Source organism: Chroicocephalus ridibundus, chromosome 1, assembly GCF_963924245.1.
Source record: "Chroicocephalus ridibundus chromosome 1, bChrRid1.1, whole genome shotgun sequence".
Classification (NCBI taxonomy): domain Eukaryota; kingdom Metazoa; phylum Chordata; class Aves; order Charadriiformes; family Laridae; genus Chroicocephalus; species Chroicocephalus ridibundus.
In genome coordinates this window covers 22232615-22290439 of record NC_086284.1, presented here as the reverse complement: position 1 = coordinate 22290439, position 57825 = coordinate 22232615, and the positions used below count along the sequence as shown (strand labels likewise).

Here is a 57825-nt window from a genome sequence, read left to right as displayed (position 1 = left end):
TGTAAACCTGAACGAATACATTGCTTAGGAACAATCTCAGTGGCATTTCTAAGGAGATGCTGTGTGGCTCTCTGTCATTTCTTGGCATGATGGCTCTCTTTCTTCTCTGTCTACAAGATCCCTTCCCACATATCTCTGCAATGGGTTCTGCTGGGACTTCTGCGATTAGCAGCGTGGTGACAAGCAAGGTGGAAAGACATCGGTACCTGGAACATTACCTGCCCTGTGGCTCCACCACTCTTCGGAGCCAGAAATCGAGGACTCCTTCCTTATATTAATTTAGCAGTAACTACTGCTCCAGTCCTGAACGATCTGGTCCCGTTGGCTTTGTCCAAGTCCAGCTGATTCAGTCTAAGTGTGGACTTGATAACCTCCTGACCTCCTTTCCCTGGTTCTGTGCAGCTCAGACACACCTGCAGCTGCACAGAAAGCTTGGAGAGATCTTTCAGAGAACATCCTGGCAGTTCAGAGCTTATCTTTTCCTTTCAAATCAGCAAATACAACTGTCTCCCCAAAGAGCCTGGAAGTCACCTTCTGCTGTCCGAGTCAGGCCCAGGGAATGGCCTTTCTTCTCTCTGGGAGTATTCTGCACACCAGGGACTTCTCGGTCCTCAACAAAAAGAAATGCAGAAGTGAGACGAGTTCTCAGTTTTACCAGACTGTGGCAGCTGCTGACAAAAAGATTAGGGAGAGTGACAGGGCTGAAAAGATACTGTCCCTCAGGCAAGGAAAAGTGGCTATTAGGAAAATCAGGATGGGGAAGCACAAATACAAAGTTCATAAAGACGTCAGGGAGAGCCTAAAATAGCAGACAGACAATTCAGACTACCAGGGGGAAGAGTTCCAGGGATTTCTTCACCGGCAGCCTTTGTACCCCAAGGATACTGCCATGTTCAAAGTGTTCTCCACCTCTTATTGCACAAAGCCAGGGAAGAGCCAACATCTTTATTCCTTTACAACCTGTTACAGACAAGGCTATGAAACTTCAATGAATACAAAACAACCACTTCACCCTTCCCATGCCTGTTTGCAATGATTTATACTGTCATAAATTATTGACTCTTTTCATGAATCGCTGGTTCAGTCCCTAGCTGTTATCTCCCCTTGTAGACCAAATTTATCAGTGAGGGTCATAAACCACAAGCATTGATCATTATTTAGCCCTTAAATATTAGAAGTCCATCTATTTATACTGAACATTTGTTTATCACCTGTAGAAATGCAGCAAAGGGACATAGCAAAACCAGAAAAATTTGGGCCTGAAAAGGGTCACACTTACTAGACCATGAACATTTTAATCAACTGCAGAAGAATTATTTTAGTAAAAAGTTCTTTTTTTTTTTTCTTACTTAGGTTAGCAAGGTGTCTAATATTTCTCCTGTTTTCACTTGTGTGTCTATTTATCAGTTTTTACATATCAAATACACTGAGACTTGTGCTTCTAGTGTGGGGTTTGCATATGCTGTAGAACGTAGAAGAGTCCTTCCAAGCAGCAATACCACACCGTAGTCCAGCCCCACCTCCCCCAAACCCCAGGGAAGCAGGATCTGCCTTCCTCTGACAAAGGAAGCTGCCCTCAGCTCAACAGCATTTTTGTGTACTTTGCTATTTGCTTTGGTGTCTGGTTGTTTCAGGTCAGCAGAATCATTCCAGCAAGCTGACTTCACTCCCCACTCTGCTGGTAACATCTCCCTCTTAGGTATGAGGTAGCATATAGATCATCACTGGTATCTCTTCTTTTGTGGAACATCAATGAGCAGACTGTATCTGAATCCTTCCTTAATGTTGTTTGATGTCCAGCATAGACATTGATGAACCATGGCTGTCACTCAAAAAGCACTGCTCCCAAAGAGGAGGAGTGGATCTGGGCAGATACTACCACCTCACCTATTTTGTGTTCTTTGAAGTGCGCATGGCTTGTACTTTCCCAGTGCAATCTCTGTTACTTTATGTGTCAGGCTTCCGTTGACCTTCCCAGTACAGGTATAATCTGGGAATATACACTTTTTCGTTATATACTCAGTGGCCTTTAGCCAAAAAGGTCTTCCTGAAGCCCATTTCAGCTTCCTTTAGTATTTCCTGTAAAATGCAGAGCCTCGCAGTCTTGCATAATTTCTGTTGACTTTCCAGCTCCAAATGGTTGCCCATTGACTAACAGCAGTCAAGCTCGAGCACGCAGCTGCTTCGTTGGTTTTCTGTCATGAGCGGAGCTCTCCTGATGTTGTTTCTGCACAGGGGCGCTGGTGCCAGCCTTGCATGTAGCTTTGTGTGCTTCAGCACCCGAGAGCGCAGTGGTCGCTGTAGGTTTTCCCCAACCAGCATCACTATCTCACCCCGTCACGCTGTACTCTTTTTTAATCTGCTCCACTGAATATAAATGGCCACCAAAAGCCAGCAGATTTTGAGCATTCTCCAAATTATGTGCATAGCCCCCGTGCAGAGTGCTAAATTGTCTTCACCACTCAGTGGTGATGGAGCCCTTGTTTTTGAATACCCACAGATAAAGAAAGAACAGCTTGGCTTCGACATGTGAAGGAGCCATCTGATGGGATGAGTGACAAGCGCTGTTTGACAAGTAGTTCAATTGCCAGGAAAAAAAAAGTCTAAAAACAGGCACTGTGGAAAAACTAGGGAATGAAAAATCAAACAGTGGGCATTTGAAAATTTGACTTGTCCTTGTTTCCTGGGACATTGGCCAGATGCATCCCACAGGGCTTCACAAGCCTGTTCCCAGGGGCATTGCTCCAGGGAGTAGCACTGGACCTGCGGATGCCACCCAAAGGGCCCTGGGATTGCAGCTGACTGAGAGCACCACACAGACACGTGATCTCCAGGTCACCCGTAATCCAGCACAGATCTGCTGGTGGAACATGTTGGTGTGGCCTTGACCGTAGCTTCTGCCTGGAAAGCTCTTTGTAATAGCCCCTGCTTTTATTTTTTTTTAACAGTTTGAGATTTTAACTGCATCCTCTTAGTTCCTCATGACTCTTCCTTCCTAAACCCAGTTCAACTCCTTTGTCTCTGATTATCTTAGCAAGAGGAAATGTTTCCCATTATATATTTGCATTCAAGAAATGACTTGGTTAATATGATGCAAACATAGGTGCAACCAGGCAGTTACTGAATCATCCTATTCTTGTTTTTAATCTGATTCAGGACTTGCACTTGAGACCTCAGCAAACTCTGCTAGACTAGTCACGTAGTCAGTGTTTGGAATATTGACAAAAGGAACAAGATAATGTGCTTTATTGGGGTCGAATTAAAACCATGCAAAACGTGAATCCAGCCCACTTTCCATGTAGGAATCGTACATCATTCTCAGATGCTGCCTGCTCTCCGCCCCATTCCCCTTGAACTCCTGTCGCTGAGTCCAATGACTCACTGCAGAAATTTTAATCACAATTAAGTCTTCCCCTTCCCCTCCTGTGGGGTGTAGAGGATCAGTCCTCCTCCCGCTGTTGGCACCCAGCCTCTCCTCAGCCTTCACTGGCACTACCCTTTGTACTTTGCAGCCTTTATGGCTGCTCCATCAATAGGTCTTTAGCAGCTTCTCTCACCAGGCTCCAGCGTTTGCCACCTATTTTACTTCTTCCCATTCTTATCTGTGAATAAGTAAACTAATGTGGGTTTCTTCTTCTATACTCTGTGTGCTCCAAGAGATACAGAAGAACAAAACCTCCTCAGATAAGCATCAAAGAGTAAAGTGTTCTTGGCAAACCTGGGAAAACTTTGCCTGAACTCTAATAGTGCATTTACAGACACGGAATATGCATGACAAAAGGTGGGAATTAGTGAAAAGTAAGGTCTGCCCCCAGCTCTTGCCTGTACCCTGCACCCCTCTTCTTTGGGGACAGATTATTTCCGAGGCACAGTGGAAAGCACCTTCCCAGAAGCAAAGAAAATCATGACCCTCCTTTATAATCCCTCCTCTGTCTGTCAGTGCCTGGCCCTGTGGTGCATCTTCACGATACAGCTCTGGTGAAATGGGACCCTCTCTGTGGAAAGGTATCATGCCACATCTCTCACAAGAGACTCTGCTACCCTCTCCCAAAACGTTTTGGTTTTTTTTTTTTTCTTAGCAACAGGCAGGAAATATGGGTCCCAGACAGGCAATACTGGTTCTACCCACCAACTCTGTTTTACCTGTGAAGGGGTTTGAGCCTTTGTGCGCAAGCAGGGTGGGGGGCTGCAGAGCAGGGCAGTGGAGACCCTGCGAGCTGCGAGGCCGGCCAGGTGCCCCTCAAGAGGGAACAGGCATCAGCCCTGGGAAGATGTCTCTGCAGCTGCAGGACTTGGACAAAGGACCCGGGAAGTTGAGGGAACCATACTGACCTGTGTGAATTAGGGAGAAAAGGCAAACAGCCCCTAACCAAGTAAATTCTGGTTGCCACAGGGGAGTGAAACAAGGGAGTGGACGGCTGCTGACAGTGTCACGCTGTTGGTATCATTGATTTATTTTCTTTTTTTACAGCTGGATGAAATGGTGAAACCTGTTTAACCCCCTTGCTATCCTGCACAGCCAAGATTTCACCAACAGAAAAGACAGAGCCCACGCTGGTTTATGGACTGACTTTGGACAATAATTTTGAGGAACAGTCTGGTAGAAGACAGCTCCAACTCATGGATGTAAACTATGTGCTCTCCAGAAGCCTCCTGAATTTTTGAACTGGGCAGTGAACATAAGAAAAGGTTGATGTCTTCTGCACTGGCTTCTTTTTTCAGTGGTCTTAAGCTTTGTCTGACAGAGAAGCTTTTGGAGACTGTAAGGATTATGGGGTCAATGCCCGTGGCCAGAGAAGTGAGAGTGACCTGCAGCAACACTGATATAAACCAGGATCTTTGCAGCCCTTCTGTTAAGTTGGGTTTAAAAAGCACAGAGTGCTGTTTCACACTCAGACCAGCCTCACATTCCCTCATCTTCCTCCTAGAGTGTTTAACCACAGTGGTATTTTTATCAAATTAACATTTTACTGTTAAAAAAGCTGAAAGATGATGAGGTAGCAAACAAAGTATTTCTGTCAAGCAATAGAAGTTTGTTCTTTGTAAATAAAACGTTCCTTGAAAATGACGCATGAGCCCATTTCTTCTGTGCGGGAGGGAGGAGGCAGAGTGTACACGGTGGCTGTGTAAGCTTTAAGAATTCAGTATTTTATAGCAAACACAGAACCTATGGCTTCATGGATTTGAGCTCCTAAAACGATGTATTTGTATTAGCCAGACCTTGCCAACAACACTACAGGCGCTATTCTATAAAATGCAAAGGCCTATTTTTAAAAGGTTGGGAGGGCAACTAAAGTGAACATGAAAATAATGGCTGGGTACCTATTTCAGACACTAATGTGCATGTGAAGATATTGAAGAAGACAAAATGGTTTGCTCAAAGGCTAAGCAAGTATGGTATTTTTGGCCTTAGTATGACTAAATCGAGTGTTTGGAAAGCAAATGCAGAGGCAAACTGGTTACACATGTTGAGTTAAACTGGGAAGGTGTTTTTATTGCTGATGTTAGTACAAAAATGTCAGGTGTAACACATGTTTAGCTCAGTCTCAAAGAAACGAAAGCTTGTTCCAAAGTACAGCTGAGTCTATAGCTGCATTTCCAGATGATTAACAACAATCATGCATGACAAGTAGCAAGTAAGCTGGTAGGTGTTGAAAGAGCCCCATTTTAAGCAAAAATGATGAATAAGGAGGTTGCTACACCGGTGAATTAGCAAAAATCAAAATGCTTGCGAATAGCACATTATAAAAAGGATGCTTCATGGTAGTCAAAACTAGACCTGGCCATGAGGAATAGCAGAAGATCTTATCCAGCATGAGTAACTGGCCAATGAAATGGCAAATGAACCTCAGCGTCTGCTGCTGCAAACTAATACACAGTGAGAAAGTTAATCCAAAGCACACCTATTCAAGTATATAGGCATATATGTACCCCAGGAGGTATTCTTATAGTTTCTAGAAACAATTAGGAAAAATTCTTGGAGTGACTATGAAAAATCATAGAATCATAGAATCATAGAATCATAGAATCATAGAATCATAGGGTTGGAAGGGACCTCTGGAGATCATCTAGTCCAACCCCCTGCCAGAGCAGGGTCACCTAGAGCAGGTTACACAGGAACACGTCCAGGCGGGTTTTGAATGTCTCCAGAGATGGAGACTCCACCACCTCTCTGGGCAGCCTGTGCCAGTGCTCTGCCACCCTCAGGGTAAAGAAGTTCCTCCTCATGTTTAGGTGGAACTTCCTATGTTCCAGTTTGTGTCCATTGCCTCTTGTCCTGTCCCCGGGCACCACTGAAAAGAGCCTCGCCCCATCCTCCTGACACCCACCCTTTAAGTATTTATAAGTGTTGATAAGGTCACCCCTCAGCTGTCTTTTTTCCAGACTGAAGAGACCCAAATCCCTCAGCCTTTCCTCATAAGAGAGGTGTTCCAGTCCCCTAATCATCTTTGTAGCCCTCCGCTGCACCCTTTCCAGCAGTTCCCCGTCCCTCTTGAACCGGGGAGCCCAGAAGTGGACACAGTACTCCAGGTGCGGCCTCACCAAGGCAGAGTAGAGGGGGAGGATGACCTCCCTTGACCTGCTGGCCACACTCTTCTTGATGCACCCCAGGATGCCATTGGCCTTCTTGGCCACAAGGGCACATTGCTGGCTCATGGTCATCCTGTTGTCCACCAGGACTCCCAGGTCTCTAAAAAGTCAACTAATTGCTTTGAGGTGTCTGAAAAATTAAAACAATTAAATAGGAATTACTAGAAAATGCAACAGACCGCATTGCTCTGCGCATATACAAACTGTGCGGGTACTGGGACTGCTTTTGTAAAAAAGGCACAAAAAGTGGTTATGAGAATAATAAAGATGTGTAACAGCTCCTGCATGACACAAGATTCAACCAATTAGGCTTTTCATCACAGAATAAAAAGGATGGAGAAAGGATATGACAGAAGTTTGTGCACTCATGGAGGAGATGAAGAGGAAAGACAATTAGCTATTACTGCCAATGGTGAGGAGTCAAGAATGTCGCGTGAAATTATATAAGCACAGGTTTTCAGTAAATTAAACCATTTTTTTTTTCACCACACATGATTAAGCTATTGAGTTAATTCCTTCAGGATCCTGTGGATTTTAAGACATATACGAGATAAATATTAAATAATTATATAATCCCAATACAGGTGACATCAAAACATGGTTAGACAAAGCAGAGAGCGAAGCAAGGGCTGTTAAAAACATAGATCCAGACAGAGCCTCTGGAGGTGCCTGGAGGCTGTTCAATGAAGAGATGCAGACACAGTCATTGGGAAGCCATAAGACATTACTGGAAGATGATACCAAGATTTCTGCTATCTTGAAAGAATCTAAAACCTGTTTCTGTGTTGAGAAAGTTGCAACAGTATTTATTTTCCTATTTTTATGAAGCTTTTATTTTTGCATTATTTTACAAATCCACAATAATCAATGTTTTATACATATATACACCAGAATAACCCTTCCTTACAAATGCCAGAGTTGTTAACACGTGGCTCTCGCACCTCCTGCCAACTCGCCAGGCGTTAAGCAAAGCGTAGGCAATAAGTCTGCACCCCTGGATTTGTGCTCTGGCAGAATTCCTTGCCAGGATTCCCCCTCCTTCCCGAATAATGCTTTACATACTTCCCCACACATACAAGCAAGCAAGCAAGCAAACACAAATGAAGGAAAGCAATGGTAGCACTCAGTTTTACCGTGGATTTTGTTTGGTTGTAAATGAAAACCACTGTGGCAGCACTGAGCAACACCAGCTGTGGATTTCTTTCAAGCATTTACATTTACCACTATCAAACTTGGGTATTATCTTATAAAACATAGTTGATTCTTACAGACATTTCTTCTTAGATTATTTAAAGATCTTACGTATCTGACTTACTTAATTTTCTAAACCTCTGAGAGCAAAACCAAATTCACTTTGCCATTTGGCAGATATACATGCAAGTTCTAGTTTCCTCTAATTGTTATCTATACTAATTACTAGATCAAGCTTAAATTTTATTTAAATTGCTTGTGATGAAAGCATTTCTACTTCCAGACACGCCTCATAAAACCAAGCTCAGTACTAAGTGCAACATACAGGACAGATCTTTACTTCAATATACAGAAACAAAACCACCATTTTCGGCAGTACTTTATATACTTAGACAAGTTTCTATTATCTCGCAAGTCATATGCATAGTATTTCACCACCTTCTAGCTTTCCTACATACCCTCCTTAACACAGCATTATTTTCTGGTAGGATTTTTGGTCACAGCGTTTTAATAAGCAAAGACTCTTTACTGTGTTGTAATCGAGCGTCATTTAATAGAAGTCACTCTTGGTTGGATGTTCTGGGTGAAATGCAGAGTGTGTGAGGCAGACCAGAGCCTGACAGCAATACTGGACATACTTTACAAACAAAGCCCAAGGTAAGGACTGCAGCACTGATCCAACTAATTCATGCCTGCCTGGCCATGGCCTCCATCCTCATCAGCTTTCCTTAAAGGCAGGGTTTAAAGGACACTATAACTGGAAGAGGCATTTTTTATTTTTTTTTATTGCCAACAGCAGACCTCAAGCTCCATAAAAATAACACCTAGGGACTTTTCACATGGCGAGCAACTCTCCTTTGATTCACTCTTCGTACTTTCTGCCAGATTATCTTCTCCCATGAAAACAACTTTAGCTCCCTCCCGCTTTGCGCAGCAGCAGTGAAATCAAGGTTCTGCATACTAGTGGGGCTACCAGAAAAGTTTCTTACAGCTGTAAGAAAGCCCACAAGATTTCAAAGGCAAAACAACCATCTGTCTTCTGTCCTGCCCTGAGTTGCCTGCTGCCCTTGTTATCCCTATATCCGGTTTACAAGACCAAATTGTTAGTATCAAATTGGCAGTTAGTTTATCTGTTCCATGTCTTCCAAACTCAAGCCATCTAAGAAGGTCCCTGAGGTTGTCCCTGCTGGACATGTTCACTGATAACACGCGGGAATCAATCCCGGCGCAGGGCCGCGCTTGCAGGGTACCGAGCCCGCTCTGCCGGATGCTCGTCCCTTGGCAGGGCTCTGGGCAAGAACGAACGAACGAACGAACGAACGAACCGGGCTCGACCCCTCGGTCCTGCCCCGCGGCGGCGATGGCCACCCCTCACCCGGCCCCCGCCCCGCCCCGGGCTCCCCACCGCCTCCGCGGGCGGCCGGAGGAGCCGGGGGCGGGCGGGGGGCGGGTTAAAAGCGGCGGCAGGTGAACGGGGAGGGACCTTAAAGCTGCGGGGCGGCCAGACTGGGACCGGCCGCTCCTCGGGCACCGCCGGACCCGGGAGCGGAGGAGCGCGGAGTAGCGCGTCCCGGGCGCCCTGCCGAGCCGTGCCAGGTGAGGGTCCGGAGCGGCTCCCGTCTGCGAGAGCGGTGGGATCGGGATTAGGCGGCGCATCCCCTCGAGCGGGTCGGGATCGGTGAAGTGCGCCGGAGGGGAGCCCGGGCCGGGGGCGACCCCGGCGGGGCTGGGACGGGGGCGGCCGCAGGCAGCGGAGCGGGGTGCGGCGAGGCCGGGGCAGTCGCCGACCCGCCGGCGGGGCAGCCGCGCTTGGGTCAGTGCCGGCTGCCCCCAGTCCCGGGACCGGTCGGGGCAGGTGGTGGGGCTGCCGGGGCGCTGCCGCAGCGCAGCCCGTTCCGCGAGGAGCCCGTCGGGCCTCAAAGCCGAAACCGGCGTTTGCCAACTGGTGTCTGCTGACAAGAGCCGATGGCGATCGGCCGTGGCGCTTCCCGCTGCAAAAGGCCGGCTGGGGGCTCCGCGTCCTCCCCGGCGCCCCTGAATCCAGCGGGAGCAAAGCTCGGGGCGGAGCGGGAACAGGCTGGGAGCTGCCTCAAGGCGTACAGCTTGTGACAAAGTGAGGATTTCCAGAGGCTTCCAATAAATGATGTCTCGGTTGGCAGGGTGAGTGTCCCGGTAGGTTCACTCAGTCCCTACAGCCAATTTCGGTGTTTCCACAGTCGCGGATAAGCAGGGAGAAATGTTGCGTTTTACCCCAAAACTTGCAGCGCTGGTTCAGAGCTGCAATGTGAGACCGCACTTGGAGACCAGGTTGTTCATCCCACTGGGCTATACGCTTCCAATACTCTCCTTCGGTCCTGATTAGCCCCTTTGAATGTTTCAGTGACTTTCTTTTAATGACTATGCAACAGACATGAGAAAATTCCCAACAGAAAAATGCAGGTATCTGGTCATAGCCTCGAGTTTAGGTCAATAGATAAAGTTGCATAAAATGCTGCCAGTTTCAGCAGAGACAAAACATGAGAAGTCTAAGGAATTCCAGCCACCTTCTCAAAGCTTTTTTTTTTTTTGCCTTACCCAATTTCACCTTTCCTTGTCGCAGTAAATCTGACCTCTCCCTCTTCCCTCAAGGCTTGTCTGTACAAGCTGGGCCCTTATACCAAGGGTATGTGCTGGGGCACGTTGGTCCTTTAGTTGTGTTGTAATGACACCAGGGTAGAGTTGTTCTTTTTTTTTTCTCTATTATGTGAGAAGGGGAGACTTTGAAAACTTTGCGCAGCGTGGTGTTGCGAGGCACCATGCTCTCCCCATAGCACACAGCCTGCGCCAAGAGGAGACAGAGCTCTTACCCATGGCCAGTGTGGCTCTGCCACACGGCAAAGCTGAGCCCTAGCCTTGAAAGATGATGGACCAGCTATGCAAGTTCCCAGCTCTGGTTTCAAAGTGTTTTGTCTGATTCGGTGATAGTTTCCAAATGGCTGCAACCAGTGAAAGCTGAGCCCTGAGACTGAATTCTGACTTCAGCAAAGCTTACCTTTACTTTAAAGGGGCAAAGAGTGTGGATTTTAATTTTCAAGAGCAGGAGGAAAGGAGAAAAGCTAAAATGGAGCTTCCCTGACGTTTGACGTCCTGTTTATTCCGCTGGGGTGTGATAGCATCTAGAAAATCAACATAAACTCTTTAGCTGAGGGCTTTTTCCTCCCAACTCTGTGGCTCTGCTTGTCTCCTTTTTTGGATGAGATAGCAACGAATGTGGAAGGGCAGGCTCTGCGATATCTTCCTTTGCCATTTGGTTTGTGCTATGTAGGCATGCAGCCCTGACAGGGCTGGCTTGAGGCTTCTCAGCAGTGTTGGCAAAATTAAATGCTGTACTTCTGAGATGAAGGGCCTGCCAAGAAAGGGACATGTCTGAGCTGCAGCAGAAAGCCTTAGAGGCCTGCTGGAGGTGTCTGGGAGGAGCGAGGGCTTCTGCCAAGTCATATTTACCTCGGAGGCAAATAAAGCACCAGCCCAGTTTTCTAGGGCTCTGGTGTTAGCAAAGAATTCCTGTGACAACTACTAGACAAGTCTCTACTTTGTCTAGATGTGGCCTTAACTTGTGCAGTAATAGTAATTTTTATTGCTTTTGGGAAATAAACTGAGAGGCAAAACATTGACAAGAGTCAACCACAGAAAGGGAAATATCTCAAGAAAGGGAAGGAGGGCAAAGAGGATGCACAGAGGAAATGTATTTGAAGATGTAACTTATTTCCTGCCCAAAGCCTTGCTGAGAAATATATCAAAGTATGCTTGTCCCATCATAAATACATGGAGAGAGTTTAATAAGCTGTTTGAATCCATAAACATATGGGTGACATTAATGAAAATGACTTGCATTTGCCTATGACTCTCGAGTGAGTGCTAGGAAGCCGCCTCATTTGTAGAAGGTCTAGAGCTGATAAAAATCACCCTTTGAAAAGTGACCATTTGATGTATTATGTCATCCTGCAGGTAAAAGGCCACAGAAAAGAAGATGGATTGGGGAAGTCTGCAGGCCGTTTTAGGAGGCGTAAATAAACACTCCACCAGTATCGGGAAGATATGGCTTACGGTCCTGTTCATCTTCCGTATCATGATCCTGGTTGTGGCTGCGGAGAGAGTCTGGGGAGACGAACAACAAGATTTTGTCTGCAACACACTTCAGCCTGGGTGCAGAAATGTTTGCTATGATCACTTCTTCCCCATCTCTCACATCAGACTCTGGGCCCTGCAGCTGATCTTTGTTTCCACACCTGCGCTGCTGGTGGCCATGCACGTAGCTTACACCAGGCACGAGAAGAAAAGGCGGTTCAGAAATGGTGAGAAAATTGATATTGAGGAACTGAAAAATGAAAAGATTCACATTCGGGGCCCCCTGTGGTGGACGTACACCAGCAGCATCTTCTTCAGGATCATCTTTGAAGCAGTCTTCATGTACGTGTTCTATTACATGTACGATGGGTACCAGATGCCTCGCCTGGTGAAGTGCGATGCATGGCCCTGCCCCAACACAGTGGACTGTTTTGTGTCTCGGCCCACTGAGAAAACCACATTTACTATTTTCATGCTTGCTGTGTCTGGGATCTGCATGATGTTGAATCTGGCTGAGTTTTGTTACCTAGTGATAAAAATCTGCATGAAAGAACCCAGGAAAACAACGGTTTTAAAATAATTCCCCAGTTTCAGGATTTCCTAGCTCCCCATTTCCCTCAAACTTTCTTAGGTGTCAGAAAACAATCATCAATATTTTCACACTCAAGGAAAAGGATAAAAATGAAAGTTCATTCATGTTTTAGAAATTATAGCCTCCCTGGGAAGCTGCCACTGGGGCAGGTTTTAAAGATCATGAGCAAATTCAGTATTTCTGCATCCACAAATAAAGAAAGCAGCCTTCTGGCAGCAGCTTTTCCAAATATGCCTATAGCTGGGATCCTGTTGTTGGGACAGAGTCACTTTTCAAAAAGTGGGAGTGGAAAGGCTCTAATGCCCAAAGGAGAGCCAGGAATCACAAATGCACTGTGTCATCTTCAGAGGCGAGACAATAACTGAGGGTTTCAGTCACAGTGGGGTGAAGGGATTTTGCGGGGAACTTACGGCTTGTGAAAGGGAAGAAGACAGGGAGGTGACTTGTGTTTGTCGCAGGTATCCTGTTTTCTCTCAAGTATTCTCAAGAACAAGGAAAGGGCCTAAGAACAGAGGCACTTTATGGCAATGCACGCTATCAGCTCTGCTGGACACCAGCAATGCTTTTTATCTTTTTATCTACTCAACTGCACTGGGGAGCATCCCCTACAGGGTTGTGGGGGGGCAGTCTCAACTGCTGTGTATGTCATTGGGTCAGTGCTGCTTCCCTCCACTCACAGGGGCTGCAGCAGTGGGAGGAATTAAGTTTGGTTTTGCATCTTGGTTGGGTCAAACAAAGGATTGACACTTTTGAGAAGGTGGGGGCAGTGCAACTGTCTTCCTCCGCCTCTTGTCCCCCAGTGCTTTGTGAAGATTCTCAGTATAGTAGATTTTATTCGATGAAGAGACTTTTTACCACCTGACTGTGCCTCCTTCAGCTATGTACCTTTAAAAGTGGGATTTTTTTCAGTAAAAGCCAAGAAAAATTGTCTCGTTTCATTCTGTTTGTTATCCAAAAGTACTTAAACACTTACAGCATGATATGCAATAGATTGCACCTTCCAGTGCTCCTTCCATCAGTCCCTTTTTGCTTTCTCACCTGCACAGCTTTTCTTCATAAAATCTTTTCCCTATCTGAGGTACCTTTCAAGTGAGTCCATCAAACCACTCCCAATCTCTCTGACGTTCCACACTGTAAGACTGAATCACCCTTCCTTTTCTTACAGTAGGTCTAGCAAGAATTACAGACAGCCTGCAGAGCTAAAATAGCAAAGGGACCCAATCAGAAATGAGGAGGAACTTGATATTTTTCTTAAGGCTTACGTTGCTGAGCTGTAAATTGTATATTACTAACTTGAAGAACTATGTGAGTCAGTCTGGTCTTGTCTCTCCAAAGTAGTCTCAGGCGTGTTTTATGCCTGTTATAGGTAGCTACACCAGCACATACAGCAACAGTTTATCTCCCAAGTGCCTGCCTATTGACTCAGTTTCTAGAAAACCAGCTGTTTTTCCTCCTTAGCTTTAATATGTGGCTTTTCCCCAGAATGAATGAGCGCTACCTCAGCTTTTCTATTTGCATCCATCTCTTACTGTACACTTAAGTTTATCACTGTTGGAGTAAACAAAACTGCATTAACTAAGACCCATGATCCCTCACTGTGCATTGGAAGCAGAACAGAAGCAGGATCCCATTGCTTGTGAGCTACATCCAGTGTTACAACTTGACTGCAGATGGAAATCTGTCATCTAAGAGGGGAGCAGGAAAAAATAAAAACACCATCCTCAGAAGCATGAAAAAAAAGATAGAAAGTCAATAATAATGAGCTGAACTGGAAACTTGGACTGTGAAAACATCCTTAATCCAACTGTAAAGAACAAAGCCTGGCACATATCAGGTTTGTGCTTGGTAAAGTTCCTGCATTGTTCCGTGTACAAGTATGAAGAGAACAAACTATCTACACTCCCAGTGCTCTAGTATTACATGTCTTTTCTAACAACAGGACTTTTTTTTTTTCTGAAATTATAATTAAAGCACTCTTGTGGTGTCTGTTTTCTGTATTACTTGTATGTCCTGTGTATTACTTCATGTGTCTAATGAAAATCTGTTTACCGTAATGGAAAATGTATGCACCAATACTACATTTAATAGCCAAGGGCTACTATAAGGATTTAAGTCTACTGCTGCAGGTTGGTTTTTCAATTGGCTACATTGCCTGTTATCCTGAAGACTTCATGAGCTGATAGAGGAAGGTCACATGTGACCCCTACTAGAAAGCAAATGTGCTTTGTACTAGCAGAATTGCAGCTGGAAAAGGCTGGTGATAAATAACTTAACAAGCTCCACAGGGGAGAGAGTTTGTTTTCCCAGTCTGCCTTTGAGTTTAACTGAAACTTGGAGCAAGACACACCAAAACTGGTAACAATCATACAATGAGATTTTCTTCAACTAGCTGTTTGGCAACTAGATTCTCACACAGGGAAAAAAGACAGAAATAGAGAAGGTGTTTGAAGTGGCCAAGAGAGGGCTTTGATCCAGAAGTGCAGCATCAGGTGACAATAGCTCTACCAGGACATATTTACTGTCTGAGATTTCCTTTCTGTGTATATTAGATTTGACTAAATAGCTGTTTTGTAGGGAAAAAAACATTCAGATCCTTCATAGGAACATAGGAATGGCACCTATTTCTACATCTGCTACATTGCATGGTTGACCTCCTATAAATGGATTTCATACAGATTAAAATACAATGCTGTGTTGGAATTGTGTGTGTTCTTTCCTGAAATACACTAGAAGTGTCTGCATTTTTGGCACTTTGTTACTAGCCTCTTGTCAGAATGAACGCTGCAAGAATGTTGAAAACTGAAGCGGCAAATCTGAAGTCGTGACTGTAAAAGAGGCTGATTCCTCACTGTCTGGTGTCCAGCGTAGCCAGGATACAAAGCATTAAATAATGTGGTATCAGAATTGGGAAGTGTGGGAGTGGGACTGGCTAAAATTATACCGTGATTGAAATCACCAGGAGAAATCACCATTGACTTCCTCAAGCTAAACTTTCATCCAAAACCATGAAACCAAAACTTCAAATATGTTTGTCAGAAAGGGGGCAGGGGGGAGGGGAAGCAAACTTCACTCTTGATTCATAGACCCAGCTTGAGAAAAAAACCCTAACTCTCATGGGAGAAAGACTACTTTAAAAGGAAATCAGAATTATAAATTTGTATTTATGATTTCTGGATACAGAAGTACCTTTATTAAAGGTTTTCTTAGACAAAAAAAAAATCCTTCAGATGTTTTACAGTTATCATGAGCCAAGGTACTGTGTTATTTCCTATCTGACAGCAAGAATATAAAAGACAAATTATATGGTACATACAGACAAGAGCACTCCTGTACAATGGACATTCAATTCAAAATAGCTACACTGTTAGAAGTTGCTTTATTTCGTAAAAAGTGTGTTGCAGCAAATAAGCAAGAGCTAAGAGCACTTTACTACAAACTGAACTTCGTGAAAATGAATGTCTTTTTTTTCCCTAATTATAATTCCCTCCCCTGCAACTTAGGCTAATGTGTTTTACCAGGCAACAAAATCACACTCAAAGAATTGCACCGTATTTTGTCACCACTTATTCTGATATTCAGGACAGCCACTACCCTGAGTGCTAATTACAAGTTTCTCTGGATTTTCACCATCTTATTAGCTCTACAGTCATTTGAACCTGTTTGTAGACAGTGGCAAAAGTAATGGTAACTATCTGAGGCTTAATGAGCTAAGACTAATGGTAATGATCTTCAAGATAAGTTCCAGAGGTAGGTAATGATCTTCAAGATAAGTTCAGGAGGTACATATACTTTTTTCCCCATCTGACCAACGCAGCTTGTCATTGTCATTTTCTTTTACAGAATGTATTTCTCTTCTGTAAAGCTGGCCCAACTCTGATCTGGATATTTTCTATATAAGCCATCCTAGCCATCAAAAAAAGTCTTTATAACCTAGGTTTGGAAATGTATTAAGCTTTAATCAGCAGGCCCAGATGAGGTAACAAGTCACATCTCTGACTTTCCACCTTGGAGAACATAGCTTGCCCCTGCTATGATTGGTCCCCCAGTACTACCATAGAATTCAGCCTCAGAATTAGCCACATAATTGTACGTACCTTCTTAGTTTTTCTGTCCATTAAATCACTGACACTAACTCAATGATTTTACATCGTCCTGCTCTATGCTCTATGTGTTTGAATAAGCCATCTACTAAAAAATATCCTCTCCAAGAATACCACCAGGTAGACAGAGGTTTGCATAAGCCTTTCTGGTAAAAGAGTGATAAGGTATCAATATGACATACACTTTAGGGAAATATGCGGTTCAGCTATGAATCAGCGCAGGTTGTGGATGAATGTTTCAAACAGCAGTGTATATTCTGCATGCTGCTAAGAACTAGCATTTCACCCATAGCCCAGCACAGTACCCAGGATAATAAATACTGTAGTGCGTGAATGCGGTCACACTGGTCTGAAGCAGGTAGCATTTTTCAGTGGAAAAGCTGTGCTGGGCAGGCTTACTTCCTTAGGCAAGGTTTTTTTTTTCTGTTGCCTTGGCAATTATGGTAATACAGGCTTGTCAGCTGGGAAAGACAATAGCAGTCCTAAAACTGTTTAAGTCAGGATCATGAAATTTGGTTTAAAAGTGTTTCGCACATCATTTTCTACTGAGGTTCAATCTTTAAGATAACACATACAAATCCCTCTCACATCTCCAAGTGATCCACACATTAGCAGGAATGCTGCACCTTCTTTTGATGGTGTGACTGGAACATTTGCTATCTTGTTTGTTATCCAACTACCAACATTTCTTTTGTCACAAGACTTCTTTCACTTGATTTCAAAGTATTATAGCAGTCCTAGTACACAGAGTTAACCCTGAATGTCACCATTTCTGAGTTTCCCCAACTGAAAGATAAAGGTGACAACTGTGTCATGTTCACAGGGAGCAGAACAGTTTAACCAAGTGTTGTTTGTTAAGATCATTGCAACAGGTGCCAGAAAAAAATATTTTATAATTATTGTGTGGTAAAGATTTCAAACCTATTGTATGTTGCATCATTAGTGTAATGTCTGCTTATGGTTAGTCATGTCCCTGCCCTAGGTGTTGCATCCTTTCCAAAGACTGAGTGTTTAATATCCAGTTTAAAAAGCTTCTACAATCTCTCCAGCACAAATAAACAAAAACAACCTATACGCATACCCACACATTTGTGCACACAGACACAGAGGAACAAACTGAATAAATCATTATCACATTGTTACCTGATAGAAGGCTGAGACATTGCAACATGGATTTGTCAGGAGTAATTTCCGCCTATGCCATGATAAAAGCTTTTGTGTATAGCAGTAAAATAGTTATTAATGACACATTGTCAGAGTGTAAGGAACCACCAAATGGGATAAACTATGCAGCTGGGAGGAGCCGCAGGTACATGGGAAGATAGACCTGGAATTCAATAAGATCTTTATCACTAGGAGAAATGGTTTAACAAAAGCAGTTTGAGAAGTTAGGAAGGACTAAATGCTGCTCTTGTGAAACACTAAGCACTTGCAGAACTGTAGGATGGAGACCTGTTCTGAAGCAAAGAACTGTTTAGTGGAGAAGAGCTGGAGTTTGTAGTAGATCATCAGTGGAACATGAGTCAATAACATTGTTGACTTGGAAAAATACCATACTGGTATGCATTAAAGGTTTGTCAAAAATACAATGTTTGAAATAATGTTTCCACTCTTCTTAGCATCTGAAAGTCCTTATCTGGACCCTCCTTTGGCATGCCATCTGCCCAAAAAGCCCATTTATCAGCTGGGGAAATCCAGGGGTCAGGAACAATATATGACCAAATGTCTAAACCACAGAACCTGTGAGGAAAGCCTGAAAGAAATTATTTGGCCTGGAAAAGTCTGAGGTAAGACCCAACAGCACTCTTCAAATATGTAAGAGATTGTGGCAAAGAAGATTAACATGTTGCTCTTTACATCCACTGGCAACAGGACAAGAAATAATAGGCTTATGTTGCAATGAGACGTAGGCTAGTCACAGCAAAACCTCTTTGTGAAGGCAGCTAAGCATTGAGTTGGATAACAAACTTTCCATTACTAAAGACTGTTAAATGGCAACCCAGCCCATCTGTTGAGGATGGTCTAGGTATAAGACTCTGCTGTAGGACAGAGGGAACTTCTAAAATCTGTGAGGAAGGGGACCCCAACTGAAAGAGTCAGTTGTACAGATTTATTTTGCTGCACCAAAGCTCAGCTAATGAATCAAAACCTTTTTCCTATAAATTCAAGTCTACTTTTCAATGCAGGGTCTAACCAGTATGATCTCTGTCAGCATGGTTCCTTTGTGCTTTTAGTAATTGTAATAATACATTCTTGCGTTATGAAAAATTCCACCTGACAAAGCATATGAGGTGGCATTGTGAGTAAATAAAATTGTAATTCATATAAATGAAGTTGGTGACAGATTCTTTTTTTCTCCTCAGCACAGTGGGTAAAAAGCTCCTTCTGCCTCAGTTTTGTGTCTCACAAAATAGGCATTCCTTCCAACAGGAGGAAGGCTGAAATCCAGATCAATTTTCAGTTTTGCTGCCCAGTTGACTATACATGCAAACATTGGTAGAGTTCACTGAAGCCTGGTCTGTGTCCAGGAGAAGTTTCACAGCAATAGCATGCCATTTTGAGTTACCGGTTTCTTTCATTTCAAAGGCAGACCATTGTATTGTGCAGCAGTTTGAATTTTGTAGAGAATTTTTCCTACATGTGAGCTTTTTTTTTTTCTATTTCAAAGCAGAATATCTATCGCTGTCCTTTTCTGTGGAAGGTAGCCAGTATTTGAGGCCTTTACAAATTCATCATGCGTGTCAGCAACGTAAAGCATACTGTATTTGCTTTTATCCTGAATACAATGAAAAAGAACATCCTTGTTAAGGAGCTTTGGTTGTAATTTGGCACTAAGAATTCTTCACTGGTTTAAGGCATTAGAACTGATGTCATCCCTTCCTGCTCATTATTATCCTGTCTGTGTCTCTGTCCCACCCCATTCAACACAGTGCCTCCACTCCAGGACCTTGACTGTTCCAGCACAGTTGTTTGCACAGCTGCGCTCAGCACTGGATTGGCTGATGGTTTTAGCTCATGAAGAAACAAATATTTTGCTTTGCTGTATTGTTTTTTAGCTGGATCAATTCCTTGATCTAGCTTACAGGGAAGCCACATGAACTTCTGCGCTGACGTGACCGCGGGGCAGTAGGCCATGGTGCTGGGCAAGAAGAGCTGCAGGGAGTGAGTGGAATGGGTGGAGGGAATGGGAACATTTTCCCATACAAAGTTGTATTTGCTGCTACACATATTGTAATTTCAAACCACAGCCTCTGGCTGCATTTTCATTAAGTGATTGCTACTAGAAAGGCAAAAGTCTTGCCGCCTTTTCCCTCTTTCACTGCTGTACCCCTCCCTGCTCTCTACTCCTCTCTACTGGCCCTGCTTCTCGTCTACTGGCCATCTCCCTTGCTCTAACACAATCTCTCAACCTTTGTATGAGTTGATTTAACTCACTAACTCAGCAGAGAACTATTTGAACTCTGCATTTTGATTTGTTTTCAGCTCAGTTAGCTTTCTGCCAGGCTTGTGGCACGCATGAATGCGTTTCTTTCAATATTTTTACTTCTTCATGTTTCTGCCAGTAGTGTGGATAAAAAAGCATCACACCATGACAGAATGATAAAAAGCATCATTCCTCTTAGAATCCTGCGCATCCTGTGTCTCTCTTTTTTGATTCTTCCTCCAAACAGATGCCTGGCTTGTAAAAGCATAGTCTTTCCTCTGCTACAACTCACATGGAGCTTTTGCTCCACCTGAAAGCATCTCACTGCTACATATCCCACAGCAGTCTGATTTTTTTGGTTGTATTAGAAGACCTCCCACAGTTTCCAAAGGACTTTCAACAGGAAGCCTGTTCTGATGGGTAAAACTCCAGCCTAGGATCTCAGAGCCATTCTCAGAACTGTATAACCTAGGGCGAGTCATTAAATCTTCCTGTGCCTCCATTCCTACAAGCTGGAAGTCACAATAACTCTTCCTACAAACTAGAAATAAGAATAATTCTTCCTGTCACCAGTTCTTATTTGTTAATACACTGTGTTCTCTGATGTGCTTGTCAGTAGTGTCTAACAGAACACTAATGACTGATTGGGACATATAATAATTACTATATTTACTGTATTTATTTAATAAATTTATATTTACTATATATTACCGTTTTATTTATTGGTTAGTTAGTTCTAAAGTCTTTCAACTGATCCATGTAGAAAACAACTAGAAAAGATTTAAATCCTTCTTGCTTCAAACTGTGCCTCCTGAGGTAGCAGTAACCTTTTCAGCATTCAAATATCTTTAGTGCCACCTTCTGTAGCGCAGCGGCATGTCAAGCGCAATTCTTTTTACTGACATACCATGCAGTGCCACAAGCTGAACTGAAGTCATTAGTAGCTCTTTCTTTAGGCTGTGTACGGACAGAACTGCTATCAGCACTGCTGAGCCATGTATCATTTAGGCGTGGCTTGTTTACGACTAATGATGTGTACAGCAGTTTAGGGGTCCTTCCATTAAACTGTGTTTGCATGCACAGTTATGGTAAAATTATGCTTAAATTAGGAATAGCATGGGGTAAACACTGTTTTGGATCAAAACTGATCTGAAAAAGGTCCGTTTTTCTTGTTGAGCAGCAGCTCAGCTTCAGACTAAGATCAAGATATATGTCCTTAACTTACGAGATCTTTTTATCATTTCATAAAGCTTGGTGTCTATTTTTTATCGTTTTTCTTTGTACCTTGCCATGCAAAACTGATTCTCCTGATCTTAAAAATACCTGCCTGACTGTTCCGTCTACACAATTCTTGAATTCACTTTGGTTTTGTGCCAGCCAAATCATATACTGCTAAAGGTCTGTCTCTGCGTGGAACATGGGTTATCACCTGGGTGGAGGCTTCCATCCAGAAGATGAAAAGTGATACTAAAGAAGATAATTAAAGGAAGGCTTAAAATTATGTAAATATGCATTTTAATATAAATATTTATATGTCGCCTTAAGTTTTATGTTGCTGTCTAGCATTAATGACAATGGAGGGAACTCTTTAAACATAATAAGTACCTTGGAGCACACTAAAGTGGCATCTGGCCATTGGCAGAGCTGTGCACCTTTAAAGATAAGTGACAGTGAGGAAGCTAGCAGGACGGCTCTTCCATGGGAATCCTTCTGTCAGAATGTCTGTATGAATAGATGCTTTTTAACATCATTGTTTAAATCTGAGCATATCTTCCTTCGGAATAAATTCCTCAGGGAGACAAGTCTTGCTTTTTCTATTTCTCCCTTATTTGGCTTTAGATTCTCCTATTCTAGTATGCAACTAACAAATACTCCTCCATACCTCCTCAACATGCTTTCATGCTTGGGCTTTCACCGGTGCATAATTGGTCCTTTATTTTAAAAGCTGCTCCCTTCAAGTTTCCCTCGGGAATTTTGCATCCTTGCCTGTCTCACTTTCTACAAATGTACCAGAGGGTTTTCTCGACAGCCCAAACCTATTCCTCTAAGAACCCAGAAGGGCTCTCGGAAAGGAAATTGTTAGCTGATGGCTGTAGTCCCATGGTAGGCAGTCACTGCATGAGGTTATCCCTGTTCAAAATGTATTGAATTCTATCTTAAAAACCTTCTGCGGCAGTACTAAAAGGTTGCTATAGAACCTCACTGCTCTACTTAGTGAGAAAATTTTTCTTACAAAAAGGTGTCTAGGCCAGTTTATACAGATGGTGCGAAATGCCACTTGAAACCTTCCAGACACTGAAAAAGCCAATTAGGGAAACACCCAGTGCTTCATGCTATTAAACCTTTTGGATAGATGGTTGAAAGTCAGAGATCTCTCCCTACCTCTCCCTAAAATCAAACCTTCCGCCATTCAGCTGACCTGATGAGCTAAGGGACTTCACTGCACAAAGGAAGTTATAATGTCAGGAGTTGCTGGGACTGCCGGGATTTCCTCCCATGCCCTAACATGGCCCCTCACGCCCCACTGCTTCAGGATCCACACTGCTATAGTACTACATTTACAATCATGGCAGCACCATGTTTCAGATATATCACCCATCTCTGAGTAAAGTCGTTTGTCCTTGTGCCACCACTCGTGCTTAGGTTAACAGAGATCTTCTTCCCTAGTGTTTTCAGCTGAAAGATTTGTAGGGAGCAGCTAAGCCTTGCAAGGATACAACAACATGGGGATGGTCTGCTTCAGTTTCTCACCAGTCCTCTGCTACTCAGAGCTCCTCAAAGCATCTCAAAATTTTTTTTGGATGGTATTTTTATTGCATAGAGCAACAGAGAGCCTTGGGAATGACCTGGTGTGGTTGAGTTTTCAGCTCTCTGACTGTAGAGTAGCTATCAACTGATACTCATACATTATTGCTGAAGAGTCATCATGCTAGTTTAAGCCATTCTGTCTAATATTCTCCTTTGTCTTTAGTGTTACTAAGGAACACACAGAAGCCTAACCAAAATATAGGTGATGGTAATATTTTTGAGTACTGATGCTGAAGAGAGCCACCTTTAAATCATCATTTTGAAAATAGTTGCCACTGATCTGGTTTTCCAATTGCCTGTGCTAATCTTGACTGAGGAAAGCGTGGGAAAAAAGCTTTTCAAAAAAATTATCCATAATGTCTTCTTTTCCTAATAGAGGCTTAGTCCAAGTTACAGGCTCTCTAACTTTGAAGACCCAGGCTTGTGATTTATAAAATTTGACAAGCGTCTTGAAATACTGCATATTCACTCTGAAAACCAAAGGATCTGTCTTGACCAAAGGGCAGCAGCTTCTGCCTGTGAAGCCCCCAGGGTTGGCGGGGCTGCCAGACCTTTGGGGTTCTTCATACGGGACAGACAGGCAGAGGCAGCAAAGTTTACCTCCTCTCAGGAAAAATAACATCCTTTCTGTGTGTCCTGGTTTGAATGATACGGGGCTAATTTCTCTTTCAGTGATTTTAGTTTTCAGTAAGGTCTCTTGTAATGCTTGGGAAAATTGTGGTTTAAAATACTCTAGTGTCTGAATTCGTGAAAATATTTACTTTATAGCCAGCAATGGTATGTGGGTTTCAAGGTCTCAGTGTTTTGAGCTAGCCAGGTGTGGGGATGAGGAGGAGCGAGACTCGGGCACTTGAACCAAACTGTCCCAGAGGATTATTTCGTACCACGAATGTCACATTCAATACAAATTAGAAAGTTTACTGAGGAGTTTTCTCCTCTTCTGTGATGGCTGCAATCCTGAGAACTCCTTGCCCCGGTGCCGGACCCCTGAGCCCCTCCCTTCCTCCCGGAGCCGCAGCGCTCGCAGTGTCCAGGACCCCACAGCTTCCTACTGGTGAAATGGGCTGAGTATAATCCTTGTATATTTTATATTGGTATTGGGATCAATTTTTTTTTTTTTTTTAGTATTATTAATGTTAATTATCTAGTCTTGTTCCACTAAACCTGTTTATATTTCAGCCCTCGGGTTTCCTTGTTTTTTCCGATTCCCCTTCCCGGGTGGGGAGGGGTCATCAGGTGAGAGAATAATTGCCTGAACGACAATAAATTGTTGTGCGTTCCTCAAACCACAACTTTTTTTTTTTTTTAATTTTTGCTTTAAGACATATCTAATACTTCATGGATGGAGCCGGGATATTCTCTCCTTTGGGATTTACGGGCGGTAAGGAAACCGTACGGCAGCAGCCCGCCGCCCGACCCGCCCGGCTGCGCTGAGCCGTTACCCGCCCGCCAGGGGGCGGCGCTGCTCCGCCCCGTGAGGGAGCGGGCGGGCGAGCGGGCCACCGCCAGCGGTTCACGCGTTCCCCTCACGGCGACCCCACTCTGGCCTGGGGGCCACCGCGGCCATGAGTTCTCTCCCCTGGCCGTCAGGCTGCGGCAGCCGGTGCCGGCAGCCGGGCTACCAAGCGCCCCCCAGGACCGCCGTTCCTGAGGGGGAGCAGGAGGCACGGGCCGGCGCGCCGCCTTCGAGCGGAGCCCTGTGGGGCAGGCGGGAACACCAGCGGGCAGGGAAGGGTTTCTAACGCCTTTCTTTCTCCTCTCGGAGGAAGAAACTGTTTATTTCTGAGGAAATCCCACCCTAGCCCGCGAAGCAGGATGGATTGTCTGCACAGTGACAACGTCTTAAAAGCCAGGGAGAGAAGGGCAAACGCCCCATCCGCTCCGGGCTTCCCGGGCGAGGAGACGTGGCTACCGGCCCGTCCCGCGGCCCCTCGGCAGGGAGGCGGGCAAGGGGAGGAGAGAGAGGGAGGGACGGGTGCCCGCTGCCTGCAGGGGAGGCAGTCAGAGGTCCCCTGCCGCAGGCGGGCTGTGGGCAGCCAGCCGCCCGAGGGGCACGTTGCCAGCCGAGGCAGCAGGTAGGGCGCTGGGCATCGGCCTCCCGGCGCGTCCCGCCCCTGCACCCCCCTCCGCCGCTTTTTCCATAGCCCGAGCAAAGCCTGGGGGCTTCTTGCCCCCCGCCCCCCAATTAAATGAGCTATGCGCCAACACTGGACTCCTCTGAACGAGTTAAGCTTTTGCTACTTAAAATAGCCTTGCTCCCGCGAAGCGTAAGTAGAGCGACCCTGGGCTGTGCCGCTCGGCACACGGCCTCAGGCGAGGGGGGCTCCGCCGGACGGGACGCGGCCGCGGGCAGAGCTGGAGCTTGCGCCGGGGGCGGGAGGCGGCGGCCTGCCTGGGGCCTCTGCTCCCCGTGCCCCCCGGCCCTGGGCAGGGCGCCAGGGAAGGGCAGGGCGAGGCCGAGTTGCGTGCATCGTGCTGAGGTGGAGTGGTAGCAGGGGTCTTACTGCTTTAAATACCTGCCTGAGGGAGCCTGCTGTGGGTGTCCGCTGTTCCTGCCCCACCGAGCGGGCCGTCTGCAGGCAGCGGTGCTCGCAGGTGGGACTGATAACGGAGCCTTGCGTGGCAGGGAAAAGTGTCCAAACCTCGCAAAATACAGTGGAGGGAGAAGCACCAAATATCATTTGTATCCAGGATTGTTGTGGCCGTCACCAACCTAAGCGTGCATGTGTAGGGGCATATAATTGCTTCCTTAAGGGTTACCACTAACATTTGAACACTGCTGTTCATTTCAAGCTAGTTTTACACTCGAAGTGAAGTTCAATCATAAATGTAAAGCAGAACCAGAATTGCTTTCACCCTTGTAAGTGGTGCCACACAGAACGTTGGAGTTCGTGCGTAACCCAAGATGGTTCTAGGGTTTCTTGAGGTGAGCTCTAAGTTATCTGGCCCTTACAAACACTTTCTCCTGATAGTGGGGAAAGTGGCTGGGTGGCCTCCCTGCATGGACCAGGCTTTTACCTCGCTTTGGTTGCATCTTCAGTCAGAGTTACCAAAAACATGCTAGTTACTCGTTCACTTAGAACTCGCAAGGGATGCAAACTATTTGAGATGAATAAATATTCTTTGGCAGATATTTATAGCTTGATTATGCAAAAGTTTGCCAATGTTATAAGCAAGAAAAGTTGTTTCCTTTGGGGTTTTTTTTGTGTTTTTTTTTTTTTCTCTCTTGTAGGCAAAAGGAGTATCAGAAATGTATTTGTATTCATCCCTGACTCACTGAAGAAATCACATAAGCTTAGGATGTTACTGGGACTCCAGAGTGTGTGTTAGGTCTTTAAGACACTGACATAGATATGAAGAAGGAGTTGAACCGAGGAGCCAGATCTAGAGTTTCCCTTTAAGGGAAATTTAAAGGGAAAATCCCACTGGAACATTTTAGAGTTAAACTAGAAAAAGATTTAATGGCTTCTGTAGGACAAAAATGTACTTTAAGAAGTTTGAACAGGGTGGATAGCACTGTCTCCCTTGCAGTTACTGTAATTTGCCTGAAGTCCCCTCAGACTGATACCTGTCTGTTGGGGTACCTGCTGCTCTGCAGTGAAATAGGGTCTTGAGTCTCTGAATGCCCGAACGGCTCTTCTTTCCTTTGTGTATCTGTGGCGGGGGCGGGACACTCCTTACTGTGCAGTTTTTAGATCTGTGTGGCTGATTGTATGTGGGCACCTGACAGATCTGTTTCATTCATGCTTCACTCACTCGGGATGCAGGGACTGTTGCCCTCATGTTCGACGGCTATTCCATAGTCCCTTGGTAGCTCCACACCCTTCACACCTTTCAGAGTTTTATTGGTAAGTCACTGTCTTTTAATTCCAATGCAGAGCTCTAAGATGGCATTTGAGTATAAAAGGGGTTACTTTTTTGTTCCTGTTTTTCTCCTGCGAGTTGTGAATCAGAGCAAGGGTTTCTTACACCAGGGAACAGAGGAGTTTAACAGGTGGGATGTAGCTCTCCTTCTGGGCTCAGCCCTGCACACCTCACGCTTTTCCTTTACTCAGGCCAAACTCACTCAGAGGTCAAGTGAAGTTAAGAAGTCGTCAAGAGGAATTTTGCCTGGGATTTAAGGAAGAGGCTCCAAAGCAGTAAAGTAAGTTTAAGGTAATAACAAGATCAGCTAAGGGATCATTTTTAACAAGTGTTTAAAATACAATAGAAGTGGTGATAGATGTGTCTGAAAGTATGCTGCTGTAAGCAGGAAGAATGATATTTTTCAAGTCCTCATTTAAACAAGTTTATAATGCAAATTATGAAACCTTAGCCATTGTGTTTCATATATATATGTACCTGACCAAATACCATAAGTATTATGGTATTTGAAAATTATAGTAGTATAGTATAGTAGTATCTGAAAATTATAGTAGCTCATTCTGTCCCTCCTTATCTGCCAGTTTGTCTGGAATGACATGGTCACACTGCAGACTTTGTGCAGGGTGACTACTTTTACTGGATTTAAAATAGCAGAGTTAAAAATCTGGTAGTAATGGAGATGCCTGTTTGTTTAGTGTAAAAACAAAGGTAATGTAAATTGGTTTTTAATAGCATTCTTTTGTCAGACTGGTTTGTAAAATTTAGATAATTTTGAAGATAAAAGCCAAAATCCCAAGATTTTAGACTGTCACAAAAAATGAAAGAAAATGTGGACTGAATTTACGAAATTGTATTTGGCCAAGGACAGGTTAGGTTTCTAAAAAATTGCTATGGGACATTTTTTAGATATACCAGTATAATAAAATCATAAATACACCAGGTGTCATAATCTGGTAATGTATGTAACATAGCTGTTTAGTTATTTATGTGTGTGTATGTGTACATATGTGTATATAAATACATAAACATATACATGTATGAGTAAAATTATAAATAAAACTATGATTCTATGAAAATTATAAATAATTAAGATATTATATTTCAAACACTTAATACATAGTGATGAACCTCTTCGTTGATGTCATCAGAAAGAGAAATAGAAATGATAACTGGCAAGTTTATAGATGCCAGATGGTAATGATTTCTCTCCTGTAGAGGGATTTATATGACATCACAGCTTTTAAAATTTAGTCTTCTGCTCAATCTCTTTGTCACACGCATACAAACACACACACACCCACCCACCATCCACAAAGCGTATTTGTGCATGTACTAAACTTAGTAAGTAATGGCACAACATTGATTCTTAAACAGAATGCCATGCTAGTTTTTATTTGTCTCAGAGGAATGATTTTCTAAGTGACACAAACAATATACAGTTCCCAGTTCTTATTAAATGATCCCATGGTTCGTGAAGTCCTTGCTTTTCATACCACTGAATTGGATTGCTTTCTAAGACAGATTCTCTGTCATTCCCTGTCAGGTATTTCTGCATGAATGTCATGAAATACAGATAAAGATGTTTCATTTCTTTATCTGATTTTTTTCCAAGCACAGAAAGAAAAAAAAATGTCCCCCTTCACAATCCATATGTAAGATGAGGGCTTAAGAGTTGCCTAGCTCTGTATTTCAGCAGTGCTGAAAGTAGTACTGTACAGCTGAAGTTTATGTAATATTACAAAAGCAAGCTTGGAATTGTTCTCAGCTAAAATATGGAGTTGTGACTGTTAAAATTTAGATTTAGGTATTTTATATTTGAACTTAATGGTGACAAATATTCTGTGAGGTCTGTGAGCCCTTCAGTTTTGTTTGATATTTAATCATTATTTCTGTCACGCAGTCAAAGTTACTTGATGATGTGATTTTTGGATGAGTTACATTGGCTTTAGGAATTACTCACTGGATGATGTATTGACACTGAAAGAGGTATGAGACATGGATTTCTGACAACCTTCCAGACAGTGGAGATACATATCTTTGCATTGCCCTTGGAAATTAGTCCCCATATTTATGTATTATTGTCGATATACATTTGTAGTCAAGGCAATGATTGCTGCAATTCATACTAAGATGAACACTGAGGTTTTCACCTCTGCACAGTTAAGACACTGTGAAATATCTGCTCACTGTTTAAACACTTTTTCGTTGTGTACAGCTCTGATATACAGAAATAAGTCTTTTAATTAATGTAAGCATTAGAATAGCTTTTTAAAGTGTATCCTTTGAGAAATGCATCGTGTCACGTCTTTGGTGTTCTGTATTATCTCAGCAGGGGCATTACTGGCCTGTAATAAAAAGAAAAAAACATCTTCCGTAGTATTAGTGAATGGTGAACGATTGAGGATAAGTTAGATAGTATTATTTATCATCTTTTCTTTACTTTTTGCAAGTTGTTATTTTTCTTCTTACACTAATCACTAGATAATTCTTCAGAAAAGCACAAACTCTACCTTGCCTCTTGATTTCAGTAAGACATGCTGCAGTGTGCCTATAGGGGAAAAAAAAATTGCTACCTCCGTTCACCTTACAGTGCAGGGGTTATAATTTTTCACGGGGGCATATAAACTTCATTTTTTGAAACAATAGAAGGTAGTATCTGTCTTTATGAAGAACAGTGTGCAGCCTCTGTGCCGTTGGAAGCAAGGGTAGTGGAAGCCATGCTGAAAATGGACCATAATTAATTAATTAAAGAAGGTTTAATATGCTAACTTTTGCTGATTAATACACTTTCTATTACAAATATTAGTAACAAAAGAACAAACCCTAACTTTGACTGCTTATTATCTGAGCTGCCTATTTTGCTTGATCTGGATAGAAAACAAAGAGTGAGGCAGAGAGAACTGAACTGGGAGGCAGAATAATGCAAAGGACAGCGGGCAAATGAAATACTGGATTTAGGGTTATGCTAAACTTTAATTCATCAAGCATCACATTCATTTTGCTGTTCCTACATAACAATCTTTACTACTCAAAATTAGAATATCCCAAACAACTGTTTAGTTCTGTCCAAAGGTGGAACTAAACTGAATATATCTTCAAATGGTTTTCAGTAAAAAAAATACAAAATAAATTCATTATTCCCTGAAAAATTAATACTTCTCAAAGTTAAAATTATTTCACCATCCAAAACATTGTAAACCTCATAAAATTAAGTTTGAGGATTAAGTTTTAAAATCATACAAACCTGTTAAACTGGGATCATAAAAATAAGGTGTTCTAACAAAATCTGTTCATTTTTGGGTTACTATTTTAAGAGTGGAAAATATACACTTGTAAAAACAAATCTGAATATGTTTCAAAAAATGATTAAAAATACTTTGTTTTACGACCAGGGATGTTACTACACAAAATCGGTATTTCATTGTTAATATTGTCATTTGCACTTTACTGTGCTATGCTGGAAAAAGAATTCAATTATATTAAAGGGAATGTGTAAAATATCAAAGATGTATTTTTTTTCAGGGGGAGTTTTTGTTGAATTAACTTTGTGATGATAAAAAGTGAATTAGTATTCTAGGATTTACAAAAATGCAAAATACTAATGGGTGTGTTGTTGCTTTCTGTGGGAAAGTATACTGTTCTGCAGTTACTATTTCATTGCCTCATAGTAAAATCAAGTTATAAAAAAGTAATGGAAATAACTTTAATTTATTTGGTTACCTTAAGTAAAAGCCTGAAAGAAGTTCAGTACAGACTTTGGAAATGCTTCCTCTGGAAAAACAGTGACATCATTGTTGGAAATCACAGTAAATATAACATCGAGAACCGTACATTTTCTCAGTGGTAAATTCCTACCTGTAATGAGGAACACCTTTTCTTCTTGGGAACTGTAAGATAGGTGGATATTTGGACTAGAAGTATACGTATAAAAATAAAAAGGGTAAAGTGTAATTCAGTTATATTTATAAAATATTCTGAGGTTTTTAAAGAGGATAATCAGTCTTTTCTGATAGTGTTTTTTGACAGGCAAATTGTTATATCTGAATTATAATTATGATCTAAGTATTTCTGAAAGTATTGAAGTTAGTTGAAAGTAAAATTTTGTATTTTGCTTTCAGTTGGACATTGATATAGAAAATATAGAAGTGTGTTAATTAGGAGAATTAAAGGTACTTCTTACATATATTCCAATATTCTTACATATTTTCCAATTAAGAACAGGCCAAGGATAATAGAAGTGATACCAGCAGATAATAGTTTGTTTCTCAATTGAGGGCACCTTGTGAGGAATCTTATCTTAAAAAAAAGTCTTGTCCTTTAAGCCTTTCCAAATCAGAAGTTATGTTACTGCCTAGAATTGGGCATGGGAAGCCCATCATGAATTGGTGGAAACTACTGAGAATGTATACCAGTTGTTTATCATAGAAGTAAGGTCATAGGATACAATTATTTTTTTTTTCCAAGAAAATCTCTGTGCACAGTTGCTGACATGCCCTTGAATTTTTTTGGGGTTTTTTTTGTGTTTTTTTAAAATAATGTTGCAGTACATGTGGTTCAGTAACGCCAACTGGAAGGACAGTAGGGGAAATGGCACAGAAACCTTTCCACCATTCCTTTCAGAATTTCCAATTCTTCCCAATATTTCAAGTTATTAAAATAATACTCTTTTTAGAAATAAGCAAACTCAAACATGAGCAGGCTTTGAGAACATGCTGCTTGTTGGTGTACATATACCAAAATTAAACTGTAAATTCTGTAGGTTTTGAGTAGTTATTTTTCTGTGTTTGTGCAGTATGAAAATAGCAGAGACCTGGGTTATTACTAATCTCCTGAATGCTGGAGTAAAGGAGTAAATAAATCCTAATAACAGTAAAATGATCAGAGTTAGGCATACTTTGTATCACATTCTGATACAAGTGCAGTCACACTAATACTAGGAATATTCTGTTTAATTGAACTGATTTCCATCTGTTCTTTTCTAAAAATAGGCAAGAACAGTTAGAGGCATCTCAGGTGGAGGGAACAGAGAAATCATGTTTTTTAAATATTTAAATCTTGCAGAAATTCTGGTTATTTGTCATTCTTGCCTGTCAATTTGCATAAACACTTAAACCTGTATCGGCTAGGTGAAAGCACTAACCATCCCATTTCTGTGCTCACCAAAACCCATGGTTGCATGGTCACAGGGTTGTGTAGTTCTTAACACAAGTGTGCAATATTCTGCAGAAGGAAGTGCACTTAAGAAATGTCATTTGTTGACGATCAATCTGTTCTGCCCTGGCATTGTGTGATTATAAGATTCTTTAACATTGCTCTAATTGCTCTAATGTTCTTATCGTAGGTTGGAAATCTGAAGCAATGGGTGACTGGAGCTTCCTGGGGAGACTGTTAGAGAATGCGCAGGAGCACTCCACAGTTATTGGCAAGGTTTGGCTGACGGTACTGTTTATCTTCAGGATACTGGTGCTGGGGGCTGCTGCTGAGGAGGTCTGGGGAGACGAGCAGTCGGACTTTACATGCAACACTCAGCAACCTGGTTGCGAGAATGTTTGCTATGACAAAGCCTTCCCCATTTCTCACATCCGCTTCTGGGTGCTGCAGATCATTTTTGTCTCCACTCCAACCCTCATCTACTTGGGCCATGTGCTGCACATTGTACGCATGGAGGAAAAGAGGAAAGAGAAAGAAGAGCTGAAAAAGAAGGGAAGCATCAAAGACAGCAACTACCCAGGAGCAGCATCGTCTGGCAGTGGTAGTGGAGGAGGCGGCAATAACATCAAGGATCCTCTTGGCAAAAAGGGGAAGGAGAAACTCCCGATCCGTGATGGACGTGGTAGAATCCGTATGGGGGGTGCCCTGCTCCGTACCTACGTCTTCAACATCATTTTCAAGACACTGTTTGAGGTGGGCTTCATTGTGGGCCAGTACTTCCTATATGGCTTTGAGCTAAAGCCAGTCTACCAGTGCAGCCGCTCACCTTGCCCACACACTGTGGACTGCTTCATCTCAAGGCCAACTGAGAAGACCATCTTCATCATCTTCATGTTGGTGGTGGCCTCTGTCTCCCTGCTGCTCAACATGCTTGAGATGTATCACTTAGGATGGAAGAAGCTTAAGCAGGGCATGACAAGCCGGTACAGCCTTGAGATGCCTGTTGCAACAATGACACCAGTCATGGTATCAGGGGAGTCCAAACCTGTTGCCCTGCCACCACCATCACCACCCGTGGTGGTAACAACTGCCGCACCCCCCCCTGTTCTGCCTGACACCCGTGCTGTCACACCACTGCTGACCCCGGTGACCACGGCACCGTACTATGCTGCGGCTACTCCAAGACCAAGGCCCCCCTCCAACACGGCCTCCATGGCCAGCTACCCTGTTGCTCCACCAGCTCCTGAGGAGAGGCACCGTGCTGTGAGTCCCACGCCCATCTCCACTCCTGTCACCATCCCAACCCCCATCCCCACGCCCACGCCAGCTGTCATCAACTACTTCAACAGCAACAGACATGCCCTGGCGGCTGAGCAGAACTGGGTCAACATGGCAGCTGAGCAGCAGGGGAAGGTGCTCCCCAGCTCAGCAGCCTCGTCTACCCCTAGCAGTGTCCGGCATCCCCTTCCCGAGCAGGAAGAGCCACTGGAGCAGCTACTCCCACCTCCAGCTGGGCCGCCTGTCGCTGTGGCCAACAGCGGCAGCAGCACCAGCCTTAGCGGGGCAAGCGGCAGCAAGTGGGATGTGGAGGGTGAAGAGGAGCTGTCAGAGGAACGGCCCATCTCAGCTGCCTGCACCACCGTGGAGATGCATGAGCCACCACTGCTCGTAGATGCACGGCGCTTGAGCAGGGCCAGTAAGTCGAGCAGCTGCAGAGCCAGGTCAGACGACCTGGCCGTGTAGTGCGGTCGCCTCTGCTCAGAGGAGCAGGTGATGGAAGGCAGAGTGGGCAGGGGAGCTGCCTGGGGAGGCAGGCCTAGTGTGGGTGGGAAGGCCTGGGTTTCAAACTTTGACGTTTGCTGTTTTTGCACTCTGTGAGTTGTAGTGGGGAAAAATAGCAACATTTTCTAATAGGTCAGGGGTGGCCGAAGCGCAGCCCGTGGGTCGAGGGACCAATCCTGCTTTCCGTCATGTCCATGGCAGATCTCCCAAGGACAGCCATAGGGGAGGCCTGCACAGGTAACAGGTGGTGATGGTAGCTGGTCATGTGGCCCGAGGCTGACTTTCAACTGAGAAAAATGTTAATATCCCTAGTGCCCATGTGCCTGGCTGTTATCTCCCTCTTGCCCTTGCCTTCACTTCCTCTCTTTTTCACATAAGCTCTACATGAGTGGAGGTGATGACTTAACTGTCTTCCTCTTAGATCTTACATAGCCCTGTGGCAAACATCAGGTGGCATATCGCCTGTTGGCACCTGTCATCTCTACGGACCAACTTGCCATATTAAAGGTGGCTCAGTCTCTTCCATATAACATGACTTAATGGAGCCTTTGTGCTCATGGCAAATTGCCAATGTGGTCCTCAGCCAGGCAAAGTTTAGGTAACCCCTGTAATAGGTTTTTGAGATTCATCTTTCTATAATTTTTTTTCACTCTTGACCTGTTAGGAAGTGTTGGGTTTGACCTTCTATCCAGTGTTTGCCGACCATGATCATACCATGTTTTTAAGCCCACAAATACGTTTGAGCATGTTTGATTATAATTTTAGATGACTTCTGAAATTGCTTAGAGGAGGACAGGAACTGAAACCACACCTCAGAAATTATTACACAGAACAATTTCTCTTCAGAAAGCAAGGATTATGATTTCAATACATTGTGGCCCCATACGTTGCCCATGGACAAACAATAGGATAAAGTACAGCTCTGCATTTTAGACTGTTAGATATCAGCTTAAGTTTGTTGGAAAAAGGCTTTTTAGAAGTAAACTTGAGTGCACATTTTTAAGTATTTGAACATTTTGAGAATAATTTTGATCTGTAGGTTTAAAGTTACTTGACTGTGTACTTAATCATTTTAGTTTGATTTTTGATCTTACAAGAAATGTAAGGGGAAAGAAACTTACTAATGGTAAAATTCCCAAAGCAACATTATTTCCTGTTGTGTGCTGCCCTTTCCTTTAACAATCTGTAGTGTCTTACAGGTCAGTGAAAACAGATTTAGACAATATTGTATTGCAGAAAAGGTGGCTAAAATACCTGGGCAACATGCTAGTGGATGAAGGGTCTGTTCTGATCCCACTAAAGTCACTTGCAGAATTTCCATTAAATTTAACAAGGAGCAAGATTTGGGGATGGATCTTGCAGGCCTTATTCAAGCAAAACTAACATTGACATGGAGTTTTGGGAGCCAGAAGGAATGTAGATTTGGGGCCTTAGACAAAGGCATTAAAATCCTGCTTTTGAAAATTGTGTGTTTCCCTTAAATACGCGTGGCGGAAACTACTGGGTATTTTTTTCTAAGGTACAGCTTTCCTTACAACTGGCTCTGTCCTTTATTCCTTTGTAACAAGAACTCTCACAGACAGTCAGAATTTTGAATACCTGTTAAGGCTCAGGAGAGCTTAGGTGCCAAAGGAATGCCAGATTAGGCCCAACTTCTGTTCTAAGCAAAAGGCAAAAGAACTGAAGCTCAGAGTCAGTCCTATTGCTGCTATAAATCGAAAGTACTGTAATTGGAGCAGAGCAATCAAACACAGTGGGATAGCCCATTGCATCTTCAAAGTATTTGGCATGGCAGTGCAGTCCTTACTCAGGCAAAGCAGGGTCACCCTGTAGCAAATAGTTACAATTGCCAGTTATCTCTGCTGTTAAATGTTTTTCGGAATGTGTTTACTTTATTCAACAGTTAAAATATATTCCCACGACTCAAGATTAAACATTTATTTTTACTGCTTTCTGAGTAGACACAGAGAGTTTCTCCTGATCAGAGGCACTGTTCTGCAACCGTTGGGCTTGTTGTCTCATGACTTCCTTGACCTGCTTGTGGTGAACCAGGTGAGGAGAAGTCTTTCTGCTGCCACTGATCTTGGGGGCAGACACTGCATTAAAAGTCAATGTACAGTAGTACAATAAAGATATTTACTATTAGGTGTTCAGCTTCAGGTATGCTCTTGTGAATTTTCTATGTTATAAGCCATAAAAACCCATTCTGCAAGAAAGCTAAGAGCTAAATTCTGCTTTCTATTGTATCCATGCAACTATGCTGAACTTGGACTAAAGTTGATAAAGTTGCCTAGATGTAAACAAAGCCAGAGTTTAACACTCAATTTTTAGATTTGCTATCATCTGTAGTAGCAGTTTTGTAAATTCTGCTAAATGCCAAGTAATGATATTGCTCAAACAATGCTATATGCATCTCTGTGTTTTAGTACATAAAAATTCATGGGCTATATTTTCCTTTCTTTTGTGCTTATGAAGAATGAAGTCAAAGTCTCTCTGGAGTATATTTATATAAATGAGACCACCTGAAATACGTGCTTTTTTTATATCAACGCCTGAGAGCAAAACCGGCTTGTTGTTTGATGGAGCTCTGAATCTTTCAGTCCTTACTTTAGTACAAACCTCACAGAGTGTTTCCTGCAGGATTACTTCCATATTGTATATAAAAAATAATAACAGAGATAGGTTTAACTTAGGATCAAATGATACTAGTCTGCCCTTTTCACGTTAATGTGTGTGGTTAGACCTGCAGGGAGTTCAGGTGCTTTTGTGGAATACATGGTATTTTCAGGCAGAGTAACTACTGGAAAGCTGTAAGAGATCATTTTTCCTGTTGGGTGAAGCTCGGGGGGAGATATGTAACCTGTTGCAACCCCTAAGACAAACCTGACAGAGCAGCTTCCGCATCCAAGCAGTGCTGGTCTGAGAAAGCAAAGCTACAGCTTGCAGGTTGTGTTTTTAAGATCAGCTTAAGTTTCATCACATAACTATACAACATCAAGCTTCTTGGTTACCTACAATTTCGTTTGGAGTCCAGTAATTGGTTCTTCATTTAAGCCCAGGTAACTTTTGGCAGAACTTCCCCCTTAGTGCTTATAACTGCTTTTAATTGCCACATCACATCTGGAATCCGATTTGTTGAAAAAAAATCTTACTAGTGTGGCTGATTTTGAGTACTTTAATTAGTCTTTACGCATGAATGATCACTGAATTTGACATGCTATGGGTAAAGCATAATTAGGCAGACTTCCATAGTTCTAGAAAATATGTACAAATACCAACTACCTTGCAGAACAGAATCTGTTGGCAAAAATAATCGGCTAATTTCCAAGTCATTTACTCTTTCACATCAATTAATTCCAAAGAGGGAACTGGTAGCAAATAATACTTTGATTTAGCCTGGTCATATGGCTGTTCGAGCCACAATCCTGAAATATCTTATACACTCACCTAACATGAAACCAGTAGATAAGTTACTGCAAAAGTGGAAGTCAGAATGGAATCATGCCTGATATTAAGCAAACTAAAAAAAAAAAACAAAAAACAAAAAACCCACCCTCATTTTTTCTCTTTGAGTAGAATGATTGTGGGAAAATTGTTCTCTTACTTGAAGTTAAAAAAATGCTAAGGTAAGCTATGGAAAAGAAAAGGAGAAAACTGAAAAAAAGATACTCCTCGAACAAGTTAGCAGGGGTATGATATGCTGCTCTTTTTGCAGGAAGTCAACTCACTGGTACTAGTTGACCCTGCTTGGAGCATAGGGGGTTGGGCTAGATGATTTCCAGAGGTCCCTTCCAACTGCAATGATTATATGAAACATATTTTCCAAATCACTGATTTCATTAGTACATTTTTCATAATAGTTTAATAAAGAGATATTAAAATATATCTGCATTGCACATAAATACATAGTTTCTTGGCCATGGTCACAGTTGATCTATTTCCTATCACTGAGCTTTTTTAATTAGTGCAGCTGTCAGTTAATACAAAAGAAAATGAAGCATAGACAATTTTAAACCCCACGTTTCTTCCCATTGTATTTTGATTAAATGAAGACAGCCTGCTAGAACCTTCCCTTTATTAAAGTGGAATATTTTATCTGTGAAAATCAATCTCTTGTTTTTTTCATAGATAAAAAAGTGCTCCTTGAATTTGGTGGCATTGAAAAATCATAGTTTCCTGAAAAATCATAGTTTCTTGAAAATAGGTAGTATGCACTGAAAAAGCAGATGAACTGTGTTCTTTCCTGGTGTAATTTGGAAGCCGATTGTGTGCAAAGTGGTACCAGGGATTGATTTGGCTCAGTATATTTGTTGTTCATAAAGGCACTTAGAGCTAATTAAATGGCTGACATTTTGCAGCTCTTGAGGTAATTTTCTAGTATGAATATGTAAGTGTAGGATCAGTAAAATAATAAGGCAAGCTTTAAAAACCAGATCAGTACCTAGGTCCTTTTTTGGTTAGTCATGGGACCACCTCCTCAGCTGATACAAACTGTTGTATTCCACTGAGTTCATGTGGGTGACAACAGTCTGCAGAAGCAGAGCGTTGAGCCCCAAGGTCTTTTTGTTTAATACAGACACTAACACCATGGATTTGAACAGGCTGGGTTTTTTTAATTCCAAATGTTTTTGTTTCATTTACTTTGATTTTTCTTGTGAAAAGTGTGCTCTTGTAATTTTGATTTTCTGAAGTTTACATTCAGTTTTTGATTTCAGATTGCACATTTGGATGAAATAAACTGTTTTCTAAGTTTACATTTGTATAAGAAGTAAAAGAATGACTCTGCCAATATGTTAAACCTAAGAGAGAAATGTCTTACTATAACACAGGAACTCTTCAGGCATAAGGCAGTACCATTAAAGACAATTGAACCTGATCATTAATCTATAGTATCAGTTTTCTCTGATACTTAAAATATGGGAGCTGGATATATGCAAGGAGCACACTGTGGAAAAAGATACTTTTCATCATGAACTCCATTACTGCCGAATAAATTAAGGTTCATTACTATTTATATGCCTTCTTATGTGTTTAGAGGTTCAATGACAAAAACTAGCTGTGACATATGTCCTTTAAGAGCTAAATTTACAGCCTGGTTTAAAATTCCAAACAAAATACTTGTGGAAAAACACCGCACTGTTACGCCGTAGAAGATTTTACAGAAGATAAATGTTTTTATTTCTAGCCAAAAATACGGTTCTGAGCCTGCAAATACAATTTCATGCAAGTTATTTTTACTCTTGCAAATAAGACCATTAAAGGTAATGGGACAATTTGCATAAGCAAAAAACACTGATGTGAAAAAGAAATCATAGATTTGCATTTTAAGTTTGTTGTAAGATGCCAATCAAATTCCAGAAGTTTCAGTCCTTGAAGAGTTATGCAAGATATGTGAACATATTTTAAGGTGGAGAATCTATTCCTATTCCCATTGACACTGTTTCTCACATTTAAAAGGTTGTAAAGCATAAGAAAGCTTTACTCAGAGCTTTCTTGTTGCTTACCAGATGTTTGTCTTTTACATGACAGAATCTGACAACAAACACAATGAGTTTTCTGGGCTGTCAGGAACTTGTAATAACAATAAAAGCAGCGAACAGTTAAAAGTGCTGTCTTCAAAGAAGTGCCTTGTGTATTAAATTCTGTAAAAAACAAGTTGATGTAAACGTTAATTTACCTCATATGTTTACAAAATTGTGACTAAATAAACTTTTTGTACCACAGCATTGTCTCTTTTAGATTAAATTTTCATGGTTGTTTTCATGGTCTTTTAAAATACTAACACGGCAGAACAGTTAGCTGGTCAGTTAGCTCTCTCCCTTTATTCACTTACGGTGCTGCTTCCCTTCTTCATATGAAGTGCTCACTGAATTGCATCTGTTGGAAAACTGGATGTTGAAACCCATCTCCGTGCAGAACTCCCAGTGGCTTCAAAGGAAGTTCACAATCCAGAAGATATGTATGATCAAGATCTACTCTAGCAGGTGCAAGGGGTGAAGTGCTGAACCCCTTGAAATCAGCATGAGGTCTGCCTCTGGCTTCCGCCTTGGCTTTTGTTTTGACACACGAGTCACTGTTCGTCTCATTCTGTGCCATGTGGTGTTTAATAGTGACTCCCATCGTGTCCCACAGTGCTGACTCACTAACTTTGATTTGTCCATCTATCTGATGTGTCTGAGACTGTTACCTGTAAATGCATGAAGGATTTTAGTGCAGGGAAGATGTCCTTACTGGAGATAACGTGTAGCACCCACTGCATTTGAAATTTGCTGATTTGCCCCATATAGGCAAAGTTCAGTGTTTAATACACAGAAGTGTAACACAGTTTTGTACTGAAAATGTACAATGTACTAATGGCAAGTTAGTCTTATATAGTCCTGTGAAGAGGCCAGGTCTAGGTTTCCAAGAAGTTTAACTTGTGAAAAACAGCAATGTGGGCAAGACTGAGTGATTTTGGCAGAAGTCTTAAAATAAGTATGAAGGTTTTATAAAACTTTATTTCATATGCAGCACTTAGATGGACCTGGCAGGGCAGGACAGTTTCCATCTTGTAGTACTGAATGTTTGTCTCTCTTATGTTAGTACAGTTGAGTGTATTTTTTTGGTGCCTCCTGTGCTCAGGCAATGCTGTTTCTGCTTTACATGATGTATCGGTATGGTAAACCAGATTATTCAGTGTCTTTGAAGGCCGGGCAGGGGTAAAGCAAGCTGATAGGAGTATAATATGAATAGTACTAAGATGGTGCTTTGCAGTAATAAGCTAAGGAAGAAAGTGAATAAAGTGACACGGTAATACCAGCTGTGTTGTTAAAGATAACTCGCTTGCCTCTGACCAAGAGCACTTTTTACTACAAATATATATGGCCAGAATATGTTGCATACTTTCTATTTAAATGCATGTTTCAACACAAAGTTCCACCGTTTTGTCACTTGAAGAATGGACAGTCAGAGTACTCCCAAGAGAGCCGAGAGCATCAGCAGGTGCAGATGCAGCTGTGCGCTGGGCTCTTGCTCCCTTGGGACACAGCTGTGCTGACGTCACCTAGCATCCACTCTCTCCTAAAGTATTTCTGGCTGGAGTATGAAATAGGAATGTTGCTGCTCTTGGTCTCTAAAGGCCTGGTGTGGGTACTTTTTGCTGCCACATTGGGCAAAACAGCTTGATGTGAGCATGTGGAGGGAAGGTGTGCCTGACTCATCCACAGCTGCACAGTGAAGATCCTGATGGTAATGGGAAGAGGTGTACTGGCGGGGAGATCTCTAACCTCCTCTGGTAAATCTCTGTACAGTTGTGCTGAAAGCCAAATGAGAAGCATCCCTGTACTGCTGCTGTTGTCCCCAGGGAATTGGCACAGGAACAGTCATCTAGGCTTTAGCAAGCATTTTCACAGTGACTGCACAAAGGATGGGATTTAACTAACTTCATCAGTGCTTTCCCACTGTAGCGGGAGTAGAAATGAAGGCAGTACACATTGTCTTCCAAGGAAACAGATGTCAGATAGGCCTCAGTAGGGCTGACATTTTGCTAACTTTTGGCAACTGGATGTACACCAGGTCTAACCGTCTTTGTGTCTTTTCAGCTGACAGTAGAATAAGCAGATGCTTATCCAAAATCACAAAACTGAAGAGAGAGCCTTGTCATAAAGTCGGCCTAGGAAGAATGCGTTATTCTTGGAGTGTCGTAGTCCAGGAAAACAGGGTGTTTGAGGAAATACACATTTTAGCACTTACAGGTACGTGATATTATGCCAGAATTACAAGCAACAAGTACTGTTACTACATTAGTAGAACAGTTGGATTGCACTAGCTGTTCTTCATTGTATAAGTTTTTTTCATTTATAGAAAGAAATTAGTGATACATGGAAACAAAATATTGTCCTTCATAGGTAGTTACCTCCTTTTCTTTTTCTCACGGTAGGTGATTTGTGTATCTGTGTGTCACCAGATGTACAGAGTCAATCAAAACTATTTTTAGTATCTAGAGAAGGATCTTCAATGTGGGGGCTTTTGCCATACCTGGTTTTTAAGGGTGACCCTCAGCACTTAATGACAGTGGCTACAGATGTAGTTAAAATGCCTGGTGCTGCAGAGAGCGGGGGTGAGCAAACTAACACCGAGGTCACAAAGAGCTGCCCAGGCTCACTGTGTTTGCCTGCATCACTAACACGATGCCAGCCAAGCCAGCTCCAGCCTGTGTGTGGTGGGTGCCTGGTGTCAGCCGCATCTTTGTCATTTTAGAGGCTGTCTCCTGAGAAAAAAAACAACAACCAAATGAATACCTGCAATTCTTCATCCTTGTTTTTTATTTGTCCCAAGAAAGCATGATAAAAATATACTGAAACGTCCAGACTTTTGCATTTCTAAATAGTGCGAGACATGGCTTTTTAAAGAGTTCCTGTGCTATCTAGAGAATATTTTTGAAAATACAAAGGGCTTAAAAGTTCAAACTCTCAAAAAGACAATACATTTTACTGTGAGATACATTTTTCCTGTGTTTGCACAAGATCCACCAAAGTCAGTGGACTGATAGAGTAAAATGAAATAAAACCTTACTTTCCACATGAGAATATGAGTTGTATTTCTATGCTCCTCAATTAAATGAAAACTAAAAAAGAGGAGCAAACGGTTATCAGCTATCATATATCTCACTTCCCAGTTTGAGAAGATTAAGTTTTCTAAAGATTTTGACTTTAAGGAATGTTGTGGTCTTCTGAGCAGAGACTAAGGGATAATTATGGTTGAACTATCCAGCCCCACAGAGGAACCTACTGTTTGCTTTGCATGGCTTATGTAGTGGGGTTTGCTATGTAAATTCTGCACAAAATGCAGAAGTAAGCAGCTGAGGATGGTTTGCCTAAGCAAACTCATTCATGTTAGGATTATGGATACTCTGAGGGAAAAGTACCTTCTTCATTATGAGCAGTGGAAGACAAGGAAAAGCAGAGTCGAGTTAAGAGTAGTTACATTTCTTTCTAGTTCTCTGTTGAGGTATTTAATGCTGAATTGTACCAGGTCTCTAAAACAGATGTAGCTTTCATACCCCCATGCACCATCCCTCCTTTCTGACTCTGCTCCGTAAGAGGGATTTAAATTTTTCTTTAAGTCATAAAGTTGCTTCTGTCTTTCAGACTTCCAGTTACATACTTTAGGACCTGATACATGTCTCTAAATAGTCCTGTGACTGAAATTTGAATACAGTAAAAACAACAAAATCAGACAACAGAATGAGCAGTCAGGAGTGACAGCATCCATTATATTTATTTATATTAACTACACTTAAGTGTGGCTGAAGTTTTGTCATAAATAGCTGTTGCAATGCTGAACATGATTTCTCCTAATTTATTTGTGACTGTGAGGCTTTACTTATCACTGTCACATGTAACAAGTGCTCACGTGTGTTTTTTTCAAAGAAAACACTGGGGTTTTGTAAACCACATCAACTATTTTCTTGAGAAGACAGTCACCATTGGCATGACCTGGACAGAACTGAGAAAAACCTTGCAGCAAAGCCAGCCTGGCTGGGGTACCAGAGACACACATGGCTGACTCTGGGTTTCAATATCCTGGAGTCTTTTAAACTCCCTACTCAATTAAAGTAGTACAGCGCAATGCTTTGAGTGCTAAATTCTTAGCCAAGATTCTACAAAATTATGCCCGCATTTACATTTGTCTGCATATGTGGCTGTACTAGTGACTGCAGTGGTTTGGGATTTTACAGCACAGAGAAGGATGCAGTCTGCACTAGCCTCTTGATGTGGTCTGCGTGAGGATTACGAGTCTAACTTTCGGTTAAAAGCTCTGGTCTTTATTCTTCACTCGTGAGTGGACCCTTTTTTCAGCATATCTGTCACTGTAGGTGGAGTTGCAAGTGCCCACCTGTCGGCCACCTCCATGGAATTCCCCTCGCAGCAAGCAAAGTCAGTCCTTCAAAGCAGCCTGGTGGTACAGGCTGCTCCTGATTCATCTGAGCTGTGTAGCTTAATTAAGGTTCATAACTTAATTAAGACTAGGAAGAAATTCTTGTCTTCCTCTGTAAGATAAAACCATAAAACATGCCTCAGCGATTCTGGCGTTGTCCATCTTTTTGTGTCACTTCCCTGCTATGGAAACCCAAACATCCAGAGGTCCCAGTTAGCACAGTCCCCTGTAGCGTGCTGTAGTCACAGCTTCTGGCCACAGTGGAGGAAAAATTTTCAGAGGAAAAATATCTGATCAGTCTCAGCAACACTAGAAATGTCATAGTTTTGACCCTCTAGGGTTGAAAAATAACAAACAAGATGGCTGTCCACTCATCACGCAGTTTTTATCAAGCGGGATCAAAAAGAGCCCCTGTTTGTCATTCATGTGTTTATAGAACAACTAAAATAGCAAGCAAATCTTTCCAAGCCTGTCGAAAGTCATGTACCAATATGGCTATTCCTGTAGAAATGGTAATTTGCTTGAACAAGTGCATTTTGAACTGGGAAAAACCTTTGCACACTGCGCACAACTCACTGGCTTTTCTTTCATTTGGAGCTTAAATTTCTGGATGAAATGAAAGGAGGCAAGCTCGAGATAAAACTGGTTGTGAGAAAGAAACAGGAGGCAAGATCCGTTCATATTTTAGGGCTAAAGAACTAGAGCCTAACCCAGTAAATGACCTTTTTTTTAATATTTCTTTATTCTTTTTTGCTTTTAAAAGAAAAGCCTTGAATGTAAATACACCACTAATTGTTGAATTTTCACTACTGTCCTCAACAGGGAGTAAATTGTTAGTGAGGAATGGAACGACCTGTGGGCTCATTGCTGTCAATCACCTTTCCAGCATGACCACAATTTCCCCTGCCCAGATTTGTTCTGCCACCCAGTACTTTTTAAAAGCTTCTTTCTCTTACAGAAAGATTATAGGCCTTACAAAAAGTTCAGGAAGAGGACTGTACCTGCTTCTGTTGGCCTGGTCTGTGAAATAAGAGCTCATAACTGCAAAATGATAGTCGTAAGTAAGGTCAGCTGACATTCAGAATTTCTGTTTCCCAAGGGATCCTGAGATTTCAAATCGTAATTCAATATATCTTCACATATTCTTCATGAAACCAAGTCTGAGAAATTTCCTCTAAAACATTTTGCATTAGAAAAACATCCAGATGATAATTTTGGAAGCAAAGCATCATTCTAGAATTTAGTTCTTCTTTCTGTTTTGTATTATTTTAAAATTATCTTGCGACACATGAAGGGTAGCTGCACCTCATGCAGCGTCAAGCCAAACAAAGCAGAGGTGGTAATGATGAGGTGATGTCTGGGCTCTTCACTTTAGGCACCTAAATCCCATTCATAGTTGTGTTTTAGACACCTAATTGTTATTTTGAATCTTATTCCTTCATCCTTGAGTTCAAAGCTTTCATACCCAGAGTGCTGAAGTGGCATCTCCGTAGATGATCCAGATGGGAAAATAATCCCATTGCTGCCCCATAAAATGAAAGAGTGTGGACTGCTTGCCATCAGCAACATATTTGCTTAGATGCTGAAATCTATTACAGCTAAAGCCATGACCTAACTTTCTAACAAAGTTTTGTGTATCACTCAATTCCTTTTCCCCACAGCTGCTATAGCAAGTCATGCATGACACTGAAATGTGCATTACAAGTTTTTTGGTGTATAGGAGAAGTGCAATGATCTGCGTGTAATTTGGGCAGCTGTCTTTATTTTCAGCTGAAAGAATTCTGTCAGTTGCAACAACGTAAATCCAGTATAACTCCACCACACTGGTGTAACACAGATAAGACTTTCTTTGTGTTTAAATGGCTGCAGTGAAAAAGATCAGTTGCAGAAAGAATAGTTCTTTTTTAAAGAAAGATCTGCAAGTTTAGTACATAATGGGCCAAATTAATCTCCGCTGTAAGTACACTCATTTCAGTGGTGTTGCAGCAGGAGTGAATTTAGCCCGAAGCAACTTTACAATAACTCACATATAAGCATGCACAACTAAACATATTACACTTTAAACAAACTCAGCATTGTCTGGAGCACAGTTGGTCTGCTGAACCTCTGAAGCTAGGAACTAGCTATTGTGTGTTGAGTTTGTTTAGACAGTACCATTTTTGTTCAATTGGCTACATCCGTGGTATTTTAGTGATAGCAGAAATGTTCCCCCTAGCTACAAAGTGACATTATAGCTGTCAGATGCGATTTTTATTCTAGGATGTGTATGCTGTAACTCTTTTGTGCACTTCGAAATAAAATTATAATCAAATATAGATAAATAGTTTCACCACTTCTAAAATGTTTAACTCTTTGAGTTACCTCTTTAATTCAAAAGGGATTGAAATGCTCTTAAAGAAGGGCCCTCAAAAGTAATAGAAGTTGGAGAGTGTGAAGACCAAAACAAGTCGGATCCAGAAAGAAATAACTCAGGTTTAGATAAGGTAATGCAAAATTTTTTCTCTGGTTTCAGGCTTGATTTGTGTATAGTTTTCAGTTATAGATGTTATAAGTGATATCAGATGTTGCTACACCCACTGAATCCCTCAGCCTACAGTGAGTGTGGTTCTTTTGGAGGTCATTGTCTGTTCAGACTCCACCAGAGGAACACACGGGCTCTGTATTTTAGGTGATCACTATCTGTTAGAGTTGCATAAATGGCTTTTGCTTCTTCACGTTTTTGTGTAAGGAGGGGAGATAAAAGTATCACGGAATCATAGAAATGCTGGTTGAGGGGGACCTCAACCAAGATCCCTAATCCAACCTCCCACTCAAAGTGGGACTATTCCAAAAACTAGATCTAGTCAGCCAGGTCTATGTTTAGCCAAGTCTCGAATACCTCCAAGGAGGGCGATCCCACAAGCACTATCGTCTGTAGTTTTCTTAATGTCCATTCCAAATGTCCCAAGCCACAGCCTCTGGCTGTTGCCACTTTTACACTATTATCTGCTATGACCAAGAAGAGTATGGCTTTATTGTGTTTGTAACTCTCTTACAAGCAGTTTTAGGCTGCTGTTACATCCTCCCTCAGCCTTCTCTTCACCAGAATAAATAAGCCCATTGCCTACAACCTCTCTTTAGGGCTCCAGGCCCCTGACCATCTTGACTGACCCTCTCTAGTTTCTCCACATCCTTCTTGAACTGAGAGACATGGAACTGGACACAGTACTCCAGGTGTGGCCTCACGGGTGCTGAGTAAAATCAAGCAAGTTGCCCTCATTTTCCTGCTTAAGAAGATGATTCCCCGGACAGCCACAGTGTGACAGTGAGCATTCAGAGAGGTATGCAGTTAGCTCTCTGCTGGGACAGGAGGTGAGATTTCTGATTCACAGGTAGATTTGAAGTAGCCCTTTAAAAAATTTCAGCAGGAAGAAGATACCAAACACAGAACCCAGAAGAGAGTAAATTGAAAACATTGCAAAGTATATTCTGGTACGAAATACTTCTGTGCAAGACCAAGTTATGTTTTATATATGTTTGGTATCATGGCTAGGGACAGATTTAAACCTATTGGGGCTGTTTCTAGCAAGAATCTTTGCAGTTAGAAGAATATAATCTTCTGCGTTGTCCATTATCTGTTTTCTTGCATTGTCCATCAAATGTTCTGTATCTCCTCTTGGGTTTATAGACTGTGTATGGTGGTCAGATACCCAGTTGTCACCTCATCAGTTACAGAGATTCAGGCCTGGCTGAGGAGCTGATAATGACGATGTGAGGTTAAGTCCAGACCTGGCAATTCTGCTTTTGGCTTGATGGGGTGGGGACAGAGGAGGTAGTTGAAGAGGTTTCAGCGGGCCAAAGGTGATTTCCATTTTTTCTTAGTTGGCCACTCTAGGAAGAGTAAGGGCACGCTTATCGCTTTGGATATTTATAGGGTTTCCTACAGCAACATGGTTTATAAATAACTAGGGTTCTCAGGGCAGCTTTCAATAGGAGAGAGAAAAGGAGTTTTGCCTTTCTCAGAGTTTAAAAAGCTGCTGTTTGTGATGCTTTTCCTATGGCTACAGCTCCAGCCGCAGTGTCTGTGGTGCATCAGAGCTGTCCAGACAACTTGCTCACACACCCTTTTTGGTTTTTTTAATACAATTAATTTTCAGGTCCTTTTCAGCATCCTGAGTCAATCTTGCCCAAGGGCAGTATTGTCTTGCAATTTTCAACCCTGCTTGCAGCAAGGGTAATGGCCCCACTGAATTGTTTGAACTGAGCTGCATCCAGCCTCTGGCATGTCTGCAGCTTGGTAGACTTCCTCCTGTACGGCTACTATGACAGGCTCGAGTCTAGGCAGGAATTAAAGTGCTGTTGATTCCTGGGAAGTCACAGCAATATTCTTCCACACATTTTGAGCTTGGCTGGGCAGTGGCCAGGGTTCTCTAAAGAGGGTTGGTACTTTGGGAATACTCCCACTGGCGGTGACAGAGACAACATGCCATAGAGCTTGGGAGACTTCTCTTAATGACTGCAGTTTCTAGTCAGGTAGAAATCCATTAAGGAATCCAGACAGGAGATATCTTGGTGTCCAGAGATAGCTCTGGAAGCTCTGATATTGCTGGCTGCGGGGCGCAGGGTTAGTTGGTTGTTCATCTGAGGAAATGTCAGAGCCTTATGAAGACTGGGTTTATGGACTCTTTAGCCTTGGTGCTGGCTCTGGGTGCTGGCATTGGCAATCTAGGCATTGAGACTGTTGATAAAGCACAGAGTCCTCTATTTGTAAGGAGAGCAAGACATCCTGGGGTGCCAGGCACTGTGACTGGCACGGCAGAGTATTGCCTTTGCATTGCTAATCCTTTTCCCCATAGTGTCTTTACTCCTTGGCATCCTGGAGTGAGACGTAAAACCCTGTCCTCATGCTAACCAGGTACTGTCAGCACTGTGGCTGAGGGATCTTTGCCTCTCATGCTGGGGGCAGGGCAGTGCCTTGCAGGGACTATCTCCATGACAGGTCTCAGGTAAATTCCAGCAGAAGTAGAGAGGTTCTGTTGCGGAGAGTGTACAGTCTGGTGGCAGTGATCAGGACACATGTTTTGAACAGCAGGGCCAAAGAGTGATGAGCTCCTCCTGATCCTGTACTTGATGCTGCCTTGGTATCTATTGATACTGTGCTGCTGGAGGGCCTCTGGAAACCAGATGCTGGAGGTCAGTATTTTGTTGGCACTGGTGTCTGCAGTGCCTTTCTGCTCGATAGAAGTCCTTTGTGAAAGCCTCGGGTGGAGCGCAAAGAGTTGATGTTCGAACCACTGTGCTGAGTAGTACTAGGGATGAAAGCTCTTCTAGGCAAGAGGGAGGATATTGAAGGTTGGCTGGAACCAACTTCCAGAAGGACTGGAGTTCAGTATCTTGGTACAGAGTACCTCATCCCCAATTAGGGAGCCTGTAGGCAGTCCCTGGAGCCCTGACTGTGCTACTATGTTGCTATAGACCTACAGAAGTGCTTAACAAGTCATTATGAAACACTATTCAAAATAAGGGAGCTTATTTCTCAGTCTTCACCTCTAAACTCATCAATGCTAAATTTAATCAGACCACATGCCGTACAGCTGATCTTCATTTTTATATCTGTACGAGTACTTTTTTAATGGCAGTATTGCTTGCTGCAGTACAGAGGGGCTCTTACTGGTTTGGTTTTGGCACTGTATCATGTGTTAAGAAGTTAAAACAAAGGGTCATTTAAGAGAATTAATCCTTACTGTAGCTGGACTGAGATTCTGGGTGAGGCTGCTGGGGAGCTCTTAGAGGATCACATCTGAGGATGTTCCCAGCCCACTCAGTCCCTCCAGAGGCAGAGGTCACTGCCTTCTGGCCGCCTGAGAACATCTGAAAATGTCACACTGACAGATTTCTTTAGAAACCTTATCTAGGCTATTCTCTTTGACTCCTGCTATAACTCTGTGCTTTTTTCTCCTCCCTTTCCTGTCCACACATGCTCTGCAGTCCTGTTGCTCTACAATTCCTCCATTGCCTTCTGCTTTTCTCCCTTTACCTTAACAGCCCAGAGCTGGTCCCACATGCCCATTCTTCGCTCTTTATGGTGGCAACCACCATAGCCATTCCCCTCATTTCTGTTCTTTCTCCCTGATACTTATCCTTACCATTTTGTGATGTGTCCGTCTCTTCCCTCCTTTCTCCTGCTGTCTCTAAAAATCTCCAAAGACGTCACAGTCACCGCAACATTTCCCCATGCTGTTTTTTGTAAACTCCTCATTCTTCCAAATAAACATCTCACTTTTTCATGAGTCTTTTAACTCACTTCTCAAACTATCCTTTCATCAGCCTTCTTTTTTTTCGCAAAGGATCTTACCAGTCCCTGCAGAAAATAGCCTAACTTCCTTCATTCCCCAGCTCACATTTCTTCTTCCCCTACTTCAACAACTTTCAGAGATGTAGTTTACCTTCTGCTCTCTCCTTCTAGTAACTCCATTTGCCCAAATGATCCCCTATCCTCTTTTGTCCAATTTCTTATTCTTCCTCACACCTACTTTCATCTCGGCCCATTCTTTCTTACTCTATTTGCCTGTCCTCAAGCTCTTTCCCTGCACACAACAGGCTTTAGTGCATTCCAACCTATAAAAAAAGGAAAATCTTTGGGTCTCCACTTGGGTATCTGTCACTCACCTTCCTGTATCCTGAAGTTCAGTCACTGTAGTTTAGAATTTGTGCCCGTAATTCTTTTTTTTCCATTCCACTCTTGCCTCCCTCTACTCTGCCTTTCCTCCCTACTGCTAACTCACCACGCACACCAAGCTGCATTTAGTGCCCTCTGGCTGGCCAAAGCTCAGGGTTGATGCTTCACCCTTACACTCCTCAGCCCCTCAGGAGCCTTTGACACAACCAGCCATGCTCTTCTTGAAATTTTGTTCTCCTTTCTTTCTGAAGATCTTTTGTCTTCTCCTTACCCTCTGCTTACCTCGCTAATCAGTCTTCCGCATATCCTTTCAAGGAGTCATCTCATTTCTCTTGCAACCCCTTGTAGGAGTTTCATGGGTCCCTTTTCTTAGTATCCCACTCTTCTCTTCACAGACCATGGGTTTCAGGGGAACTTCTTACAAACTTAACTACCATCTCCTTGAGGCCAGCACACATTTCCAGAAGAATTTCCAAGCTAAAACCTCAGCCTGTGTGACACACCCCTACCCTCAGAGTCTGCTTGAGTGTTGTGCCTGGCTTCTGGCAGCTGACATTGATGAGCCATGTCATGTCCTGACACCAGCCAGCCCATGTCCTCTGCAGTCCTGGGCACCTCCCCAGGCACTGTCAGACAACATGTGGAGCAGATTAACCACCTGGGGAAGAATGAACCGAATCACAGGAGTATCCCACCAGAGATGGTCTTCTCAAGACCTTGGGGGCCATCAGCGGGACATAACTATGCTGCAGAAAGGACTCTGGAGGTACCACTACCTATGCCAGATGCTGATGCCTATACATTATAATCATTATAGCTACCTGACATGCAGGACTACTGTGCCAGGTTCCTGGGGCTTGCTCACCAGGGTGGGTTGGCAGCATCAGCCCTGTAACAAAGTCTACACAACTGCTGACTGAGGAGCCAAAAGTTAGACCCTGTGAATGCCCAGCAAGGAGTTTTCAGGACAATGAGGGTTTAAAGGCTCTGATGAAAGTCAATGTTGATTTCTGCTTCTGAATCATTTACAGCTTCTTGAAATCCCTGCTTTAAAATCTGCTTATCAATGCCTGAATATGAGTGAGTTAGTTACAAAATTGAGAGCCTAGTTTCACTCAGGGCCAGGTGCTACTCAGCTTTTTTCTAAAACTAGCCATCATGCAAATGTGCCCACATTCTGATTTAACCTAACTATACCATGAACGTTCCCTTAACTTAATTTTAAGCAGAGTTTCATAGGTGATTTCCTGAGACAGACTTAAAATATAGCTTTAAAGATAACAGTCTTAAAAGATGCAAATTTGAAAGGTGCTTTGGTTGCACTCTATACAGTCACTCATGAAAAATGAAGCAGGCCCATGCATATTAAATATCTCATAGATAAACACACATCATGAAGGGATCCAGATACAGAAACCTGGCTGGTTCTGGGACAGCTTCCAAGGACAAACAGAGAGCTCTGCCTGTAAAAATATTTTTTCCTGTTAGGTTGGCTAGTATCACCCAGACACAGCAGGCTGAAACTGTATTTTGCCTGGTTCATGGCTCAGAAATATTTTTTTTTCCTTGAACAAAATGTTCCATCAAGCACTGACTGAGACCTTGAGTTGACTCGTGTTCTGGTTCTGGTCCCCAGGTTGTTTCATTTAATGCTCTCAGGCATCTCTGCACTCTGCTGCAGTCAACAGTGTTGACACATCCCCACACACTGGAATCTGCTCACTTCAGGATGCTTATCTGCCTGCAGCAGGAGCCCAGTTGCACTGAGACCCTGCACAAGAGAGTCTCTGGCCAAGTTTTCTGATGGGTCTTTCTGCATTTTTTCTCCCAGAGCAGTTGATCATGGAGCAGGTCAGTTGGTATCTTACTGCCTCCCTGAACCAAAAAGGGCATTCTCACAGAATACATCCATGCTTGACTTATTTATAAATATTTTGTACTAGAAAAGTAACAAATGAATACCTGTGATATGCAAAGGGAACTTGCTTGTGCTTAACTGTTTCCAGCTACTGGCCTAGAATGATAACTTTTGGCTGTAGGGACTCCCAGCCAGGTTCTTCACCAGGAATGTTCCTCTTCGACGTTGCAGACGGAGCCCTTTATTGTGCATCATCACCAACATTTGGCTAGCTGGCTAGTCTTTTGGCCAGCAGTGGTCAATTGAATTTTTTGAGTTCTGCTTTTCAGGTTCATGTGCCTAATTTTTACATTTAAGAAACTAAGACAAAATTCTGTCTATTGGTGTCAAAACTGCAATTTGGTGGCTGCCCTTACATATGCACGAACCATGGATAACCGTGAAGAAGAGAGCTAAAGGGTTAAATCTAAAATGTAGAGTAGTCACCAAGCAACTATTTTCCCTTCTGTATATAACGCTGTGTTATCATTGTGCTGCCCAGAGATAGGTGTGAATGACACAGTAAAGTGGGCCCGGGAAGCGTAATCAGCTTCACGTCCCTTACTCCGGGAAGCTTGGCTGGTCTGTTTAGAAGAGTAACCACAAAGTACAGAACACCAAGCCAGAAAAGCACATTCTGAGTATCAAAACTCAAACTGATCTGTTGACTTGACTGAACATTTGTCTATCTCTGACATCATGTCAGAAAGGCGAGGAATTGCTGCATATGTCAGCCCAGCATTTTTGAAGACGGCTTGTTGGCCGCAGTAACCTTTTCTAAAAATTATCTCCTGCCAAGACTGGATTTGCAGAGCAGGCAAGCTTTGGCACTCATTGCCCTTCTTATGAACTAAGTGCAGTAGCTTACATTTATACTTCTCCAAGATGTTTCCCCAGTATTTTAGTGCATTCTCTTTATGCTCAGTTTTAACCCAACAGCTATGAAACCTCTCTTCTCTTAGTAATGCCTTTGCATTAACCTTGAGAAAGTCCTGTCACTGCCCAATACCTTCCTTTCCCCGTCTGCAAAGGGGCCATGACTTTCATCTGCTTTAAGAACTGCTTTCACCTCTGCAGATGAGAAGATTTATCTTGTATGGAGATCCTTTCAGCCACTGGAAAGGAGGCAAATTTTTAAGAACAGACTATGGTAACTTCTATAATTTTTTGCTTATACACAAATATACAATAATAGTTAAAAATCAGCAAGTGTGATTTAGCAAAGTGTATATGATGGGTAAAACACAAGCCTTGCAGAATATAAGCTATAACAAAATTATTTATTTCTAATCATAGCACCGCTGATTCTCTACATCACTTCGTTCCTTGCTACAGCTCTAAAAATCCCTGCCGTGTTTCTATAGCTTCACTAACTAGCTAAGGACATTTCAAACTGTCCCATATAGTTCCATGACAATTACCATTGTCTTCTTTCCTCTGAATGATGTTCCACCAAGTCCCTAAAATATAAACCAGAGTAATTTCAGAAGGAAGCCCCAAACTGAGGAAGAATTTGAAGACCTGCCATGAGCGGTGGGGGTTCAGTGCAACATGGAAAGCACCAAAGCATGACCGATGGGATTGTAAACAGTGTGACATAGGGAAATGAGCTGAGAGAAGCAAACTCTGTACATCTTCAGGCTTGTTTTATCCATCGTGGGAAGGCAACTGCAGTGTGTTACTGATTATCTGTGTTAACTGGTTTTCCACACACTGGAAAACAGTAAGAAACTTCCCATATTTTGAAACATTACATTTTGCGGGAGCCTCCAAGCAGTGAGGTTTTATTTTTGAGGAAGCCCTGTGTCTGTGGTTAAAACCAAGTGCAATGTCTTCATGGAACTGTGACAACTGACAGAGGCAAGAGGAGCTTATGGTCTTGTCTTGGGAGGCTACTGCTGAATGTGTATGGCAGATTTCTGCTGCACTATGGTAATATCAAGACAACAGATTTTATAGCACCATTTTATTGTTTTGCTTTCCTAAGTTGTTTTTTAGATCTTACTAACTCTGCCCCAGAATCCTTCAGTGGAAAATGTGTATCTATGGTTGGTTTCAGAAGGCAATTATAGATCACAGAATCATAGCATTGTCTGGATTGGAAGGGGCCTTTAAGATCATCAAGTCCAACCATCAACGTAACACTACCAAAACCACCCCTAAACCATGTCCCTAAGCACCACATCGACCCGTCTTTTAAATACCTCCAGGGATGGTGACTCAACCACTTCCCTGGGCAGCCTGTTCCAATGCTTGATAACCCTTTTGGTGAAGAAATTTTTCCTACTAGCCAATCTAAACCTCCCCTGGCACAACTTGAGGCTGTTTCCTCTCATCTTATCACTTGTTACTTGGGAGAAGAGACCGACACCCACCTCACTACAACCTCCTTTCAGGTAGTTGTAGAGAGCAGAAAGATCTCCCCTCAGCCTTCCTTTCTCCAGGCTAAAGAGCCCCAGTTCCCTCAGCTGGTCGTCATAAGACTTGTTCTCCAGACCCCTCACCAGCTTTGTTGCCCTTCTTTGGACATGCTCCAGCACCTCCATGTCTTTCTTGTAGAGGGGGCCCCAAAACTGAACAGGGTATTCAAGGTGCAGCCTCACCAGTGCTGAGTAGAGGGGGACGATCACTTCCCTAGTCCTGCTGGCCACACTGTTCCTGATACAAGCCAGGATGCTGTTGGCCTTCTTGGCCACCTGGGCACACTGCTGGCTCATATTCAGCCAGCTGTTGACCAATACCTCCAGGTCCTGGGAGCCACTCTTCCCCAAGCCTGTAGCGTTGCTTGGGGTTGTTGTGACCCAAATGCCGGACCCGGCACTTGGCCTTGTTGAACCTCATACCATTGGCCTTGGCCCATCGATCCAGCTTGTCCAGATCCCTCTGTAGAACCTTCCTACCCTCAAGCAGACCAACACTCCCACCCAAGTTGGTGTTATCCGCAAACTTGCTGAGGGTGCACTCAATCCCCTCATCCAGATCATTGATAAAGATATTAAAGAGAACTGGCTCCTGTACTGAGCCCTGGGGAACACCACTTGTGACTGGCCACCAACTGGGTTTAACTCCATTCATCACAACTCTTTGGGCCTGGCCATTCAGACAGTTTTTTTACCTAGCGAAGAGTATGCCCATCCAAGCCATGAGCAATGCACTCCGGGAATGGCAATGCATTGTCTTATGGCCTAGCAACAATGGACAAACCTATCTTAGAGCATAAACATATAAAAAGTTAGTCCTCGGGTCATGTCTCTTCCTCCCATGCTCCATTTCCCTGTGTGAAGGGCAGAACACATCTCATCCAGTGCTGGTTGTCCAAGTGCTGCACAGCCGGTCCATCGCATTCAAGCAGGCTCATCCAGTAGGCAATAGGGAGACAGTGATTTACAGTGATTTACCCCTCAGTTCTCTGATTCCCCAGTGCACGACAAACTCTCTATTTCTCCCATGTTTTCCTTCGGCAAGTCCTTTCCTAACCCAGGGCAGAGATGTCAGGGATGCCGCAGAGCTAGTAATCCATGGGCAGGAAACCCACCCAGCTCCCAGCACAAGCGTATGGGACCTCAGTGAGAAATAAAACACTTTTCTGCGCAATCCTTTTCTAAGGGTGCATTTGTCTAATAAATAATTCACTTTTCTGACATGCTTGTTTGCTTATTTTCATACGGCAACCACAGTTTTAGTGCTTTGCTTTAATTATGGGGCTTTACAGGCATCCTTCCTGCCATTTATATTGTTCATGCTGCTTTTGTTAGTTGCTGTTTTATCAAGGTCAGGGGTTGAAAAGACTCTGATATCACATAGTGTCCACACCCAATGTCAGCAGAATAGAGCTGCCAAGAGCAAACCAGCTGGATGTGGAGGCCATGGTCGCTGTATGGACATACTTGTGAAGTCACCTACAGAGCAATGACAGGTTTTTCTCTGACAATAGTGTGTGCTGATGCAAGAAGATGCCAACGCTGAATAATCAAGCCAAACCTTTCTGGTTTCCCAAGGAGTATCTGGGTTTGCAAATGTCTACTCACATGAAAAACATCATTCTTGGTCTTGAGGAGGTAACAAGGATAAATAACCACCTGTCTTCTGACACAGGGCAACAGCATCCTGGCCTGTATCAGGAACAGTGTGGTGAGCAGGACTAGGGACATGATTGTCCCCTTGTACTTGGCACTGGTGAGGCCCCACCTCGAGTACTGTGTCTAGTTTTGGGCCCCTCACTACAGGAAAGACATTGAGGTGCTGGAGCGTGTCCAGAGGAGAGCTACCAGGCTGGTGAGGGGTCTGCAGACCAGGTCATACGAGGAGAGGCTGAGGGAGCTGGGCATGTTTAGCTTGGAGAAGAGGAGGCTGAGGGGAGACCTCATTGCCCTCTACAACTACCTGAAAGGAGGTTGGAGAGAGGTGGGGGTTGGCCTCTTCTCCCAAGTGAATAATGACAGGACCAGAGGAAATGGTCTGACGTTGCAGCAGAGGAGGTTTAGATTAGATATGAGGAAGAATTACTTTGCTGAAAGAGTGGTCAGGCACTGGAACAGCCTGCCCAGGGAGGTGGTTGAGTCACCATCCCTAGAGTTGTTTAAGAAACGTCTAGATTTGGCACTTCAGGGCATGCTCTGAAGGGCAGAGATTGTAGGGGGTTTTTTTTTGGTGTGTGTGTGGTTGGACTCAATGATCTCAAAGGTCCTTTCCAACCATGAAGATTCTATGATTCTATGATTTCTCTTCCTCCAGCTTTTGAGGAAACACCTTGCCTTGAACATTAATTCTCCTGGGAGTTTTGAAGGAAGACGGTGTTGTATGCTGATTACCCAGCGAAGATCAAACTGCTGGTGTACTCTGAAGGAACTTGCAGTTGCTTAGGGATTTTTTTCTGTTGCTGAAGATTGGTCCTTCTAATGCTGTGCTGCATTCCCAGCCTAAAGACTTTCCAGCATGCTTTTCCTCGACTGATCTTCCCTTTAGCTCTTTTAGTCCTTTTCAACTTTGTACTTTTAGAACATAAAAAATTTCCACGTTGATCATTTAGACAGGGCACTGTTTTGCATTGTCTTTAGTTCAGCAGTAAATCATGTAGCTCCAGGATATGGGAAACCACGGACATGATTTCTGATAACACACAGTGGTATTCCTTTCTTGTTGACCTTAATTTCCCTTTTCTTCTAGCAGAGCTGTGTGAAAATGTTTCTGATCCAAACGCCACATTTTGAACTCTCATTGCTGTCGTCACAATAAGGGAGACAGAAATCAATCAAGCAGAGAAAGTACTGTGGACACAGCCATCAGCAGCCGCCGCCTTCATTTCACCTACACTTTTTGCAGGCTTGTCCCTCCAGTGCAGAACGTTGCGTTATGCTCTTGCCAGGTATTAGGAGACTGAAATAATGTCAGAAAGAAATGTCTTTTTAACATCAAGAAAAAGCCTGTATGAGAAAGGCAAGTGATACACATCTGCTGTGTGAATCTTATTTCCTGCCTGCAGTCACCTGTCAGGGCTACAAAAAATGACTTTCTGGCATGCAGCCACATCCCTGTCCATCTTTTCCAGTAACTCCTGTTTCACCATGGATGTCGGCACTTCCCTGTCTCCAGGGAAGACAGTATTTGCCTTGGATTTCAGAGATTTCATATGCTAACCTGATATAATGATGTCCTCTGTCAATTTTGGCACACGTGGATGTTAATGAGATGCAAACTTTGTAAATATACACTTAAAAGAGTTTGATTGTAGTCAGCATAAGA

At 42.9% G+C, this 57825-nt stretch overlaps 2 protein-coding genes across 7 annotated transcripts; both read left to right on the top strand.

The window, feature by feature from the left end:
* Positions 1-9239: 9239 nt before the first annotated feature.
* On the top strand, positions 9240-15151 carry GJB2 (gap junction protein beta 2). The gene is made up of 2 exons (XM_063330830.1): positions 9240-9378; positions 11770-15151. The coding sequence occupies exon 2, from the start codon at positions 11792-11794 to the stop codon at positions 12467-12469; it is 678 nt and encodes a 225-aa protein (XP_063186900.1). The 5' UTR covers positions 9240-9378; positions 11770-11791; the 3' UTR covers positions 12470-15151.
* A 9630-nt stretch (positions 15152-24781) lies between these two features.
* Positions 24782-57375, top strand: GJA3 (gap junction protein alpha 3). Of its 6 annotated transcripts, none has more exons than XM_063330781.1 (3): positions 24782-24888; positions 26869-26968; positions 32019-39319. In XM_063330781.1, exon 3 carries the CDS (start codon positions 32036-32038, stop codon positions 33569-33571), a length of 1536 nt encoding a protein of 511 aa, XP_063186851.1. In that variant the 5' UTR covers positions 24782-24888; positions 26869-26968; positions 32019-32035; the 3' UTR covers positions 33572-39319. The 6 variants fall into 6 exon arrangements, with proteins under 6 accessions (XP_063186851.1, XP_063186842.1, XP_063186859.1 ...); XM_063330772.1 differs by having other exon boundaries at positions 24794-25080; XM_063330809.1 differs by lacking the exon at positions 24782-24888 and adding an exon at positions 57253-57375 and having other exon boundaries at positions 26609-26968; positions 32019-33524.
* The last annotated feature ends 450 nt before the right edge of the window (positions 57376-57825 follow it).

Coding starts and splice junctions, on each gene's coding strand:
- GJA3 (XM_063330781.1), top strand. CDS start 32,036: ATGGGTGACTGGAGCTTCCTGGGGAGACTGTTAGAGAATGCGCAGGAG.
- GJB2 (XM_063330830.1), top strand. CDS start 11,792: ATGGATTGGGGAAGTCTGCAGGCCGTTTTAGGAGGCGTAAATAAACAC.